Genomic DNA, 51,552 nt, shown 5'->3' on the forward strand with positions numbered 1-51,552 from the left:
ATGTGACCTGCTGTGTTGACTGAGCTCTCACTCAGAGAAGGAGGAAGTGATCCTCCCACCTGATGTTCCTGCTGCAGACACACAAGTGTTTCCACTGTCGACCGTAAAGAAAACGACTCTTCATGTCTCCACAGATCTGGACTTTACTCTGAGGTGGTGCAGGGAGGTGAGTGTGTGAAGAAGCGTTCACTGGTTCAGAAGCTGAACCAGTGAAACCAGTCTTGCTGCTTAACTGGGACAGGTGGGCCTTGTTTTACTCTGTGGACAGAAACGTGTCAGACTGACAAACAAGACTCGTTGACTTTACCTCAGGGGACCTGATAGGAGGTTGTTTTTTCACTGTTAGAAGAGTTTAATTTCATAGTTCATGTATTAAACCAGAATCTGTGGAATAACATTGAGATAAAAGCAGAAGTAGCGAGAAAAAAACGAAATTATTGTGCAACTGGGATCATTTGACAAAATGCATCGTCATAATTACACGTTGAAATATGAATTCTTCATTCTGTGAACGGTATAAATAATTCATTGCTGAATTTCCTGGATCTCTGTATTCCCTAGAAAGTGTGGGTGTGTCTGTGTGTGTGCAACGTGCACACTGTGGAATTATTAATATAAATGTTATATTATTACAGTCAGCTGTTTTTTGGAAACCGATGTAGATACAAATATCAGGAATTAACAAAACTGCTGATTTATTTTTGCCAGTAAATATATATATTAAAAAACTATAAGCAACGATTAATGTGTTGAGTTTAAACTTTTATGACAAAGAAATGTAACTGAGGCTTGAAATTTAACAGCTTAACCAAAAACTTTATGAATAAAAAGATAACAAATATAACCAAATACTTGAAATTAAGAGGAAAAAATCATTTCTGAATTGTTAATTCTGTAAAATGAAAATATTCATATCATCAAACATAAACAAAGACAATCAGCAAATTGATAAATCTGTCGGACTCTAGTAGAAATCCTGTAAATACATATTTGAGTAAACCGTAAACCAGACATTATAATTGATATTGAAAAACCAATGTTGTGTTATTGAGACTTTCAAGATAAAACAAAATCCAGAATGTCTTAAAGAAAAGTAGTTTTTTCCCCTTTTGAGGAATTTATTAATCATCACACAATCTCACCTGATCCTAAAAGTGTAGCAGTAAAAGTGCACGTGTGTGTTTGTGTCGTCCTCCTGCTGCTGACTCACATCCTGACATGTGGAGCAACCACAAGCTTTTATTGGTCATGTAAAGGTTTTGTTAGAGAGAGAGACTCGTATCAAAGGTGACCGAGCTCCGGAGGAAGGAGGAGAAGAGTTTCTGTGGGTTTAACTTCTGTAAAGTTCTCCTGGTTTCTCTTCTCATTCAGGATTTATACTCTAACATCATGGACTCACCAGGACTCAGTGGCGTGATGACTCCGGGCCCGGACCTGACCAACGGGATGGAGAGGACCAGAACTCTGAAGCAGTTTCCTCCGTATGGATCCATCACTGAGACCCCGACAGGAGAAACCTGCCCCACCTGTCGTGGAACCGGACGAATCCCTAGAGGTTTGTGTTTCAGTCTTTATCACAAATCCATTTCTCACCGACACACGACAGTTTCAGTTCACATCAAGGGAAATAAAGGAACCGGGTCAGAGAACCCCAGACTCGGTTCTTTCCCATCAGCTCTGTGTTGAGAAGAACACAGTTTACAGAAGGACGCTGCTCTTGTCTTGTTTGTGTGGACAGGTCACAAAGATCAGCTCGTGGCTGTGATACCGTGTAACGACATCAGGCTGAAACCCAGACGCACGTAAGGAATACACAAACATGTGTGTACTCAGACGTAGAAAGTACATTTACTTTAGTATTCACATTAACTTGACTACTACTACTACTTTAACTCCATCCTGTGCTACTTAACCTTTCTACTCCACAATATTGTTCACTACAGCTTTACAAATCATGACTTTACTTGTATAAAATATATTAAGTACATGATATTTATTCATACATATGTACTACTGTATTATATGATGGTAAATAACAGTACTACAGTTTAATTACCCTGCTGTATATGAAATAGTTAAAAGCTTCTCCACCTTAATAATAATAATAATATAATAAAACAATAACGAAATCACTATTATATTATGTACTAATACATACATATATACACATTAATATGTCTTAAAACATGTTCTAAATTATACTATGATCATATTGCTTTCCCTGATTTGACCTGTTTTCATCACTGTGATGCTCATCAGTTGTGCCTGTTTGCAGGAAGCAGTACGTGTGCGTGTCCATGGTGGTGTGTCTCCTGGTCTGCTGCCTGGTCCTCTTCTTCCTCTTCCCTCGGAGCGTCAGCCTGACTCCGGTGTCCGTGCTGTCGGTCATGGTCTACTTCTCCCCCGGCATGGTCGACCTGGAGGTCACAGTAAGTGACAGGATACGTGGAAGATCTCAAGTGAAAGAACCGGCCAGACAATATTCAGCCCCTTTTCAGTTTGGTCCATGTCCCATCCACTTGAGCAGGGATTTATGACCTGCACTGCAGCTAGCCACCAGGGGGCGATTAAGAAACTTTGGCTTAATTTTGTCCATCTTTATTTAGAGACTGGGATTTGAACATAAGAATCGTTTAACGCTCCACAAGAGATCGAAGTTAATACTCAATTTCCAAAGATCTACAACTTCACCTTTAAAGAAAATAAAACTATTAAAGCCACACTGTGTAACTTTCACTGAGCAACAGCGCCCCCTGCAGCCCCTTGTGTTTGGCAGAAGGTCAAACAGTTGCATAGTGTTGCTTTAAAACAACATTTAACAACAGAATGAGCAGTAAAATTATCCATAAAAATGTATTGCAAAGGAATTCAGTTTTAATGCAGCAGTAAACTTTATTACTAAACAGATGTCAGCGTTAAGATGTGTGTATAGAAGTACAAGTCTAAAACACTACATATATAAATTACATTCAGTGTATTAAGTTTGTTATACTCTCTGCCACTGTCTTTTCATTGGACGTGTGAAACCCCCCTCACATGACACATGACTGTCTGTGCAGTTCTGTGAGGAGGTCAAAGTTCACTGACACGTCTTCTCCTCCAGAACCTCATCAACATCACCAACGAGAACTTCGTCCCGGTGCAGGTGGTCGGGTTCAGCATCCAGAGTCTGGTCACCGACATCGTGGTGGCGAAGACCAAGATATCCAACATCACCACCATCCAGTCCCGCTCGCAGAAATCTGTGAGTCTCCCACACGAGGACTCACATCGAGATACAGAAGATTGTTGATAAATGTCCTGACGTCTCTTTCTCTCCCTCCTGCAGTTCACCATTAAAATAAACCTGCCCATCGTGGACCCAGGCTTAGAGTAAGTTTGAAATCCAGCTGAGCACGTGACAGCTTCTAACTCAAAAACACAGAGACCGACCCGATGCTTTGTCCGTTATCGTTGACACGTGTTGACTGTTTTGTTTCCTCCAGCTCGTACTGCAAGTCGAGCTCCGTCAAGATCCACACGCTGTTCCTGGAGCTGCAGTAAGTGTCCATCTCCATCTGAGAGGAAGGCCTGAACAGGTCTCAGCCCCACAGGCTGTTAGAGGTGGAACAGCAGAACGGGGCATTTCCAAAAAGTGGTTTTATTCTTTGAAGGGTTCGTTTTTTAAGGAGAAAGTGGATTTGAGTCATTTAACACTAAAAACTAAAAAAGCTATTAAGTTATTAAATGATATAAAAACAGGGGATAGGTGATGATTGACAGCTGACACTGAGTCGTAATGAGTCGAGGGTGTGGAGACATTTTGGCTTCATTCTTGTAAAGTGTGAGGAAGTGAAGATGCATACTTCCTCTTTATATTCAGTCTACCACAATCCATCCTGTCCACTGTTCACACAGTTCATCCACTCTCCCCTGTTTAATATCTATATCTAGCAGTTGTATGCCTCCACCAACCAGAGCACTTTTAGTCTACATGCATTTTATTCCAAGACTCATATTAAGTCACTCTGACCTTTGACCTTTCACCACCCAAATTTAATTAGTTAATCCGTGAGTCCAGGTGAACGTTTGTTCCAAATCTGAAAGTATTTCCTGGACGTGTTCCTGAGGTATCGTGTTCACAAGGTAAAACATGTCGATGGTGGACAACACTATAAGACATACCGCCCCTGGCCACTAGGTGTCGCTGGCGTGAAGGAATGAGGATATTTCCCTCATGTTTTAAAGCTGCACTGAAGCAGAATCCGTCTCCAGCTGCTTCTCATGTCGTTTCCTGATCTTTTCCTCCAGGATGACGCTGAACATTTCCTACCTGTCCCACACGGAGCAGCTGTCAATCAACTCCTTTGAGTTCATCGACTGTGGCGTCAACTCAACGACCCCACATCCTGTGATGAGAGCCACGTGAGAACAAAGCCGTGTGAAGTCATGAATAACCTTTATCTCCTTCGTATGAAATGTGAACGTGTGAACGATGACAGCGGAGGAAAGGCCTTTTATCTCATTGTGTATGTTGTCGTAGCATAACAACACAACAGCTGTGTGTTGATCGCTACAGAGTTATAATCTTGAAATGTGGATTCGTTAAAATCCTTTGTGTTTTAGTGTGAATGTTAAACTTTCTCTTATTTGTTGGAGACCAGCTTGTAAATGTGTATTTCTCATATAATTGAGCCCAATTTCTTCCCAAATGGGAAAATTGTCTGTTCCCATTTTAAATTCATGTATGTATAGTTTGTAGAATTGAACTAATATCGACACGTCTTGTTATCAGTATTACACACATTGTGTAAATATGATTGTTCATCATCTTTTGCACTTTATTAAACTGCAGCATTTAAAAGAAGTCGTTTCCTTTCTCAAGCATCTTCAGTGGTTTCTGTTTCTTTTGGTTTTGAAATTTCAAAACAGTAAATATTTGATTTCCCAGAGGAAGTTAGCAACATTTAGAATATCCATTTTTTGAAATTTTTTAGAAATAGACCTTGACATGTAAATCATGTCACAAGCTGAGAAGTGTAAAATATGTTTAATTATTTCAACATATACATAAAGACAATATATGCATTTTATAGATATTCATACATATAAAATATTCATGACTTTGATATATTAACATATTAAATATGTTTTTCATTGGATATTACTCATAAGTTATAATTAAATCAGACCCATCAGCCTGCAGAGCTGCACGAGCTCCAGTGTGTTGTCTTTGCTAATGATGGCCGCCAGGGGGCGCGGTTCGGCCGTCCAGGTGGCGTGGTGACGTCAGCCGGGCTCGAGGTGTCTTTCCCCGGAGCCTCGGATCCGTCAGAGCTGCAGGAGGAGCGGAGCAGGAGGAGCGGAGCAGGAGCCACGGGACAGGGAGCAGGGAGCAGGACCATGGACGTGTTTATTTCGCGGGATGATGTTTTCACTGCGCACTTAGAAGGTAAGAAGGTTTTTTACTGGAAAGTGCACGAAGCTGCTTGTGTCAGTGTTTCTGTAGAAGCTGTGGAAAGTGTATTTTTAGCTCTGGTCGGATTCTCCATGTTGAAGTTCTTGCACTAATTAATTTGCTGCATGAAAAAAAAAACGCAAGTCCAAGTGGACGTGCAGAGGAAAGAGGAAAACTCAAGCGTCTTATTCCCTGAAGAGTAAATCCAGAAGCAAAAGTGTTTCTACCTCGATGCTCCTCTAAGCTGCAGTGTGATAGTAGTGTCCAGGCTCGTGTGTAAACGTGCACGGGCTGCGTGTGCGTGCTTGATGGATATCAGGATGTCAACAACAACAGGATTAGTGTTTCTTTGCTGCAGCAGTTTGCGGAGTGGACCAGTAAAACACACAGATCCCAGTATGATCCACCCACTGCACTGAAATCAATGCACCCCCCTCCAGGTTCAGCGGACCAAAGAGGATTATCCTGAGCAAATAAGACTCTATAGATAACCTCAGACTCCCAATCAACTGTTGTTCAGATCTGTAATGTGGCATTGAAAGCCCGAGAGGTTTGTTGTTCTCCATCATCACCAGTGTGGGACGGTGAAGGATCAAATCCCAGCAGGAAACTGCTGATAGGAGGAAAATTGCATCAAGCTCTTGAGCCTCACAGCTGATAAGCCTCACTATCTGCTGGGTGTCTCCTCGGTGTGAAGTAGCACTTGTGCTGTATAAGCAAACAGTCCTGAAGCAGCCATTGTCTTCTCATTAAATGTTAACTGGGTCTCTGTGTGTGTTTTGATAAGGTCCCTGCACCGTGTGATCCCGTCTGCCTCCGAGCACAAGGGAGCAAATGCCAATCCCCTGAGAAACTGATTAATCCAGGAATCTGTCACCTCGCTGGAGGAGGTGTGACCCGCTGGCTGGAGCCATGGGCAACCAGCTGACCGACATCGCCCCCAACACCACGTTCCTGCCCAACTTCCAGCTGCTGCACGTGGTGGTGATCGGCCTCGACTCGGCCGGCAAGACCTCCCTCCTCTACCGGCTCAAGCTGAAGGAGTTTGTGAAAACCATCCCCACCAAGGGCTTCAACACGGAGAAGATCAAGGTGGCGGTGGGGGTGTCCCGGGCCATCAACTTCCAGGTGTGGGACGTGGGCGGGCAGGAGAAGCTGCGCCCGCTCTGGAAGTCCTACACCCGGCGCACGGACGGGATCGTGTTCGTGGTGGACTCCACCGAGCAGGAGCGCCTGGAGGAGGCCAAAGTGGAGCTCCACAAGATCACCCGCACCTCGGAGAACCAGGGGGTCCCCGTGCTCATCCTGGCCAACAAGCAGGACCTGGACTCGGCCTTGTGCGTCAGCGAGGTGGAGAAGCTGCTCTCCGTCCACGAGCTGAGCATGTACACGCTGCACCACGTGCAGAGCTGCAGCGCCGTGACCGGCCACGGGCTCCAGCCGGGCCTGGAGAAACTGTACGAGATGATCGTGAAGAGGAAGAAGACGGTGAAGCACAACAGGAACAGGAAGAGATGAGCTCTGGACTCACACTGTGGACACTACCTGGACAGATTTATCCTCTGCTGGGACACTTCCAAGCCTACTGGTCCCTTTTTAATGGCCGAGCGATTCGTGCCAACAGAACAACAATTGCCCCGCGGCCGGAGGGTCAAGAGAAATGGACTCGCTCATAATAACTGAAGCAGTATCGACGTGTCCGGGACTGAGCAGCTGCTCTCGGAAACATTAAGATGCAGCTAAGAGCATTTCTACACTTGTTTTAAAGATTTCTAACCAACCTGTGAAGCGTAGAGAAGTAATATATGAACACGTTGAAATCCATGTCACATGTTAAGAGAAGTCTAGGATGAGGTTTAAAATGTCTTTCACAGATTACCCCCCCCCCCCCACACACACACACACACACACTGACCAGCTTGTTCCACGATGTACCGACGCTTCCCAGAATATTTATGCCACGTCTTTGTGTTTTGTGCTGGACTGAGGGACTCTTGTGGTGGAGCACCAAATGATATTTTATTGAATTAATCCTAAATGCATTCCCCTTATGGCCACAGAGGTTAAGTTTCATTTATTATAACAGTAGTATTTATACAAATTGTACAAGACTTAATAAATCAAAACACTGCACAGAACGTCCGTTGTTATCTCTCTAGCCTGATGTTAATTGATTTGCGATATTCAAATTGTCTTATATTAATCAAAGTTCAGTTCTAAATATGTTATTTTGGAGGTGGTGGAGACCAAAGACGGAGCTAAAAGCGAGTGAATATTAAACTTTAGATGATAGTGTTGGTCATTATCTGTTTTGTAGATGTTTTCTAACATTTTTACAAGACAATTTACACGATAGGTGTGTTCCTCCTCCTCCTTTAATGCCCCTCCCCCCCACACACACACAAGCCACAAACAATCCATTTATTTTGATTCCGGCCCCCATGCCCGCCAGCTGAGGACGGAGTAATTGCATCATTCAGTGGCGAGGTGGTTCAGAGGTTAGGTGGTTCAGTCGTGTTGTGTGATCAAGTTTGACGGAACCACACGAGGCCGTCGTTAGACCACCTCATGTCCGTCACTGACTCTGATGGTAACGACTCCTGGTTACAGACGTTTGTGGTTTTATGATTTTTGACAATTTATCAAGGAAATAAATGATGATTGTTCCTTTTAACACTGAGAGTAAAATCCTGCAGTGAACTGAACTCAGTGGATTGTTTTGTTTTAAACTTTCCTCTGGAGTAAAGTTGGGTTTATTGTATTTTCGGTTTCTGACCCACAACTTAACTGTTCTGCTTCTGTCTCACGGCTCTAATATCGTTTTTATTCTTTATAAGACGAAGTTAGGGACAAGCTGGTGAAGACAGTGAAGCATGTGCAGTTAAAGAACCAGATATTTGATTCTGGAGTTGGTTGAGAACAAAAACGAACCAAAAAGACAGAATATTACACGTGAGACTTATATCGTTGCTCAGTATCTGAGGTGTTCCCTGACAGATTCATCAAAGTGTTAGCAGGTGCCTCCGGCTGAATGTCAAGACAGAGATAAATGCCGGCACATGTAAAATAGCAAGCGACCTGCACACCTACACACACACACACACATGCAAGCGCACACCAGCACGTACTTCCTGACTCCGGTGACCCCTCCGTCCCCATTATTCACCACGGTGAGCTCATTAAGAACTTTCAAGGATATCTTTTGCAGAATCATCTTGACACAGCAGCTGGTCCCTGAATACATTAGCATCGCGATGCCGAGGTTTGAACAGCCGAGCGGCACTGTGGACATGTGGTCGCTTCAATCAGCCGACGGAAAAAACACCCGAACACTCTGCCACTGAGATTCTGTCCCCAGAATAAAAAAGGTGTGAAATGGGAGGAAGCCGAGGAGACATGGAGATGTACCTGCAGAGGTGTGAACATCCGATCGACTCGGAGCTGTGATCCATCCATCAAGGGGAGAATCTGCAGGAAGCTGCATGTGCATCGACTGCATCCTCTGTTTGCAGGTTTGTCACACATGGCACATACCTGCTTCCTGTTTTCAGGGCTGTAACGGTGCCTGACAAGCAACACGAGGGAGGGAAGCCTTTGGGATTATGTGTCAGGGTTTAGAGCGGGGGGGGGGGGGGGATCTTGCACAGACAGGTGCATCGCTGGGATCTCGTGACATAAATCGGAGACAGGTTCACCTCAGGGCTTGAAAAACACAGATTTCAAACATCAAAGTCGATCAAAGGACACAAACAAAACAAACGTCTCTTCCTGTTCTTGTCAAAAACAAAACAATGCAAAGGAGCAGGAATTGAAAAAATTTAATTAATAAGACTAATACCCAAACAACTCCTTGACTCATCCTGTTGAATCGGGGACAAATTATTAATGAGACGCTCACTTCAATTTCCGTGCTGCCATTTTCCTCCTGGATAGAAAAAATGTCCTGGTCCGACTGTCGGCTCAGTGCAAACACAGAAAACTGCAGAGGAGCCGAGTGCTTCCCTCTCCCTCAGGGAACCTCTGGAGTATTTCAATAAGTCACACTGCAAACGTATGAATTCAGAGGACAGGCTGCTATCGACTCACCATATCTGTGCTCTGTGCTGAACTCAGCAAAACCATCAAAAAGGTGTTGAGACAGTCACAATAAAATGTTAATCTCATAGAGTTAATGGTGCAAAGGCCCGATTCTGCAAAATCCTTTACCTGCAGACCTAGAGGGTCAAACTGGGAGCTGGACTAAACTCATGGGCTCATCCGAGGCCGTAGGATTCATCCTCTGTGGATTAGGAATATTTGTTTCATTGCATCCATCCAATGGTTGTTGAGATGTAGGATATAGAACAAAGAGGTGGACGAACCATGTTGACAACGCCATTTATAAAGCTAAGCCCTGAGCTCAGTGGCTAAAAACCAATAATGTTTCCATCACATCTCAAAATCACATTGTAAACAGTTCAAATAAATAACAGCAATAAACGTTGTCAGAGGTCACTGAGGGTTGACCTGGGGGGGTCAAATTGCTTTTTGTGGCTAGATGTCCAATCCAGCTGAGGTTACCGAGGGGGCAGGGAGATTAGAAAGAGGAGCTCCGATCAATACTAGGATCCTCGGATCACCGCCTCACTCCGTCTCTGTCTCTTTTCCCGTCTTTTTTTATTTTCCACTTCTTTATCTCCTTCTCTCTGTCTTGGTTTAATCTTCACGTTTAAGCCTCTGTCCTGTTTCCTCCTAGTCTGTGGGTGTTGATGTCAATCGTTATAAGAACCTCTTCCCATCAGGTCCTTTCTGGGAAGTGGATCTTGTTGATGACGCCAAGGGGACAAATGTTGGAGCTGGAGTGAAGGTTCTAAAAAGGGACAATGTTTGGTCGCAGGGCCGGATTAGTTCTTTTAGCTTTTATTCCCGAAAGGTCGTAAAGCCGCCACTCGTTCAGAGCCGAGCCCGCGGGGCTGAACGAGTGGAAGAGGAAACTGAAGCTCGGTTTTACCACATCGAACTGACTCTCCTCCTCGGGGCTGTGAGGGAACGACAGATCTACACTGAGGCCATATTTCTTAGTTCCCTTCTACCTCTGAGATCACCCTGCATCAAAACATATGGACGCCACCATCTTCTCTTTTATTCATCCTCTGCCACTGAGAAACAGCTTTTTAATGTTGTTTGTGAATAAATGATGTCACATCAGAGGTCAGGCAGCGTTTATTCATATTCATGTGATTCTCTCCCTGGTTCAAGGTTGGGTCACTGCTCACTGGAGCCATAAGGAGGGTTTGCATATTAACTATGAGTCAAACTTTATGACAAAACTTCTGCGAGAGCTGCAGGAGGGAAATAAATATGACTTCACGGTCATTTCATGTGAAGTGTCAAAGAGTCGGGATGCAATAAAAACCTCATATTGCTTATGAAATAATGTGGTTTCACTTTTAAACATCTGCTGGGTTATCGTATATCATAAATGGTGAATATAGAGATAGACGACATGAAGCAGTTTGATCGCCCCCTAGTGACTGGTCACAAATCCTGCCTCCTCCATGTTAGCAGCTTGGACATGGGCTAAAGTCAAAAGTAAAAAAACATCACAAATAAATCAGTTTTCATCTTTTCTTTTCTAGATAGTGGGAAGACGTGGTGACAGTCTATTGTTACAAAGCACTAAAAGGGCAAGGGGGGGGGGGGGTGTTACCGTCTTTACACATAGTCAAGGTCTTATCCTGTATTCTCGTTTGTTTTAATTTAGCAGCAAGGAATCCACACCCCCACCCTAAAGTCTACACCTGATCCGATCCTAGGATTACCCAGAAACCCATCTGGCCCTTGCCAGCTAGCGGGGTTCCCACTGCCCACCAGCTCCTGCTAATCCCAGTTATTACTGCAGTTTAAATCCAGACCTGCTGTGAGGAGCCGTGCCAGGAGCTTTTATTTGTGTCCCTGTGGCAGAGGGGGGATCTGGGAACGTGGGATTGATCGACTGGAATACGATGATTCGAGGAGATGGATGGAGGCATAAATAACGGCCATTATTAAAAAGGCTCTTGAAGATCCCATCGGAGCCTCAGTGCTGCAGAATGTGCTGTAGCTGTCTCCAGCTTTGAGGCCCCCCCCCCCCCGTTTTATGGCTCTCCCCTGGAGGAACCAGCTGTAGCGGCCGGTATCAGGGCCTCGTCCTGAGCATGTGAGAGGGAGACGACACGTGAGCTGCAGAGCTCCGGGCAAAAAGAACCAAAAATCAGTGGAGAAGGTTTTTTTTTTTTTTATCTGCCTGTGTTGAAGAGGATGTTAACTCATATCTCATGGTGCTGGATCGTGATCCTCTTGTTGAGGGTTAAGAACAGAGGATGTTGCACCGTGTTAAGTCCTATGAGACTAATAGTTTGTCAATATGGGCTATACAAATGTGATTGATTGATTGATTGATTGATTGATTGATTGATTGATTGATTGATGTCTCTTCCTCCACCAGGACTCATCATCCAGCATCTGAAAACCACTTCGGCACTAAAATGAAATTTGTTGTTTTGTTGGATGACAGAAAAATAATTGGCAACATTATTAATTTATTAATTGTTCTGATGCAAATTCTGAAAATAATCCCCACTTTCAGCTTTGTAATGTGAATATTTGCCAATTTCTCTGATACGTATAGAAAACTAAAAATCTTCAAGACGAGCAAAAATGTTTTACATCTTCTTGCGGCTCTTAGTCTCAAAGAACATCTGAAAACTGTTTTTAGAATGTTCTTCTCTTTCAAGCAGTTTATGAGTTTTTGCGGCTAGAAGACTAAACATTATTACAATATCCTGGTTCAACTGTTTTCCAGCCTCAGTTGAGAACTTGTCTCAGTAATGACTCTGTTAACAATGGACTGAAACCTTGTGGACAGAAGAACCAGACCTCTTCACCAAAGGGGTTGTGAAGGGGAACCCATGCGGATCAGATCTGGTATTTGGGGCCTGGTCTCTTCCATAGTGGCCTTATTGTTCATCACAACGTCCCTTTTGTTGCTGCTTCACGTTGTTCCATCAGAGATTTCACTGTGCGAGGGGCTGGAGTTGGCCGGCCTTCAAGCCCCCCCTCCAGACCAGGGGAGGTGGAGGTCTTCATTGAGGGACTGTGCAGGACAACCTGACCAGAGAGAGTTAAATGATTGGGCAGTTTTTTGTCTTGAATTGTCCTGGTGTGCACGAGTCTGGTGTTCCAGTTCTAATTTCTGCTGTGAGACACTTAACAAATTGATTTCTCTAAACGCTGAGTCTCCGTCCAGGAGCTCGACCACTGATCCGTTCAGGGTTTGTGATGCAGCACGTTTTCCTCCTGCGTGGCTGAGAATAGAAATGAAGAGAATCTGCTTGTTTAATTAGCTCACCTCTGACCCGTGTGACCTTCACTGATGTTCTCAAAGTGCTCCAGTGTCGCTCTAATCCCGTTAGACGGACCTGACACTGGGAGTGGAGCCAGGGATCACCAGCGCAATGAGACCAGCGGGTCACAAATAGCCTTAAGTCCTGTCTAGACAGGGGAGCTAATGGATGCTAGCACCCAGCATATGCAGACCCATGTCCTGCCCAGTGATCGAGTGGTTCTGTGGGTCGAAGCCATGCTGGAGGAACATGATCGGAACCATCAGTTCATTTTATGCATGTCAGTGGCTCTGCCGGGTGGATCATCTCGATCCGACGTATCCCAGGATTCATCAGGCGTCGGCGATTAAGCAAGAACCTCTTAAATTCCACTGCAGGAGCCAAAGTAAACTAACTTGACCAATAACCACAGATTACATGATTTCTTTGATAAATGTCATGTACGGGTTTATAGAGTTTTATTGCATTTTTTCCCATTATTCTGGGATTTAAAGAATTCACATTTGGCTACAGAAGAAGACAGGAAAGCTTTCAATCTGTGGTTTCTCGCTTGAATCAAAATTAAATTTACATGTTGTTCTTCTTCCACCACGACACCACTGGGATTCCAACGCTCCGAGGATTTCTCTGAGAAAGCAAAAAGGCAGAATATGTTCTCTCCCAGATTCTCCATCTTTCATCTTAAGAGCAGAATATAACAGAGGAGTCCTTCCTCCTCTTCTTCACACAGAGCAGTACGATGAAATGCAGAGAGTTGGCACAGGGACCTTTTCTTCTTTCTCCACTTATTAATTTATTTTCTGATGACACCAGGCTGCCCTCCTGAAGACATCAGGACATTTCTCAAGGAGAAGAGGAGGAGGGGGGGGAGAACTATTGTGCTTTCCTTTTTCTGGAAGGAGGGAGGAAGCAAATGGAAAGACAGTGTGCAAAGGCTTTTTGGAATATGTCCCATGGCACACACGTTTAAATGGAGCGCCCAATGATCTGTAACTGTGTGGAGGAGATTGTCTTTCATTAGGAACTTATTAAACCTGAATGGAAACTGGGAGAGGGAAACAGTGAAGATCGGTCGATCTGTTAAAGCAGCAGCGAGCACATTTATTCTTTTGATTCATTATTCACCAGCTGATGTTTTATCTGTGTTAAAGCACACACACTGGGACATGGGACGCAGCGGCTCTAGAGGAAAACAGCAGGAGGTCAAAGCAGGAAAAAAGATACACACTCAATATTGGTTAAGCAGAAGGATGTGATTTCTCCTCTGTGGTTATTTAAATCGGATGTTTCTGTTCCTGGAGACAAAGGAGCAGCGTCGAGCGAAGAGAGAGAGAGAGAGAGAGAGAGAGAGAGAGAGAGAGAGAGAGAGAGAGAGAGAGAGAGAGAGAGAGAGAAAGACTTTCCTGTCGGCTGCAGCTCGCCCTGCGTCGGGGGAGCGCGGCTCAGAAGGTGAAGCAGGAGGACGGAGGAAGTGCGTCTCTTGTTACCTGCCACAGTTTGACAGCTACACACACTGCAGTGCAGAAAAACTGTGTACGGGGGGGGATACATTTACAGGTGCACACTGACCCCAATAACTCTCATTGTGTTGTGTTAAATGACCTTTATTACACAATGATTTTACCCGTGCATGAACGATTCGATGTGACGACTGTATAAATTATTCCTTCCTCAGGAATCTCAGGGTTGCTGGTTTGATTCCTCCTTTTATCAAACTCACCTCTGTCCTGCAGTGAGGCGCTCAATACAAACTCCAGCTGTGCAGCTAAGACGTTTAGGGAAATTAGCTAATTAGCATGTCTCCCTCCTTTGTTTCCAGTCTTCATGCTAAGCTAAGCTAAATATCTTAGGTTCCTATTTGATTGACAGGTATTATCTGATAAAGATTTGGATTCGATTTTGGAGAAGATCCAGAAAAACTTTCTTTAACACGATAAAATAATAAGACTGCCAGTTTCTCCACATTCCTCATCTTAACGCAGACAACAGACTGATCCTCTGATATTCCCCCTGTAAAATAAGATGTAGCTCAAGGTTAGACTTCACCATTGTCATATCAATCTGACCTGTTATTTACATTTGTATTAATTAGCATCAATCTCATTGAAACGAGCTTAGAGCTTGTCGCATGTTTACACTAGAGCCTCTTCAGTCCCAAACACTAATTGGGTTAAAAGCTGAGGTTTGAATGATCTCATCTAAACCTCATTATGGCAGCAATTAACTGGAATAACAGCGATTAACTAGTTGAGGATTGTTTGGTTAGAAACCAGAGATTGTGTTGTTGTAATTAATCCCAGTCGAGAAGCAGCTCTTACCAGAACGAGTCGACCTGCTGGGTTGGCCAACGATCAAGTCAACAGTGGGTTATTATCTTTGCAACAGGGTAAACAAGGCAGATAATTGCCTGTGGCCCCTCTTGAGAATGAGAGCGACCCCCCCCCCCCCCCCTTCAAATCCTGTGATCAACGATGTACAGGAAACTGCAGCGACTCCCTAACGAGGCCCCGTGACACACAGGAAGGGTTCTAGAAGTTGGGTTGAGGATTAGAACATTTGTGTGATGTGGTTGTTTGCCCTTAAACTTTATTTAATTATTCATATGTCATCACACTATGCACTTGTGAATGTTGTGGTTGATGTGCCCCCCCCCCCCCCCCCTCACATGTCCCTCTTGCCAGGGGCGCCTAATGTCCCTGGAAATGCTCCTGGTTATACAACACAATAAAATGCATTTGAACAGCCAATCGAAGGGCGTCAAGCTCAGAATACATCTCACACCATTAGCTGCAATAGCATAACAGCACAATAAAATAATAATACAAATGTGGCCTGCTATAAAAAGCCGAGGCAGCGGGTTACAGCAATTATCATCCATCAGAGTTACTGCATGTGTCTCCGGTGAAGCTGAAGGCTGAGGACTCGGCTTCAGGCAGGAATCAGGGCGACTCGGGGGGGAATGGAGAGTCAGGCGCTCACTCTGCACGGAGCAAACAAACATCAGCCCCACGTCGACCCAGAAGTAGGTTGCTCCCACCGATCTGCCCGGTAACAGTTCTGCAGCGTGCATGTGTGTATGTTAGTCATGGGCTTGATGGTTGTGTGCAAGCATGCATAAGTGTGCATGTTGGCACGTGCAGCCAGTCAGTGGGCTGATGGGGAGCGGAGGAGGAGGACGAGTGGGTGGAGGAGGAGGAGGAGGAGGAGGAGGAGGAGGAGGAAGAGGAGGCCAGTGGTAAAGGCTTCAACAGCAGCTAAAGATAGCACAGTGCTCACAGGCACTCGGTGGAGTGCACGAGTGCAAAAGTGCACGAGGAGCCCTTTATCAACAGCAGAGGCACAAACCACAGCTCAGGTTATTGAGCGTCTGTGAGATAAAGTGCACGATTCTCCAAAAGGTTTTAATGAGCAGAAACAGATTTGATCCAACGCTGATATATCATAAATATTTATTCTATAGAAGTTAGAGAAACAGGTTTGATTGTCTGAATTATCTGTGGAGTTGTTCTATTTACTCTGTGCATGACAGACATCGGCCGAATATTGATTTGCAATTCAAACAGTTTTCAAATTATAAAGTGCAGGAGAACTATATACAGTTTGTAATATACTATATCCATCCTGTCTGGTTAGTAGACGACAAAAACTCTTTAAATTAATGTAGATGAACTTGTTGCATGTGGACATCTTCTGTGTTAAACTTCATGTTTCCTTCACCAGGTGCTGCAGGACCTGAGTTTTCTCTACATACAGATTCTGAATGTGAATGTGAATCGTTGCAGGTGAGGGACAAGATTCTGGGACAGAGACGCATCGACCATCTGCTTTTTAAATTCATCTGTGTTCATATGGAGATAGATGTTGATGGAGATGAGCCAAAATGTCGTGTGGATCTAAAGTATCTCTGTGTCTCGTGAGGAGAAATATTCTCTCTCTTTTATTCCTGTTTTCCTCTGTCACCTGTCTGCACGTCTGATATTGTGTTGTTAAGATTAACAATCATCTCCTGCGAACCCTCACATGATTTATGAAGAGAACAGAACAACATGGCAGAACGCCTGCTTCCTTATCGGCCCTGAGGCGATGGAAATACATTTCTAACTTCCCTCTAATCGTCTCAAGCGATCCTCAGTCATGTGTGTTCGTGATCCGAGTCCGAGCTCGACGCTGGATGCACGGCACCGGTGGACAAGCGGACCCAGAGCCGGGATTTGAGCTGTATTTACTCAGCCAGTCGTGTAGTTGCTATAAATATAATTCTCACTAATCACATTTGGCACAAACGTGAGCATTAGGTGCTGAGTTAAAGAGGAATCACGTCCTCGGCAGCAGCAGTGACACGCTGATCCACTTCAGCCACACGTCGATACGTCTCGCCAGCTAAATCCAGCCGCCTATCGGCAGGGCTCTAAAGATAGAAGTGAGCGCTGCCCAGTGGACTAATGCTAATCACAGCTCCATCACACAGGCCGCTCGCCGCCTCCGAGGAACTCCATTAATCCATTCAGAGCTGCTCTGGGAATCTGGCTGCTTCCTCTAGAAACAGGGATAAAACACTCGTGCAGCTCAGATCAGGAGATAAACCTCGACTCCTCTTTGTCTCACAGGCAAGAAAATCAGCCTGATAATGACCCAAGAGAAGGAGCTGCTCTATCTGTAGATCAGATATAAAGATGGATGATTATATACAATGCTGAAAATCACAAGACACTTTATATCATCGGGAAAGTTAGAGAAAAACCCAAGACTTGGCGACCGTGGGAAAAAGAGAAAACCTCCTGCAGCCCCGGACTCAAGGGTTGAGCTTTGATGGGGGGGGGGGGGGGGGGGGGGGGGGGGGGGGGTTGGGAGAACGATGGGGGGGATATGAAGGAATCTTTTATTGCCAGATCTTTTTCATCCTGTTTCCGAACCCACTTTTCATAATTCATAAAAACAAGGTCGTGCCGTGATTATCCAACAGAGTTGAACTCATTAACATCCTCCAGCGTCAGAGCCTCAACAAACAAACAACAGCACCCCCCCCCCCCCCCCCCACCACCACCCCCCATTTTTTCCTGAAAAGCGATTTCACAGCCGACAACTTTGTGTTTGTGTTGTGTTTCTCTCACTCTGGCCTCATGTGTCGTTTAGGACTTTATGTCATTCAGCCACAGAGTGATGATGTGATAACTGTGTGTTGTCTGAGGTGATCCGTTTTTAGACGGATTGAAGTAATGACCCCCAGGAAGAGAGTGTGTGTGTGTGTGTGTGTATGTGTGTGTGTGTGTGTGTGTGGTGGGGGGGTTTTAAAGACAAGAGGATCCGTTTGTCAGACAGAGCCTCGCTCATGAGTCACGAGATATTATATATATATATATATAATGGGTCCTTATGTAAGACAATGTTTCCGACTTGTTAGACAATGTTCCTGTGTTGAATTAGATTTGAAAAAGTTGTTATATAATCTTCTGGGGTCACGTTATATCACAATGATTCTCGTGACAATGCACAGCTGAATAATCTGATAATCTGGTTACACAGGAAAATGTAAACCCACAAATACATGACCTGCTTCTTAAACCGCTGATGATATACATCAGTGTGATTTCTACACGTCACCGTTCAGTCCTGAGACTTTTGTGTTGCTGAAGATTGTTCTGGGTTCTGTCATCGAATATTAATCGTTACCAGTGATACTGATCAATATGGATGAAGCGCATATTTTTATTACTTGTACCTTTCAACATTTGTTGGTATAATTTTTTTTAGTATTTGTATTTTAAGCATTATTTTATATTTTGAATATTTGTTTTGTAGTATTATTTGTTTTGTATTTTTTTGTGAAGCATTATTTGTTTTTATCTTTATTATTTTAAGAGCTTGTGTTCCCAAAATCATTCTCGTTATTCTCTTTTGTTTCATTTTCTCTTTTATTGTCACACACACACACACACACACACACACACACACACACACACACACACACACACACACACACACACACACACACACACACACACACACACACACAGCAGATGGTTTGATCCATCAAGGCAGATGGTTTGATCCATCACACATCAGCAGTGTCGTCGACCTCCTGCTGTGAAAACCTCTTTTGTTGAATCTCCTCCAACACGAGACAAACAACCTTCCACTGACGTCCCACAAAGCCCCGGGCCACGAGCCGGACTGGGCCGTGGTTACTGGGAATGCAAGGAGCTCAGATTGATGGAGACTCTGCCTTGAAAAGAGCCCGTTGCTAAAAGGCACACATGCAGATATGCATCACAATAGCGTGAGCGTGAATGGAGGCAGCTCTCAGTGATGGAGTACAGCACATGCAGAGACCATCTGGATAATCAAGCAAAGGCTGGGGGGGGGACTCCTTCATCCAGAAAGCCCTTTGAGAGGAAACTTTATTTGAGATCCTACTGAAGATTCTCTCTGAACAGTCGACACTGAATCTAGAAAAGGTTGAATGTTCCCAGGGGGCATGAATATTCTTGGAATTCAACCAACAACCTGGAGCTCAGATGTGAAGTGTCTGTTTTTAGCTTTAAAGTATCAGGGAAGTTGCTGCAGGGCCAGTGACACGTGCCCCTCTGCTGCTGCTTCCTGGACAGTGAATAGTTAAACATTTTATTTTTAAAGCATAAATCATAAAAAGAAACACACATTAATGTATTAATATTTCACCCACACAGGTTTCAGAGAGGATTTCAGTCTTCGACCTGAGAATGACACAGCGTTGCTGTGGAACCATTTTCAAGCCACAGCTGCTTTGTTTCCTCTGGGAATGATGTTTGGTGACAAGGAAAAGACAAATTAATCATTTCCAACTAAAGATAATGATTGAAATATTTATTTATATAATAAATGTACAGATTTACAGGTGGGACTCAGATGTTGTTGCTCTAATCAGCCTCTCACAGACTCCACTTGGGGGGGGTTTCATATTACGGCTGGCTAACAGCAGATATTAGCCAGGTCCCAGTGCCTCTCTGATCTCATTATGAGGCCACCTCCCGTCACTGGGAGCTGATCTGCAGAGGGACTCAGGTGGTGGGCGTCAGATTAACTGGTCACGTGACCTCGTGAGGGAGAAACTGCCAATAAAAACGCAATTGAATCAATGTTTAGTGTTGACTTGTCTCAGGCAGATGGGACGTGTGCTGACGTCCTATTTCAGAAACTCAACTTAATGTCACTTTATGGTTTCAGACATTCTCTCTGTCTTTTATTAAACAGGCAATAAAAAGAAAACATTATGTAGATTGTAACGCAAAACCTGTTTAGTGTAATAAATACATAAGATAACATGTGACGATGAACACATTTAAACCTAGAATGTCTCTGAGTAGAGTTTCAACTTCATCCAAAGCCCAACATGCCTGAACATGCCGGGGGGGGGGGGGGGATTGAGCTGGTTGTAGTTTAGAACTTCACCACTAGATGCCACTAAATCCCACAAACCGAACCAGTGACATGTTTTTCAATGTTTGGATATTTTTTATGTTATTGCTTGAAATGATTTGCTCCAGAAAAATACATTTAACTTCAGACATTTTCCAGATACTATGGTTACAGTGGTGATTAATGAGATGATAGATCGATTTAATAACAAACACTGTTTGAGTTTTATTGTCATGTTATCATTCTTATTATTATGATTGTTATTAGACAATAATTAGAGTCAGGGTTCAGATGAAATACAACATAGATTAAAATTAATACAAAAGCCCAAAGAGAGAAACATTTATTATTATGATTATTGACTTTGCCTTCAGGTATGATCATTTAAATCACACTGAAATCTGGATTTTATGAAGTAAATAAATAGACTAAATAGATATTATTTTAAAAACTGGTTGTTTAAAAGTCATTTAACAGTTTAAGTTCATAAAGACTCTGTTGTTTCAAGGGTTAAAGTTTATAATGACCACCTGTTGTAGGTCCTGCATAGAAAACCTGTGTCTCCACAAACACTTCTTCTGTAAAGGAAGAACATGTCGGTGCCTGATGCCTGTGTTATGAAACATGTGCTGTGTGTGATGTTAGGATGTTACGAGCTGCACCTGAAGGCAGCACGGTGTCCTCGCTGTTGTCCCCTTCAGGTTCAGGACAGTCTCCGGAGTGTCTGCTGCTGTAGGTGGGGTGTGTCTGCTCTGCTGCTCGAGACACTGGAGACAGAGTCAAGTCACACACAACGAACCAGGAAGCTGCACGGATTACTTCTTTAAAATAAAAGCCCTGAAACTGAACATTTATAACAATAACAACAATAATAATTTATTTGGATAGTTTCTGTGCTTGCTGTGAATTATTCCCTGGATATGTTCCTGCCGTATTGTCCGAAAGGGGCAGGCAGGGAAAAGTTCTAGAAAACATCCGGACAAACAGACTCAGACTTTATTGATCATTTCTAGAGAAAACTTCTGGACGTCAGTTCTGCTCTGAGATCTGCTCAACTGGTGAAATTCCTGTTAAAGGTCCAGTGTAAGATTTAGGTCAAATTCATCTATTGGCAGAAATTGAATATAATATAATCCTAATGAGGTTTTCACTTGTATGTTTCATCTAAAATTTACGAGTTGTGGTTTTCTTTACTCCTAAATGAGCCTTTATATTTAATACTTTATATTTGAATCAGGAGCGGGTCCTCTCTACGGAGGCCGCCATGTTTTTTACAGTAGCCCAGACTGGACAAACTTATCCTTTTGAGCTTTTATGACAACTGAAGGCTATTGTAGGCTCAGGTGAGGGGTATTCAGCTGCAGCATTACACTTCACCACTAGATGTCACTAAACTCCACACACTGAACCTTTAATAATAACGATAATAACTTTATTTAAGGGACTTTTGAAGATGCCTCGTAAGCAAATCAAATCCAAAGTATAAAATAAAACAAAAAGTAAGATAAAATGTTGAAACATCAAACAGTCAAAGACAAAGTGCAGCTCAGTGGACGCTTTTATTGTGAAAGGGTTTGACCGGAACCACTTGTTGACAGCGCGTCACGCTTGGCGGGTTCGGTAACAAACCGGTGGAGCAGCTCGCGCGCCGTCAGACAGCTTCAGGGACGAGGAGGCGGCGCCGCGCGCGACTCACGTGTGGAGCGGGGAATGCAGCTCGCGAGCGTGTCACCGGATGTGCGCGAGCGTTGGTGAGAGAAAGACAGAAGCGGAGGAAGAAGAAGAAGAAGAAGAAGAAGGAGGAGGAGAAGAAAAGGAGGAAGAAGAAGAAGAAGAAGAAGAAGAGGAGCGATGAAGAAACACCTGAGTCCCGGCAAACAGCAGCAGCAGCCCCCGCCCGCCCCGGCCGACATCCCGGCCCCGAGCACCGGGGAGGTGACGGTCCAGCAACTCAACGAGCTGCTGGCGGACGGCAGCGGCTTCTACAGCCTCCCCACCCAGCACTTCAACGAGGTGTTCTCCAGGATCTACATCGGGAACGCGTGAGTCACCCTCCTCTTCCTCCTCCTCCTCCTCCTCTATCCATCCCTCCATCCCTCCATCCATCCCTCCATCCCTCTATCTATAATGTCTGACAGGTAGGACCGGTTGTCCCAGACGCTCCCTCATCTTCATCACCATCATCATCATCCTCCTCGTCCAGACGCGACAATGACAATCGTGTCGTATGTCTACATGCACACACGCACGCACACACACACGCACGCACTCACGCACACACACAGGGCGGGCTTGTTGTTGTGGCGCCTCCACTTTGTCATCACGACAACAGGCGGTTGCTGTTGTTGTTGTCCTCGACGCACCGGCGGTGACATTGAGCCTCGCGCAGCTGGAGGAAAGAACAACAACAACAATAACAACAAGAATCTTATCTAATATTCTAAGATCTGGAATGTTGTGGAGACACAGAGCCGCGTTTCCTGAGTGGTTCCCTCCATCATCGCTGCCCCTCTGCTCCTCCTCTTCATCACCCACAGGAGCAGGAGGGTTGTGTCTGTGTCAGAACAAAGAGCCGGACACAGGGAGACGCTCCTGTGATGAAGAGGAGGCAGATACTCACCTTCATCAGACGTGCAATGAACTCTGGAGATTCTCTGGAGGAGGTGCATGTCTGAGCCCAAAGGTCCGAGACTTCGAGAGTCGTGTGAATCTGATGTGTGAACACAGCAGGAGATCTTCCTCTGGAGTGTGTGTGTGTGTGTGTGTGTGTGTGTGTGTGGGGGGGGGGTTGATGACCTTTCTAACACGATATTGTCCTGAATGTGTTTAAATACTGGTCTCATAAACTCTAGAGCGAATCAAACAAACACAAAGTCAACTTCAAGTGCTGCACCCGTCCTAATAACTTCAGATTAGTGCTGGTTGTTATTGTTGAAGTGTAAAGTGAGAGGACTAAAATGTCAATATCAAGTAAATCAGACATAAATAAATAACACATTGTTTTCTTTGTTTTTAATCACATTAACACTCATATATTTATACCAGCTGTATGAAGCTGTGAGATTTGCTGAGCCCTCAAACGAGCACACGTGCAGCGGATGTCCTGTATTTTCATATCACACGAGGCAGAAGCAGAACCATAAATCCATGGTGGTTGGCTGCTATTGGTTTTGTAATGAACATGCCGAGGCCGTAGGAATTTATGGCGCCGCATTCCATAAAAAATACCTGGTTCCTGGTATTTCCAGAATCGACGTTTATGATCGTGATCGAGAAGAATCGTCTGACTGCGAGACAAACACACAAAGAAAAACACAACACACCTTAATCCTCACTCACAAGCCTTGTTTGAAGTTAAATTAAACTTAAATGTAATAATTAAACTTGTGTATGAATGAATCAGTCAGTGATGAAGAGTTGGCGACTGTAAATAAAGATGGAGGATGCGTCTCCACCTCCTTCTGTCGCGAAGCTCCAACAGAAGTTCCAACTGGTATGTAAAGATTAAAGGACCAGTGTGAAGGAACTAGTGGCCTCTAGTGGTGAGGTGGCAGATTGCTCTATGTGGACTGGTCAGTTCTGGGCTTCTGTAGAAACATGGCAATGCAAGTTGGTGATTAAACATTAATGAAATCACTCTAATCTTATTTACGTGAATAGAACAGAACAGAATGCCTTTATTGAGGTTGGTAATTGAACAATAACATTTGCTGTCTATCTCTAAAACGTTGATTTTCTGGTTTCAAGTGTCAAACTTATCGGAACAGACGTCGAGAAGCAGCGATGGGAAACAAACACACTTTCCAAAAGCGTTTTATCGGACTCGTAATGTAATACAAGCTTTTACCGAGCCGCCCTTAATCTCACTTGTATGGATTCACGGTAGAGAAGCGACCCGGGGGTGAGGCAGTGTCTCTGAGCGGTGGAGTGCAGGAGGGCGAGCAGGAAGAAACACATGAACATCACTGAACCTCAGAGCTTCTACAAAATCAATCTGAAAAGCCCGACCTGCTCGGCCAAGTCTCCAAACAAAGTGCTGGCAGTCCGGAGCCACCGGGCAGCAGGCGGGCAGCAGAGACTCTGATGAGCCGGCTGCTTATCGAGGGAGACGCCTTCATGTCTGATGAAGGAATCAAGTCCAGTGATCAGGAAGAAAAGCTGCGTTTTGCTTTCAGCCTCTTATCAAAGGCCATTAGTGGAGTATATTAATATTAAAGAACATCTTACTGGTTCCAGACAAGGCCAGTGTACAGAAACCTGATCGCACCAACGGCTCAGCCAGAGAGAGGCGGTATTGATCATTCATTAGAGCCGGAGCCTCGTCCACTGGTCCCACCACTGGGAGCCACTGGGAGCCGTTCTGCTGAGGCTCGGTATGAGATGGACCTCGTTACAACTGAAGCCGTGTAGCAGGCCGAGGGAATGAGATCCAAACAGATGCACTGATACTGAACGGTGGATTCTAATTACATGATTGGAAAGAAACAATCTGTCTGTAGGAATATTCATTAAACTCGTCAAATGGGAAAAAGGTTAATGGGTCCCAGTTCCAGTTATGAGTCATGCGATCCCACAGGAGCCAAACCCATTAACCGCCTTTAGCTCCGAATATATAGTTTTACTGTGGAGTGTTTTTTAAATGAGTGTTTTTCAGGTCAAGTCAAGTTTATTTATAAAGCACATTTATATTAGAGTCGACCAAAGGGTTGTAAAATAAGAAAAGCATGAACAAAGGCTCAAAACAAATTAAATAAAATAGAGATAAAAGGGTAAAAACTCCTTTGTGATGGAGGTAAATCCAGATCAATGAGACTTGGACAGTTCTTCTCTTGAAGTGAGCAGCCGCTGAGAAGCTCTCATCCAGAAATAAATCACAATATTTCCTGAACTCTTGCCCTGTTCTCAGATCTGTGGCCGTCAGCACTCTGAACCCACCGTGTGCAGTTCAGGGACGGGCTGGAGGTGCGGTTGTTTGCTACGAGGAACACTCTGGCTCTTTGTGAAGCTGCTCTTTAATAATGGATGTTGTGGGACTGCAGATCCCAGGGTGAGGAGGAGGTGGTGGTGGAGGAGGTAGAGGAGGAGGTTGAGGTAGGGACTGGCCAGGTAGAGAGGAAGAGAGGGTGTGAATCGGCTGAACGGAGCATGGAGTTGCATGGACGTAGGGTGACCACATGTTCAATCATTCATGCCCACCCGCCTACACTCTATATCTAAATGCACACAAACATGTAAAATGGCAGCGGTACTGACCCGTGAGCAGACGGGTCGCTGGTGGGTCCCTCCCCCCTGTGGCTGTAAAGCAAAATGGTGGCAGTCAGGGTTGGTTTGATTAGTTCTTGCAGAGGGGGCTTTGCAGGCCCCCCCCCCCTCCAGGGAGCTGCAGGGTCACCTCGGCCTCGCCCGCTTCATATCGACTGGAAGCAGACACGGCAACAAACGCACACATCAATGTTTCACCTGGAGATTCAAGATCAGATACAAATAAAGCAAATAGAGATGAGAATCTTTTTAATTTGTCTTTATACTGGGAATCCACAGCGATGGTGTGATTCCATTTCTGACGTGTTGAGACCCGAGAGAATCTGATGTGTTTAGTAGCTGCAGCGTGTTTTTATTGTGTTTAAACATAAATTCTATTCGGTTAATTAGCGACACTAAATACCTCATAAAACTTTAATGTCACATATAGAAAAGACAGTGCCTTCAGCCAGTGGACACAGGCACTCAGCCAATCAGAGGAGAGCAGCCAAACGCTGTGTTGCTGTTTGTAAGGAATATGTGTGTTTGCTTTAAAAAATAAAAGAGAAAGTATTTGAATAATCCTGGATTCACCCCCTGATTTGGATTTGCATGAAAATTCAATGGGTGTAATCAGTTCTGTAGTTTTTGTGTAAAAACCTGAGCTCCTTAAAACTAGTAAATACTAAATATTTATATGAAAAACAAACAGTGTTTATTTCTCTGAGGTTCGGTGTCGTCTTCCACTTCAGCATTATATCATTTTCAGGTTTCTGCAGTAATGGATCATCAGACCTGTAGATTAGTTTGTAATTTAACCTCCGGTCGACCACAGTTGTAAGAAACAATATGTAGAACTGCTTGTGCACCGAGCTGCAGATTTACAGAATCTGGCCTCGAGTCAAGAGAAGCTGTGACGCTGCCAAAAGCACGAAGCAGCAGCAGCAGCAGCAGCAGCGTCGTGAAAGATTCAACCCACATCGTGAGAATATCACTTTAAAGTAAACAGTGCTGACGCTCTGTGTTCCTCACAGAGAAGAATCTGTCAGGTGTGATTATTCCTGCTGGTGTTTGTCCGACACGTCTTGTTCTGCTGTGTTCTCGTCACAAACAGTTTTTATTTCACCATCAGAGGAAGTTTGTTGTCTCAGTGTCCGTCTTGTTAAGCCGTGGTCGTGTCCCTGGTCTCGCCCTCGCAGGTTCGTGGCGCAGAACGCCATGCGGCTGCAGAAACTGGGAGTGACGCACGTCCTCAACGTGGCGGAGGGCACCTCCTTCATGCACGTCAACACCTGTGCCGAGTTCTACACCGGCACGGGCATCACGTACCACGGCATCAAGGCCAACGACACGGAGAAGTTCAATCTCAGTGCCTTCTTCGAGGAGGGGGCGGAGTTTATCGACAAGGCCCTAGCACACAATAACGGAAAAGGTACGTTTATTCATTTATTTATTGCTATGTGGGACACAGGAGATGATCATGATGAAGATGATGATGATGAAGATGATAGTGATGAAGATGAAGATGATGGTGACGGTCCTGAGCGTCTCAGGCTAAATCTGACCCACTCCTGAGCCCTGCTGTGACACTTTTGTTCTGGTTAACGGAATAAAATAAGAAATCACCAGGGAAATTAGTCTGAAATAAGACATTTGATTTATAAATATTCTTCAGCAGATTAACAGGATTAATCGCAGGAGACTTCTGTGCTGTGACGAGAGAGTGAAGGAGGGAGGAGGATGGAGGAGGAGCAGAAACAGGAGAACTCACCTCCTGCTGCCTGGTTCTGCTGGAGTTTGTTGTGCAACATTATCTTTGACATTTTCTGACCCCTCAGCTTTGAGCAGAGAAAAGGTCACGGCTGCAGGATTTTAATGAGAAACTTTCTCGGTGCATTGTTCATAAGAATCGAATGAAGCCACGAGGTGACAGCGGGGAATTGGTCAGGTCTACAAACCCATTCTGCATCTATGCACAGTTTTATAATGAGAAGCTCTCAGCAGGTTTAATCTGCATGTTCCTTTCAGGTCTATACACATGTGGCACAGATGTTCACTTGGAGTCACGGATCAAATGTTTAGATTTGGGTGGTGACTTGGACAGTGACCTGAAACTGGAGGGGGTCGGTGGAGGCACAAGAAAGAGTGAGTTAACGTATGAATGAAAGAATAAATCAGAAGAGAAGAGAAGGAAGGAAACGTTGGCAGGTAGTGAGTGTCTAACAAGAGGATACAGTAGAATCAACATTGATCTGTGGCAGGGAGCGAGATTAGATACTGAAGAGGTTGTCTCATCGGCAAAGGACAGAGGAGGGGGAGGAGGAGAGGATGGAGGAGGAGAGAAGAGGAGAAGACGTAGGGAGATCTTATGACAGCGGAGAGGCGTGAGATGTGAGCTAACACCAGGGGAGCGACACAGGTCGGTGTTGGGTTCCTGATAAAGTGCAGAATCTGCAGATGTGACCTGAGCCCGACACATCAGCTGCCAAGTCCAATCCCCCCCCCCCTTGAGGTTCCATCTCGTCTTTAAAAGAAAGTTACACACAAACAACACAAACAGGGCTGACAACACAAATACAGGGAACATACATGTTGTGTGCACAGGATGAGGAATCGATGTAAGATGAGGCTGCAGTGAAGATGACTGACTTTGCCGAGTCGGCAGCAGAGGTCAGATCTTGAATTTGCATCTTCTGGCTCAGAAAATGCTTCGCTAGACAAGTTTGCTCACAGCACATGTTCCCCGTGGCTCCTGCTCGCCTTTGTCTCCTTTTGTTTTATCATTTGTTTTTGTCCTGATCATCCACGATGTAGGAATCCTGCACGATTTTCTCATATTTACACAATGAAAACATGTCTTAATTCAGGTAAATGTCAACATGCAGCCATGATACAGATATATTGTAAGATATCTCTGTATCAGATCAATCTTACAGGAGGGTGATGCTAGTCGTGATTCTGTAAATATAATATATAACACCTTATTGTCTCTGTGTCTGTGTCCTGCAGGGAAGGTGTACGTGCACTGCAGAGAAGGCTACAGCCGCTCCCCCACCATGGTGGTCGCCTACCTCATGCTCCGCCACAAGATGGACGCCCGGCTGGCGGTGGCCACCGTGAGGCACAAGAGAGAGATCGGCCCCAACGAGGGCTTCCTCCTCCAGCTGTCCCAGCTGAACAACAAGCTGGCGAGGGAGGGCAAGCTGAACGGCGAGGTGGGAAAACTAAAGACCAAATGATATTAAGAGACCCTCTCCCCCCCCGCCCTCCGTCTCCTCCCATCATGCCTTTCACAGGCCTCAGCTGCTCTCGGAGACTGACCCCACCCCCCCCCCCCAAGACTAAACCAGCACTCATCTGACCACCAGGGGTATTATTCAGAATCACAGACATACACGCATCGATCTGTGTAGATAATTATTCCTCATTCACACACACTGTTTCTTTTCTGAATCTTTGGTCCACGCCTCCCTGCCGCTCAGCGGGGGGGCATCCGTCCGTCCTCTGTCTTCTCTGGATAAAGAGTGTGATCTCAAATACTTCAAACGAATCCCCCCCCCCCCCCCGTTACCTCCTCACCGAGCAGATGTGCAGACGTCTCACCGCTCGCACCTCAAAGCTCTAAATTTCTATCTTTTTTGAGCTGAGCCACTTTAAGCATTCCTCAAGTTCCCACAAGTTCAGACGGTAAAAAACTTTTCCCTGATTTATACATAAAAAAAAAACTTTTAAATACAAGATTATAGCACAATCATTCCATAGTTCTCCACTGCCGGCAGGAGTTCTCTATAGGTTCCGAATAAACTCTCAAGATCTCGAAGGTCCCTGACGCAGAACGTTAAAGACAAAATGAGTCGGATATGTAAATATGGATTAGTCCAAACATTCCAGGAAAACTAAAAGAAAAAGCCCCTTAGAGTTAAGTTTGCCCACACAATCTTTAAAGTCGTCCCGTCTGCAGGGACAGATGATTAATGCACAAACACAGAAACTCACACTCTGCTCCATCAAACTGCAGCTCTGTGTAGAGTTTCAGTTTCGGGCCTCTAGCTTGAAAGCGGTGGCTCAAACAGCAGCTATACGTTTTGTACAAAAAGTTTACGGTTAAACTTGATAAAATACAAAAGTACAAAGGTTGAAATCATAATTATTAACGACATCAGGCGATATCCATATCTGTATCTTATCTCGCTCTAGATGTAAATGATTTCCTTCACGTGAACTTTGACCCCAAACATGTAGACGTTTGCAAATGCTGCCGAATGAGTTTCAGTTTGAAACCGTAGTGTTTGGAAATCGATTCTCTTGCTGATTGGTTCTTATCCGTCAAAGCACCCCCCCCTCAGTTTCACCGTTGTTATTTCCTCGTGTTAGAACTAATCGTGTCCGTCAGCCGCCTTCGAACTCGAGGCCTGAGGTGTTAGAGAGCCGGAGGAAGTCGCCCACCTTCACCTGGAAGCTCCAGTCATCACACCAGAGAGTCGTCCACTGCCAGTTCATCCACACACCGAGGTCCACACACCTGTCTCACCCTGAGGAGTGTGTGTGTGTGTGTCTGTGTCGTGCAGTAATTTAACACACACACACACACAGGTTCAAACGCCTTCTTTTCGTATGTACGTATCAAAGCATTGCAATATATGTCAATACTCCCATCAGATATATATAGAATGTAATCACATATAAATATGACTATTCCGGCTGTGGTTGTTACATATAGTTGAAAAGTACATTTTGAGTGACATTGTATTTAGTACTGGGCGTGAACACTGTAAACTAGACCTCGTGCCGGGGGGGGGGGGGGTGATTGAAGCTGTTTTAAACCCCCCCCCGCCTCGGGTTAGGGTTAGTTCCCTCGTGTGACCGGAGAGAAGAAACAGGAACTAGGTTGTCTCACCTCATTAATGGCACTATTTACTCCTCCTTGGATATATATCTGTATACATATGAATATATACGTGTATACTGTATATACATATTTAAGTGTTGACATATATGAATGTATGAGCAATGTGTCTATAACGTGTAGGTATTGTCAGTATGTCCTAATGTATCATATAATATTTGTATATGACATCACAGAGTACTCCCATTACTTGGTTTCACAGTGAGTTACATGTGCATTGATATTCAGATATGATCGCTGACCGCGGGGGGGGGGGGGGGGGGGGGGGGGGGGTTTGGAGCTCAGCGGGGAAACTGAGGACATCGTGTTTACGCAGGTTTTTTTAAGTTTCAGACGCCATAACTACCAAGATGCAGGTGGCAGCAGTGGATGCTAACGGGTTAGCCTGCGAATCGTCTCTGTCCTCGGAATGTCGCGGAGTCTGTAGCCGAGGGACGAGATTCAGGGGCCGGACGCTTCCTCAAATGTCGTCCAGACATATAAGACCTAAAAACAGTTTCAATGTTTGGGTTTTTTGCGGAGATATGTTCTTCTCGTAAGCCGGACGGTCCAAAAACATCGGTCCAAAATATCGTCGTTGTCCCCAGAGGCTGATCCGTCATCAGCTGACAGCTCCTCAGATTGTCCTGCAGATGATGTCCCGGCCGAGGACACGCTCATGCTCATCATCTCCTCATGTTTGCTTCGGGAACATTTTATTTCTTTCCTGACGGGAGTTTTCGGGGGGGGCCCGTTCACACCTGGTCTTAACGTCCGTCCTGAGACACCCGGACTTTGCACCGTCCCCTCGTGATCACTCCTGACGGATGTGAACACTGGGTCTGAACGTGGTCCGGCTCTGAGAGAGAAGTGATTCTCCAGCTACACTTCACATTTCAATGCAGTGTTTTTAAAAGTGATTTGTTTACATTAAGCCGGCTGCAGACTCTCCACCAGGGGGCGCCGGGCAATCATTGTAGACAGAGGACGTTGCACCTTGTTTAATTAATTATATTATACTTAATTAAATAATTTTAATCAAATAACTTTTAATTAAACATCCTTTGGCTTCAGACTATTGGTTAAACAATTATTAATTTCACTATTTTCTGATGTTTATCGACCAAACAACCGATCTGTGAGATGAGGAAACAGTCAAATTATCTCATGATATATATTTACTATCTTATATTATTTCAGTGGGAAAAAATGCCATTTTTCATGCTGCGTGTTTATACAGAAATCAGTTCATATACAATCCAACCTGTGAGAACATGCATTGAAACGTCCAGTGGTGCTGTGACCTCTTCCTCGGAGTCTCCTGCAGGGGGCGTCCTCTCATTTCATCATCTCACACCCTTGAAAATCTCTCAGATCTGAAGCATCACAAACACTCAAACACCTGAAATCAGAGGAATCCGGCGCAGTCGTTCGAATCTGAGAGCGTTTTCAAGAGTTACCCAGCGCATGCGTCGCTCTGGATTCTCCTCATCACCTCATCCCGAACCCCAAACCACACAAACTCCTGAGCTGTCTCTTTTTTAAACAATAAAACAAGGAAAACTCTACAGACAGAGAACCACTGACCTCCGAGCCCAACGACACACACACCAACATTGTGCCAAGCGACCGACTGTATTGTGCAGAAGCCATTTTGTACGTTGTTTGTGATCGGCTCTGTTGTCTTTATAGACGAACGGGGGGGGGGAGGGGGGTCTCACTCATCTGAATGTTTCCATCTTGCTCTACGATACGGCCCTCCTTCTGGAAAACTCGAAAAAAAGCAACAACTAACTTTCCACAAGTTGGGAAACAGTACATGTTTGAATTGGCTCCAGGACGAGGGCACGTACTCTACAGCATCAACTGCCGGCTCCGCCCTGCTCATCGATTCAGCCATCGACTGCTCTGGTCTCGTGAGGAAGCCGCGGTGGAAGTTTTCTGTCAAAACGATTTATTGACCAGTTTGAGCCTTTTACAGATATATGGGTCGGTATCAGCTTTTATTGTTTGCTGATGTGAAAACGTTGATTTCACAGATTGTAATATCTCAAACCTAAATAACGTGTTTTTCCACAGCTTCTTGAAAACGACATCTTACAAATCGTTGGCAGTTTAAAAAAGAAAAACATGTATATCGGCCTGTATGTCAGTATCAGACATTTTCTACTCCCTCATACTGGGCTTTGTTCTTTGAGGTTTAATCAAAGTGACAAACAGAAAACTTCCAAGATGGCTGCCCTCCTGGCTCCAGTCTACTTTATGCATTGAGTAACAGACAAACACTGCCACCTGCTGTTCAACAAATCTCGTGGTTTTTTGCACAAATCTCTTTTTTTTTAAAAACAGCTGATTGACATCGTGACGATCCAGCCCCTCGTGTTTCTTCTTCTCTGTCTGTGAAATGTAGCGTCAGTGTAAAGTTTCTTTTGAACAAGGTACCAGCATCACTTTGTGGGTTATACTCCAGGTACTTTATGTATTATCGAGAATGTCAAACGTGAAATGCCATTTATGTATATTGTTATATATACCGAGTATGTAACACGCACTAAAGCAAACGTGGATTTCTGCATTTTACTGTCATAACTTGCCTATTACAGTATACAGGTTGTTGGGTTGTGTGTGTTCAGAGTTGAAAGTGCATTTTCTTCTTGAGCTTTTTATTTCCATTTGTCCTGTTGCAACGGACTTAAGCTGATTCCATGTTTATTATTTTGGCTTTTCTAATAAAGATGGTGTTTTTTTTTTGTACCATTGGAAACTGAACTTTCCGCACACGTGTGATTGTGATTCTCCAGCTAAGTGTCATCATCCCTGTTGTTTTAGGGTTAGGGTTTATAAGGTAATAGTAGCCGGACCTGGGCCCAGGCTGTAATTGTGATTCATTCACGGTGCTTGTTTAAACCCGAGTTACCGGAGCAGAGAGCGGGATTGAAACCATCGAGCACCGAGCCAGGTAGTCGTGTTCTTCATCACGGAAGAGAACAGTAAATTGACTTACAAATCATTTCCTGTGATTTCCTTGTTCCCACGAGGTGCGGCTCGGCCATCTGCGCCGAAGTAGGCAAACGGCCTGACGCGCTAAGAACCCTCCGTAAGTGACAGTTGATATCTGACATCATGGAAAACCCATCTGGCTGAACTTATCTCGAATTGCCCATGATGCAATGAGCCCCGTTCATCTGGTTCTCCTGAGGGCGTCCAAACAAACACTGGAAATCACTGCTTGGCCCAGGTAGAGCGCTGACTCCAGATCTGTCATCGTCTCCTGGCTCCCATCCTGACAAACGGCCTAAAGCAGGAGCTCCAGCACAAATCAGCCGACTCGTCCCGGAGTCCGTCACACTGCTCTGGGGGGGGGGGAAGCTGTAGCGGTAGTGGTTCCACGTCCATTCGTCTCCAACTCCGACATCCAGGGACAGCAGAGCCCCCCCCCCCCCCCCCCCATCCCCACCCAAAGCCTTACAGATAAAGTTTAGTTGGTGTATCTCACTTCACGAAGCAGGAAGGTGTCGGCTCTCTTCAGAACGAGACATCGATGAAGTTCACTGGATTTTAAACTTGCAATGTTGTTTTTTTCTTACCTTGGAGAAGTCCCTTCTTTCTTATGTTAAAGAAATAAATGGCCGAGGTATTAACATCTGATCACGTGTGGTTTGTACCTGTGACGTCCAGGAAAAAGAAGGATTTGAGTTTGAGGAGATAAAGTATCTACTGTACTATAAAAGTCTGGCTATAATCTTTTTTCTTTCTTCTTTCTTCTTCTTAAGTGCATTTGAAATGGTTTTATATTTTAAACCAGTTTATCTTTTATTTTCCCAGTATCGAGAGGACACATTGTTCAAGAGGGGATGTTTTCTGAGGCCTCCGTGACCTTTGACCTTAACGGTTTAAAGTCCTACCAGTTAATCCGTGAGTCTAAGTGAACATCTCTGCTGAAGTTGAAAGGATCTCTCTTGAGGTTCACAAGGTAAAAACAGGTTTCATAAGGTCACAGTGACCTTGACCTTTGATCAGCAGATTCTAATCAGTTCGTCTTTGAATCCTCAAATCAGGTCTGTCCCATAAAAACTGTTCATGTTTCAAGAAGTGATTCAAAAACAGGTAAAGTGCTGGAAACAGGCCTCAGGGTCCTGACAGTAAACCCCTGGTCCTCCTGAGTTCAAGCACATGAACATCGGAGTCAAACAATGACGACACAGTTCAGAGAGCTGGTAGCACGGACCTCAGTTCCTTTGTGCTGCTGCACATCTCCGCCACTAGATGGAGGCAAACACCTGCTCGAACTCCACTTTAAACTGCCATGAGGAGGAATGACACATTTAGAGGAACGGAGAGGAACAGAGGGAGTCAGAGAAAGTCAGGAATGACATCAGGAGTGGGAATGAGATGACAAAGCGAGAGGAGAGCAGAGAAAAAAGCTATTTTATGTTCCACAGGCCCGGACACCCTCCACCTGTGATGGAGCTCTGTCGCAGCGTGGCGTCCAGCAGGGTCAGCGAGGAGGGGTCAACTCCCTTCTACCTTCTCCTCCTGCACCGCGGTCCCCTCGCACACCCCAATTACCGCCGGCCAGCTGTGTGGTCCCTCAGGGGGCCCCAGTAAACCAGGGACCTCCTCCCTGCTCTGGCTGGATTCAAACCGCCGCTGCGAGTTGAGCGTTTTCAAATCGATGTGGTATGAAAAAAGGGGGGTGGATAACGGAGGAGGTATCGAAATCCCTGCATTTAAAAAATAAGCTCCAGACCTCTGGGCCTGCACGTCGGTAACCGGTGTCTGATTCTGACGGAGAAACATTCCAGGTCCAGCTCCTCCAGCCGGGAGACGTGAGGGGCAGGAAGTAGCTGGAGCAAAATGGAGGGATTATGTGTTGCGGCAGGTTATAGGTCCCACTCGGGCGTTTATTTGAAGGAATCCAGGAGGCTTGTTTCTGAAATCTCATCAATAATGCTCGCAGGCCTCAGTGTGATGAAGTGCCATTTATTCCAGCTATGTGCAGCTTTAAATATTTATGGCCGAGGCCGGAATCCACGCAGACGACTTCCTGTTTGCACCGGTGGCATTTTAATTATTGACTCAGGATGGAAACATCACCGTCATTTTTTAAATTGTCAGACTTTCTCCTGCAGATGAAAGAGTTTCCCTGCATCATCGTGTCGTGGCTCAGAGTCTCTCATCCTGTGTGAATAATGTGGCTGGAAGCTCGTGTGTGATTCTTGTTTATCGAGGGAAATGAGTCATTGATTTCCAATCAGTTGCAGATATTTCTACCTCCACGAACCGTAATCTCAGCAAATATGAAGTTATCAGTTCCCTTTGAAACTTTTATTGCTTGTTGACTCATTTGCTCCGGGCTCGCTGACGTCCACATCGATTTCCAAACCACCAGTCGATTGCATTTTTCTTTTTCTTCTTCCTCCCCCGTGTTTAGGGTTCATCAAACTACTTAAAATATGATTATAGTCCTCAAATATGCCTGCCTGTAATTTCTCCCTTCCCTCCTCATATGGGCGATTCCTCTTTCAACTTCGCTCTCTCTTCTTTAATGGCCTTATCAAATAGAAAGCATATGATGTTCCCCCTTTAAATCCTCCTCCTAATATCCCACGTTCACATCCGAGGAGGGTGGAGAGGATGGAATTACAGGAGGGCGAAAAGGGAGAAATGCACATCTGCGACGCAGCACTAATTATTAGGAAATGCTGAGAACAAGGGAGAGCGAGGGAGACGGAGAGAGAACGAGCTCTGGAGCTGAGCGATCCTCAGATCCTCTTCCAAGCGCCTGTGCCCGTGGTGGTGCTGCCTGTTTCATCTCCGTCCCTCAGGCCGTGGTTTACTGCACTTGCTGTGTGCGTGTGTGCGTCCTGCAGCGTCCAGCGTTTACACATCAAACCCGAGCAGACATGAGGAGAACAAGCTGCCGTGGCACAGAGACACGAGCCGGGGAGAGGAAGACTCTGGAGGTGCTCGGTTTGTGGTGAAGAAACAAGGAGACAAACTTCACGGGGGGGGGGGAAGCGATTGATTACTGCGGAAGGAACAATGTCCCGAGCTGAGCCATAAACCAAAAAACATGCTGATCGAGAGCCGGTGGCTGCGGTTTGCAAACGGGGACGTTTAATAACTGTGGAAAGTTTTCAGGCGACATTGTTGAAACACAGGCCTCGTGCTCGACTGTGAAACAGACTTTGCAGCCGCACTTAATTGCAAAGGGCTGCACATCATCAAGCCGCCGTGTCACCTCGATGCTTCTCCGACTCCACGATCATCCAGTCGCCGTCAGGGATGAAATGAAAGTTTCCCACTGAAGATAAGTTTTTAACGCAGATAGAAAACTCTGGATCGTTCACTGCTCGACCTGTTGGGCCTGTTTTCTGGTCTTGACGTTTAACTTAAGCTGCTCCAGATGGGCTGTACCACTCACTTAGCATCACCTGCTCAAAGTTAACTGCCCCACATTCATAGCACAGTCGCCTGCTGAGCCCCCACGCTGCAGCAGCTCATTAATAAGAGCGTTATTTTTCTGTTAGTCACGTTTTGCTTTTTAATAAGTTCACCTGAGTCACCGTGAAGGTTTTTTTCACCTTATTCAGAAAAGGCCGCTTTTCAGTTTTGACAGGAAGTGAAGCTGCGTCCTGTGCGTGAGGAATCATAAAGGTGTCATAAGTACACTCGCCTCATTTATCGTAAATATATGCGCACAAGTGTGTGAGTCCACGTTATGTATTCTTACATCACAGTGAGCACACAGCTCCTCTGTGCACACGGATCCACCCCGAGCTTCTTCTCGTGGAGTAATCAGTCTCCGAGGCGAAGCGAGCGAATGGTCCGTTGCCACATCCTCTTGGCCGCTCTGTGAAAACACTCCTGTCCTCGATGCATGCGAGCGTCTCGATCCAGAGCAGCACACGTGTGGTCAGCCTCTGTGACGAGCTGCATGAGAGCAGCGCTTCAGCACAGGAACAAAAATGGCTGGACCTTCTCCAGGAGCTGCAGGGTGGGTGGGCCTGGAACTCACGTGGAGCTGCAGCACCTTTACACGACTACAACCCCCCCCCCCCCCCCTTTAATGGACTCTGCTTCTAATTAACCTCTTATTTAAAGATTAAGGTGCACGAGCGTCAGATTATTCTCACGTGCCCGTTATCTTGTTTTATTAATCTTGTAAAACGGACGTAAAGTTGCAGCAGATTCTCCAAAGAGCTGCCGAGCCTGCTGCTGCTTTCATGCTCAATTTAAACACCTCGCAAAGCATTCTGGGAGATATGACGGCGAGGAGGAAATGTGCGGGCGTCGCAGAGGAGCAGCAGCAGCAGATTTTGACACCTTCATATATCACTTGTACAGATATTCTCATAAGACACATCACTTTTTTTTACAGCTTGCTAAAACACTTGTCAATCCCTCTCTTGGCACCTGATGGTCCGGCAGTGTTAATGTATGTAACCAGCACACAGACCATTACAGAGAACATGGAGGAAGACTGGGAGACTGTATTTGACTGAACTAAGACAAGTGTACTTCTCATATCAGGCTAAATCTAAATCTAAATCTAAATCTAAATCTAAATCCACCATTACATCAGCAGCAGGGTGCAGGCAGGGAGAGGTTATGTTTTCACCCCTGTTCGTTATCGTTTGTTTGCTGACGCAAGATTACAAAACAGTTTCAGATTACCACTAAACATTTGTTATGGGTGAGGAAAGATCCCATAAAAGTTTGGTGCAGATCTGGATCCAGGAATTTGTTATTACCGTCTTTCACATTCTCAGATTGGGCGTTTTTTTCCTCCTTTTCACTGTTTTCCCAGAAAAAGAATAAATGATTGTTGATCTGAAAAAGAAAATAAGGGAAGTGATGTCTATGAGTGTGTGAGCAGCCTGGTGCAGATTAATCGAATTCAAGACGGGTGTTTGTGGAGGTTCGTTAAGAGACCAAGTAAAACCAGTTTGAACCATTTAACTTGCCCAACTGGATTTGGACACTCTTATCTTAGATATGTCTTAACTACGCAACGATGCATTCAACACACTTTGTTTTTGTGTTTGTTAGAGACACACAAACACGCAGATGGACTTTGTGCAGCCGGATCATTTGTTGGTTAATTTCTGCAGCTGCTAGGAATAGCACCTGCGGCCGGCTGGCAGGCAGCGTGCCGGTGGTGAGCGGTGTGCCGGGAGGCTCGGGCTGGTTAGCAGACAGCTTAGTGTGGTCTCTGAGGTCTGGCCAGACCCGTTCCCACAGCTCCCTCTCCCTGGCTGCGAGGCTGTTTCGATGGGCGTTCTTTCTATTTTGATGCTGAAAAGCCCAAAGACAAACAATGGAAATGGCTGGATCCTGATTCATAGCAGCCAGGGTCAAATCTCCCGGTTTCCCCGTGTGGAAACCACATGAGAGATCAGAGGGGAAGAAGAATCCCACTTTGGACTTCTGGGCTTATCACGTCTCAGCGAGAGCTCGCCGGCAGCAGTCGTTCAACTCCCGGTGACCTCCTGCTCCTCCGGAGGCACCGGGGGGGCGGCGGCGAGCAGACGAACGCTTTCTGCCAACGGCTCGAAGTCAAGAAAAACGAAAATACTAATTACTGGCACCCAGGGGGGGCTGTCATCCATTTTATAATCTTTGTTGTCACACTTGATTCTCTTCCTCATGTGTCCTCAGTCTGTTGCACGAGGAGAAGATCGGGACTTTCTCTCTCCAGCTGAACATCGTTTTATTATTTTAATTAATGCGACAATGCACAGATTTGGTTCTGGAAAGAGTCGTGTGATAGATCAGTGGTGTGGGGGGGGGGAGCCCCTCACACGGAGGGATATACAAAGTGATGCAGAGCAGAGCCGCCGCTCGGCCAATACTGAAACTCTTTCATATACGTCCAGAGTCGACGCAGCAATCGATCAACTCCAGTCCTCTACGTTGTGTTTTCTCAGTTTTAGATTCTGGATATGAACGGAAAGGAAAAATAAAAATACACATTTGTTTAAGTGGATTTTAGACAGGGATAGTTTCACTTTAACATAGAGTAGTGATACATTTCAAATGAAAAGTGCAAGTTAAAGGTGAGAAAAAAATGTTCAGGTCCAGATGTGATTCGGTCTAATTGAAGAATTGAGCTGAATCTATCCACATGTGCTGAGATGTAAAATCTAGATACAAAAAAATCTGGATAACATTCTGAATGTTAACATAAAACCACAGATTTTCTAGAATATCCTGTAACTTAATCTGAGATGTGTTCATGTCAGACTTCACACGTTCTTGTACTTTTGAATCCCAATTTGTAAAAAGGAAGCATTGCAATTTCTTTATATATAGATCTATATATATATAGATCTATATATACAGTTTTTTACAGCTTTTCAAATCAAATTACACTATGAAAAGAATTGTGTAAAATTGAAATGTGACATTCGATGCCACCTTTCACTCCCTGACAGATTCACCTGAAACTCAATACGAAGTTTCCTCGGCCCAGAGACTCGTTAGAAACACACTCAGTCATAATGACATGGGAGGAAAAAAAAAAAACATTTTCCAACTGAGGGGCTAAAGAAATATGATAATTTCACTCACGATGATCCATGTTTCACGACGTCAGCTCGGTGAGGGTCACAGTTCACTTCACACAATGCGTCACTATTTGCTTCATTAAAAAAACAGGCCTGCTCGCTCTAACTCATGAAGCTCTGACTCTAATATCTTCCTGGGGATCGGTGTGGAAATAACCCAGAAGGTTAAAATCTCTTTTGCATAATTGCAGCAGACACACTGTGAATAATTTACCCTCAAACTCAGTTAAATATTGCAGCGTTTTCCACACAATCTGCGTATTTAGTTTCATTGGCCTGGAACTGAGAATTCGCTCCTCACCTGTGAGATCGAGCTCTTTGACGTGTGCCATATATCCACCAAGCACTGAGGGGGGGGGGTGGGGTGGTGGGGGGGAGCTGGAGCCTTTGGTTTATGGACTGAAAACAGTTTGTCTCCATTTCCATAAATAAATTAAAAAAGATGACTCTGCAGTGCTGGAGGCTCTTCTGCAATCTGGTGAGCATCTGATTGTTATTTGGGCCTCGTCGTGCTGTTATCATGACGCCGGGCCCCGAGGGCTCCAAGCACAAAACCCAGAGAGTTCTAAAATTAAGCCTGTGACTGACATCCGTCGCAATGTCGGCGAGAAAGTCTGTAATCAGAGCTGGCTTTGTGTCGACAGTGGGACCATCCATCGCTCCGGAATATAAAAAAACAACCTTCTGGCTCGACCTCAGAGCTGGAAGGTTGGAGACAATAGGAGGGAAGAGCTGTCTATTCTGGTTACTCGTGAACCTCTTGGCTCGCGGCTGGAGAATCATGCTCAACATCAGAGTTTATCAGAGTTCCAGCAGCAGCCAAATCAACACAAACATGAACCGTTCTCTCGTAGATTTGATACCTGTTGATCCTGATGAGTCGGTGGATCGATCCCGAGCAGCCGCCTCATCCCGTGTGAAACGTGTCCGTGTGTTTTCCACATGTTGGCAGTCGTCAGACCCTGGGACCAAATCGCTCATTAACACGGCTAACGTCTTCCCACCGGCTCCTCAGCGTCATCCCAGCTGCTGCCAATGTCATAAAATATGCCTGAAGAAGAATTAGTAAACAGCCAGAATCTCAGCTTGAAGAGATTTTTTTATATTTTATGACACACGCTCAAAAAGCTCTGCAGCCGTCTCTCCAGTTCCCGAGTTCTACCTGGACACGTGACGGCCGAAGAACCCGGCGCTTTACGAGAGTTTAAACTTTTACTTTTACCAAATATTTCTTACAACATTGATTAAAATGTGTAAACAGTTATTGCTCCGGGGAAACAAACCCAAACAGAATTATCACCCAGTTTTACAATTTCATTTACGGCCTCTCGTTAACACCATTCGCCAATGCCCGACTTCGAAATCCAAGATGGCTGCCCTCTTTATCAAGATGTTTATTAGCAGCTCTTTCTTTAAATGTGTCAAATTACTGTCTGTAGTCGTGTTAAGATGCGTGAAATTACACGTGATGCGTCTTTACGAATGGGTTTTGCTAACAATGGCTAGCTAGCTAACGTAAACTGTTCAGATTAGCGACTGGCTAAAGGAAACGTTTACATAAATCAACGTTTTTCAAAAAGGAGCTCGAAAACCAAAACATGGTTCAGTGGAAAGTGGCTTGAATCTGTTTGTGTTGCCGACATATGGTTTGTAATCATTTGCTAACATGAGAAAACAAAACAACTTTACAGGGTGATTACATGTCAACAATGTTTGTTTCTTCTTCCCTAAAGTGGTTAAAAAATAAATAGCGTTTAGCTCGATAATGTTTTATTAGACAATAGCCAAAACCATAAAAACCAGATAAAAATAAACATTTTCCAGATTAAGCAACGATTCTTTTTTTTAAACTATCGGTCGAACACACACTTCAATCATTGTGGTAAAACTACAACAACCAAAAAAGGAATCGAACGTGACAACTGAAATTCCTCAAAGCCTCAAAGTCGTTTCTTTGTCGTTTCAACTTAACGAGACGTCGACCACAACAAACGGATCTGTTGTTAGTTTCCTGTGGAAGAAAAATAATACTGATCTCGATAAACCAACATTATTTAGGCCTCATCTTTACAGGGTTATTCTTTTTAATGCAGCGTTATCCAGTTGACGACCAGTTGGCTGCAGCTCCAGACCCTGATTCGAGGCTTGAATAAATGATATATGATTATGGAAACATCTCTGAACCACAAATGATCGGGTACAACATGTGTCAAAGAGACGATATCGACCAAGATAATCCCTCCACGTCCCCGGCTCCCTTTCTTCTCCCGAGAGCCATTCTTCTGAATTGCCCCTGCTCAGCATAAAGAGCTGGACATTTTTAAAGAGGGGCCACTTTGATGCTAATGAACTCTAATCCCATCATTTCCCCCTTCAGAGGATTTGTGTGTTCTCCCTGAAGAGGGCAGTGTTTGAGTGAGAGAGCCTCCATCTGTCAGCACTCATCAAACCCCCGGGATGCCAGGAAAGTTGGAGGAGAGCGCACACGACGTCCTCGGTGCATTTTCATCTTATTCAAACCAGATCCGAGGATGAGGAAGATCGGCTTCTCCCTGTGAGACGCTCTGGTGTCGAGCGGGAGGAAGCAGCTTGTAAGAGGTCAGCGGATTCCTGCAGACAGATGAAGATTTGTGAAGATGGTCATTATAGTTTGAGAAGTACAACGCTGGGTAATGAGGCATTAATGATGAACTCGTGCAGGAGGAGGAGGATGTTGCAGCGGTGGAACAGCCTCGTTCCTCTGCTTCGCCCTGAGACTCGGTCCAAAATAAACCAGCTTCAGAACAAAACATAAAAAAAAGAAAGAAGCCTGAATGCTTTGGAGACACGTCATCCAGCGGAAGTCATTAAGAAGGAGGAGAAGATGCATTTGTTCACTTAATTCCAACGACAACAGCCCAGTGAGATCCTGTGTCTCACGCTTCACATTCACTGTTTCTCTCCCTTTTTCTCCCCCCCCTTTTTTCCATCTATCCTCTCATCTCCTCCTCATCACATCTTCTTCCTTTCCTCCCCCATTCCACCTCCTCTCCCCTCAGAGTGTCTTTATCGTCCTCTCGTCTTCTGTCATTCTGTCTCTCGCCTCCCCCTCTTATTTTCTCTTTTATCTCTCCCTTCCTTTTTCTCCTCCTCACTTTCTCCTCTTCTTTCTTCTGCTTGATGTTCACCCTTTCCCCTCTTTATATACTTCTCCTCTAATTCTCTCTTCTTCCCATGTTTTTTAAACTCCTCTTCTCTCCTCTCCTCTCAATATTGCCTCCTCTTTTTTACCCCCCCCCCCCCCAATTTTTTTCTCATATTCTCTTATTTCATCTTCTCTATTTTTCTTCTTCTCTCATCCCCCCTTATCTCACCTCACTTTTAAATCTCTCCTATTTTAATCTCACCCTTTTCTCTCATATCCTGTTTTCCACATCTGCTTTCTCATCTCGTCTATTTTCTTCATGCTCTTATTTTCATCCTTCTTCTCCTCTCTCCTCACTTTTTCCTCTTCCCTTTCTTCTCTCCTATTTTCTTATCACACTTTCCCCCTTTCATCCTTTCCTTTCCCTCTTTATAACCTCTTCCCCTCCATCTCTTTTATTCCATCTCCTTTCCTCTTTCTTTTATTTCCCTCTCCTCATCCACTGCGGCTCTTTTCCTCTCATCACTTTTCTCCCTCTCCCTTCCCCCCCCCCCCCCCTGTTTTTATCATTTCCCCTCCTCTCATCTCTCTGTCATCTCTCCTGTTTTATTCTCACCCTTTCCCTCCCTTTAACAACTCTTCCCCGAATCTCTCCCCACTCTCCTCTCCTCCCTTTGCGCACGCACCCATCTCTCCCCACCTCCTCGTTTCTCAATGAATCCTTCTCCCAGGTTGGACCCCTCCCACTTCGTGTAAGCACTTAATTGTCAGTCTTGACGAAACTTGCGTGAAAGCTTAAATACCGTGCGCGCCCCTGTCTTTCTCTGAGGGTTATCTCTTGTGCGTTAGTGTGTGGAGGTGCCAGTGCGTCTTCTCCTCCTTCTTCCACCTCCTCGTGCGCTTTGGCTCGTTCCGTGCCGCTGACCCAGCAGCATGCAGGTGTCTGTGGCCCTCCTCGTCTCCAGCTCCGCGCTCCTGCTGCTCCAGGGATGCTGCTCCGCCGTGAAGGGATGGAAGGGACTAAAAAACGACGCCACGGAGATTTTACCGGAGTACCGAGAAAATACCCGGACGCCCCAACAGGACGCGAACCTTCCGCAGGCGAGCAACGGCCGAAATAACACTGTGAATAACCGGGCGAAGAACGGCGGAAGAAACGTAAACGCAGTCTCCTTCAGTGAGTATCCCGTAGAATTATATGTTTCAAGTTTGATGTGTTGAGAAAGAGAGGAAACTGAAAGCAGAAGATCGAGAATTAATCGTGCGTAAAAGTGCGTAAAATGGTTTAAAAAAGGGCTCAGTGGGTTTATTGGAAGATTTTACGCGTAGATGTCAGGACACGTTTCAGGTCAGAATCAGTCAAACATTTGGCTTTAACAAGAAACCACATGTGAAGTGAACATGACAACTTATATAATAACAAATAGAGGACGAATTGAATTTAAACTCCTGCAATATTTAGAACTTTAGGTTTAGGTTTTGGGATTTTTGTCAAAGAAAATATTTTTCACATTAGTTAGATTAATTTAAGTGTCAGTGATGTGTTAAAAAATCTTAAATTAATATTTTATAGTTCTAAGAAACATTTACACGTTCTTCAGTTTCTGTAGTTTTCTTTTCACAGAAGGAAAAAATTGTTAATTTACTTATTTTCAGTTAATTAAAATAATAAAATCTGCTCCTAGAATAAAAGGATAATTTAAAAACACGTTTAATTCAACACAACCCGACTTAAAATCGCTGAAATTCAACCTTTCTTTTGAATCTGACTTATTTCTCACTGCGGTTCCCTGATCACCAGCAGCTCTGCTCCGGGGGAAACTGTTTCCTTTCTCAATCTGTCGAGTCGCGGGTGAAGAGCGGCGCACACACACATTCTTGTGGTTTCTTCCCCTGTACACAATTTGAAGTGGGGCATTCACAGAGACGTCAGGGCGTTTGTCTTCCAGGTTATTTCCTTCTCTCTTTAAACTATTAGTCAAGCTCTACTTACAACACAACTATTTGATTGCAACAACATGTCCTGAATGGAAAAAAGCCACAGATTGTTCTAGAGGACAACCTACAGGAGTCTTTTTGGGAAATTGTCTTAAACACCGGCTTTGAGAATGATTCCCACCTGTGACCACGTGAAGGTGGATGTAAGTTAATCTCACACTTGTTCTCTCCGAGTCAAGACGGGTGGTGTGATGTTGTTGCTTTCACTTAGATCAAGGCCACTCAAATAGGGGATGAAAGGAGAAGATGATTGAGTGCATTACAATAACGATGGCTGACGGGGGGGGTTAACAAATGATAATCTGTTAGTGAGACTCAGGAGACGGGACGAGGAATCACATGATTCGATGCAAATCCAGAGACCAAAAAACATCTGAAAAGAAAAAAGCATCCTCCTTGTTTTCATACGGATGAGCAGCAACATGTGTTGAGTTTCACACAGGGAGGCAGAAATCCTCCTGGATCATTCTCCTCATCAGCCTCTTGGCTTGTGTCCTGGGACGGCTCCTCATGGTCCCTGGGGGGGGGGGGGGGGGGGGGGGGGGGGGGGGTCTCAGCCGAGGCTCTGACCAGTGCCTGGCCTGGCTCCAGTCCTCTCCCAGGGCTCGTCTCTCTCTCTGCCTGGGGAGATGAGCAGCTCACGCATCTGTACAGTAGTGAAGTGTGTGAGGCTGTTCCTCTCCAGGCCACCCTCATTAGTCATTATTATTTTACAGGCTGACAGACGAGAGCAGGGAACAAGACAAACCTGACTTCTTTTTTTTTAGACACGGTGCTAACTGGTGCAAACCGCTTTCCAGTGCGTGCTGTTTGATGCCGTGTCCTCCTGTGGTCCCCGTCGGTGGCGGCCACAGAACAACACTGGATCAGATTCTCATGTGGAGAAGTCACCTCACATAAATCCTTTTGTTCAGCCCTCCTCCTGCCAGAGAAAGCCACAGAGGAAAACAGATCCCTCTCCGAGTGTATCATTTCTTAACCGACGGTTCCGTTGCCCCCTTTTGTTTAAACGCTGCTGCTTGTAAAGAAAGAAAACAACACACACACACACACACACACACACACAGGACAATAACTCATGCGTCCGGCTGTTAAAGAGCCGAGGCTGGACTATAGGATTACAGGCCGAGTGTGTTGTCTCAAATCAGTCTGGCAGATGTCCAGCGTGTTCAGAGCTGTACAGTCGCAGCACGGCCTTAAAATAACCAGACAGCTATTTACTCTTCCGACACCACATACATTTCCTGAGGGCCGGCGCTGAATGCCAGCTTTTCCTTCCAGCCCAAACCTCCATTAGGGTTTTGATTGAGCTGTTTAATGGTCCTCTGGTCTGGATTTGCTATCAGCTGATTGCTGCCAGCTGGATTTCCTCGTCAAGCCCCACCGTCGGCTAATGATCGGACCACGAAGGCGATTCAGGGACTCTGATATGATCTCACTGGCTTGAATCTGGACTTGAAAACACAAACACATTGTTGAGTTATGTGGGATTTATGAAAGAACATGTTTTTTTGTGTTTCACCGGGTATCAGATGAAATGTTGAAAATAAACGATTTCTGGACCGAATGAACAGAACCAGAGAAACCAGTGCTCACGCTGGACTGGGACAGAGCTGCAGCCCTGGAGCAGTTAACCTGTCCACTCCAGCGTGCCGGCATTTCAAAGTGTTTGTTTTGGGCCGACGCCATGAGAGTAACCGTGATATCCTGCTCCCCCCCCCCCCCCCAGGTGCCGCGGAGCTGAGCTGCAGGGAGCTGCGTTCCACCCGGTACATCACCGACGGATCCTGCCGCAGCGCCAAACCCGTCCGGGAGCTGGTTTGCTCGGGCCAGTGCATGCCGGCTCATCTCATGCCAAACACCATCGTCCGCGGCAAGTGGTGGAGGAGCAGCGCCTCGGACTACCGCTGCATCCCGGCACACTCCCGGACGCAGAGGGTCCAGCTGCAGTGTCCCAACGGCAACACTCGGACTTACAAAATCCGCGCGGTCACCTCCTGCAAGTGCAAACGCTTCAGGCCCCACCACAACCAGTCAGAGGCCAAGGAGGTGCCGAAGACGCACCGCGGCAAGAAGCACGGCCGCTCGGCTCAGGACCGGAAAAAGAACAACACGCCGCTGGTGGGAAACTCGTACTGACGCAGCTCGGCAGCATCTGAGGACAAAAGACTGAAGCACATTCACACACACACACACACACAGACACACACAGACACACACACACACACACACACACACTACACACACAAACCAACATATCTCCTTCAAATACGGAGGAGATGCAAGTTTAAAGAGAGCAAATTCATAAGCTAATTGCTGGGCTGACTGTAAGTCATCTGTTTGTTGTTTCAGCCGCCTGTGAGCATATGTGTGAACTTTGCTTATTTGCATGAGGGGATGAGTCGGTGCCCGGGCTCGGCCCGACGGTCACCGGTCAGGAGATGCAGCACCATGACGGATAATACGAACCAAGTATCTGATCACCCCAACAGCTCAGAACCTCCCTGCCCCCCCGCTCTCTCCTCCACTCAAACTGAATTCATTTAAACGCTCCCCGAGCCCTCGAGTCCATCTGTACAAACATCCAGAGGATCCAGAGCTCCGCTGCAGCGCCGCTCTGTGAAAAGCTGGAAAGGTGTACCTCCGCTCCAAATTGGTTGTAATCCATCTCCTTTTGGCCGCGGGTGGAGGAGATGGTGGCAGCTCAGGGGCTCTGGCGGTGGGATGTTGACAGTCTTGGAGAGACCCGGGCTCCACGCCGCTCCCCGACAACCCACCAAAGGCCTCACTCATCGGGACAGACCTACCGCACTCTCCACGCTGCATCAACCCCCCGACCGGGCCTGTCAGTCACTGGACCGGCTTTCCCACGACCAGGCGCCGTGAGTCAGGAGAGCAAGCGAAGCGTCAGAACACCACAGGGGGCGCTGGGCATTCCGGTGACTCCTCTTAATTACTAAATGAGCCCAATCCGGTGTTGGGATCTAGGTCATGAGAAGCCATTTCCTCCGGCCAGTTTCCTGTTTGCTGGAATCTCACACAGAAAGCGCACATGTGTGTAGGAGGCATCAGAAGATTGTGCGTGGTCGTGCTGTTACCTCGGGGCAGAGCGCTCTCCAACACGCCCACACTGGAATTCTCCTGGAACGGGCCGAACAGAGCAGCGAGCGACCGCTCACAGCCAAATCAAAAAAGAAATAAAAGAATTCTGTGTCAGGCTGCAAGATTCAAGACACCTCCACTCGGCTCTGCTCCCTAAATAACTCCGACCGGAAAGATAGGAGCTGAAATAACCTAAAAAGAAAAACAGAAATTCAGTTTTGAATCATTCTATCGACTCCTGAATAATCCGACAGGAAGAGGAAGTCGGACAAACACGATCTCCTTCCTCCGACTCCATGAAGAATATTCACCGTGTTTCCACAGATTGTCACCAGGCCGCTGTTCTGAGAAATGATAGCTTCTTCCCCCCCCCCCCCCCCCCCCCCCCACTCCTCCTCCACGTCTTCTAAATTCGAAATAGCAACTGGAAGGGAGCTGCGATGCAAACCTGGTGGTGGGGGGTGGTGTGGGGGGGGGGGGGGGGGGGGCGGCTGTTCTCTACAGACACAAAAGGAAGGACTGCGATAGAGAATGAACTCCATATTTATTTTTTATTTCCACATTTAAATTATTTATGCAACCTTTTTTTTGTAGTAAATGATTTGTAGCCATTATTGTCATATAGTGTGATAGAGAGACTTTGGAAATGAAATGCTGTACAGTACATGAATAAAGATAAAGGCAGATATATTTGAAAGCACCGGCTGTTTTGTGTTGTTATTCATATTCATACGTGTGTTTTTATTTAATCCAACTGTATCCAGCACTGAAAATAAAATAGCTGTGATAGTGTTTTTAACTCTTTCTGTGATTATGTACGTGCAGAGCTACATTATATCGTGTTATTAATGTTTTATATCAATATTAAAGTCGTGGGGTTAAAGTAAAGTTTCGCCCTGACTTGTTGCATGCTTGGAAAATCTCAAAATTTAGACGTGTGATGTCTGCGCGGACGAATTCAGCCAATCAGAAGGCTGAGGTTTGTCTGCACAGCTTTGCAGCAGAAGAAGAATCTTTACTCTGGAGATTTCCGCCTCAACTTTCCTTTGTTTTGCGAGGGGGGTGTAGAAGCCGGAGCCGTCACTCATTCCTCTCCACCTCTCCTCCCTTAAGGCTTCAAACTCGACTTTTCAAAAAAAGGCACCCCCCCCCCCCCCTCCTCGCTTTATTTGTGGATGTTTGTCATATCTGACGTGCAGCAGTCGAACGGGGGGGGGGGGGGGTTACACGATCCAGGCGCCGAGAGTGTAACCGGCTAAATGAGGTGTTTATATACAAAGTGTTATTTTGATTACCGGCACAGGGGCTCCCCCTGAGCGTCGGATAAACTCACTGTGAACACGGAACAGAAAGTCACTGCAGAAACTGACTGGGAACTTGTGCCACTGCAGAAAGGACGGTGTTACATTTCACTACATCATCCGTAACGTGTGGTCATCCTGTCGTTCTCCAACACGGGTTCCAGCAGAGAACACACATGCCATGCTCTCACTCAGGCAGCGAGGGCGGAAAACAAGTTTCCCAAGAAACTCAAGAACACGGGACGTGAACGGTAACTAAATATATTGATGCTGACAAAGCATCTGCCCTGCGTTACTGTACAAACACACACACACACACACACACACACACACACACACACACACTGCGACCCATAAATGACCCTTTCGAATCTGAGGTGCACCAGAAGTCCTGGTTCCCTACCCAGTTAAATTGAATTCATGGTTATGGGCACATTTAAAATGCATTACATTACAGTATGGTATTTATTCCTGGAGATATCTGAAATTAAAATAATCGTGCAGTATTTTTTGAATTATCTAAAATCATTTTTAATAAAGCCGAGTGAGCTGTAAGAAGTGGTTTTATTGTGAAAAGCAAACAACACAACCTCTGACCCCTTCACTCCACAATTAACAGCGAAGTAGTGAGTCCATCAAAATGCAACACAAAGACAAAAAGTGGTGAATGAGTTCAAATGTAAAATTTTGGACTTGGAGAGAATTGCAGGTCCAGAGCTTTGGATCCATGCCGGGTTCTGCCCCACCCGGGTTACAAGTGTTAGAACCAGGATTCAATTAGTTTACACAATTCACTCATGGCCTCTACAACGAGTATTTATAGAAGTGACCACAGTGAATTATAAGTGGCTTCCTTTGTCTTAAAGTGGGAGTGGGAGAAATGTAAGAGAAGATTTACGCAGCCAGATGAGCTCCTCTGTGCAAACTGTAATTATTTTATCTTGAGAGTGATAAGCTCTTTAGATAATCGCCCCCCCCGAAGCAGAATGTGATAATCGACTTGTCGCCACGTCTCCCAGCTGACCTGGTTTCGGTCGCTTCCCCCCCCGATTTGAAGTCGCTCTGTGAAACATCTCATTTCGGCCTCACGCTGCTCGAGCTCATTGTTCAGCGCGTTGCCAGAAAGTCGTCCAGAGAAGAAGCCACTTGAAAAGATCAGCCTCTGTCAACACACACTCAACTGATGTTCGGCCAAATGCAGAAGAGGCCGACGCAGAGAGTCGAGCGTTTATCATCTGCAACTAAAGAGACTGGACTGGGTGATGCATCCACGTTCAGGACAGCCCCAGTGGAAACTGACTGGAGGTGACATTCACAGCATGTGAAGCACTTTCTCTCCCAAATAAAACGAACCCACATAAACGTCTTGTGAGTGTTTCTGCTCGGCTGCACTTCAGCTGCTTCACAACGCTGCACCGAGTCCAGGAGGGTTCTGGAGACAGAACATTTCTCAGTGAGCAGCAGAATAAAAAACATAATATTCATACCTTTGTGGCCCCGGTTACATAAAGTCACATCCAGGCCTCTTCAGCCCCACTTCTCCAGGAGCGGATATTATTGCTACAGTCAAACACATGTGGACAGTGAGGATGTGCTCAGAGAGACGGATGTTTGTGCGTCGCCAACAACTCCCTTATCAGGTCATGAGCAGTAATAGCTTAAAACAAATGGAAACCAGAAGAGATGTCTGGCGGCCTGAAGGGATGAGGAACGCGGAAAGAAGCTCGAGTTCAACTAATATCGTGCTCCTCAGGCTTTGGAAGGTGGATCGAGTTTCCTGCGAGCCGAGAGAGCAACTCTCAACAGGGACGGGAGAAGCCGGGGTCAGGGCGGAGGAGGGAGAGAAGACGTCCTCCTACGTTAACTTCAGAGTCCGGCCTGGATCTCGATAGATGAATCACATGAAAACCGATGTGTTCTCCGATCTGAGAGTCGACCCTCCCTGCGTCTGGGAGAGGATTCACACGAGGGCGACACTCTCCGGCTGAGATGGACGGTAGCACCACGCGGGTCAGGGGGCTTCTACCGAGCCGTGTAAGCCTCGGTCCCTCTGAGGCTGAGGCCAGGCATGCAGCGGGGGGGGGGGGGGGAGCCAACCACATGTGTGCGCGGGGACAACAGGAGGTGCAGCGG

General features: G+C 45.5%; 4 protein-coding genes across 4 annotated transcripts; all 4 read left to right on the forward strand.

The window, feature by feature from the left end:
• The first annotated feature begins 15 nt into the window (after window positions 1–15).
• LOC128426659 (transmembrane protein 106B) lies at window positions 16–4,846 on the forward strand. The gene is made up of 8 exons (XM_053413673.1): window positions 16–166; window positions 1,372–1,555; window positions 1,739–1,802; window positions 2,276–2,429; window positions 3,104–3,244; window positions 3,329–3,372; window positions 3,486–3,539; window positions 4,291–4,846. Exons 2-8 carry the CDS (start codon window positions 1,390–1,392, stop codon window positions 4,406–4,408), a joined length of 741 nt encoding a protein of 246 aa, XP_053269648.1. The 5' UTR covers window positions 16–166; window positions 1,372–1,389; the 3' UTR covers window positions 4,409–4,846.
• A 472-nt stretch (window positions 4,847–5,318) lies between these two features.
• Window positions 5,319–7,538, forward strand: LOC128426867 (ADP-ribosylation factor-like protein 4D). The gene is made up of 2 exons (XM_053413917.1): window positions 5,319–5,431; window positions 6,225–7,538. Exon 2 carries the CDS (start codon window positions 6,350–6,352, stop codon window positions 6,953–6,955), a length of 606 nt encoding a protein of 201 aa, XP_053269892.1. The 5' UTR covers window positions 5,319–5,431; window positions 6,225–6,349; the 3' UTR covers window positions 6,956–7,538.
• Window positions 7,539–21,895: 14,357 nt separating this feature from the next.
• dusp3a (dual specificity phosphatase 3a) lies at window positions 21,896–29,243 on the forward strand. The gene is made up of 3 exons (XM_053414257.1): window positions 21,896–22,238; window positions 26,637–26,869; window positions 28,447–29,243. The coding sequence occupies exons 1-3, from the start codon at window positions 22,048–22,050 to the stop codon at window positions 28,674–28,676; spliced, it is 654 nt and encodes a 217-aa protein (XP_053270232.1). The 5' UTR covers window positions 21,896–22,047; the 3' UTR covers window positions 28,677–29,243.
• Window positions 29,244–42,550: 13,307 nt separating this feature from the next.
• On the forward strand, window positions 42,551–48,481 carry sost (sclerostin). Its single transcript, XM_053414258.1, has 2 exons — window positions 42,551–44,195; window positions 46,746–48,481. Exons 1-2 carry the CDS (start codon window positions 43,952–43,954, stop codon window positions 47,153–47,155), a joined length of 654 nt encoding a protein of 217 aa, XP_053270233.1. The 5' UTR covers window positions 42,551–43,951; the 3' UTR covers window positions 47,156–48,481.
• The last annotated feature ends 3,071 nt before the right edge of the window (window positions 48,482–51,552 follow it).

The sequence above is a fragment of the Pleuronectes platessa genome, chromosome 21 (assembly GCF_947347685.1).
Source record: "Pleuronectes platessa chromosome 21, fPlePla1.1, whole genome shotgun sequence".
In the NCBI taxonomy this organism is placed as follows: Eukaryota; Metazoa; Chordata; class Actinopteri; order Pleuronectiformes; family Pleuronectidae; genus Pleuronectes; species Pleuronectes platessa.

Bases quoted from the DNA above. Each gene is read 5' to 3' on its own strand.
- LOC128426659 (XM_053413673.1), top strand. From the start codon at position 1,390: ATGGACTCACCAGGACTCAGTGGCGTGATGACTCCGGGCCCGGACCTG. The intron at 1,803-2,275 runs GTAAGGAATACA...GCCTGTTTGCAG, and splicing joins AGGCTGAAACCCAGACGCAC to GAAGCAGTACGTGTGCGTGT. The intron at 2,430-3,103 runs GTAAGTGACAGG...CTTCTCCTCCAG, and splicing joins TGGTCGACCTGGAGGTCACA to AACCTCATCAACATCACCAA.
- LOC128426867 (XM_053413917.1), top strand. From the start codon at position 6,350: ATGGGCAACCAGCTGACCGACATCGCCCCCAACACCACGTTCCTGCCC.
- dusp3a (XM_053414257.1), top strand. From the start codon at position 22,048: ATGAAGAAACACCTGAGTCCCGGCAAACAGCAGCAGCAGCCCCCGCCC. The intron at 22,239-26,636 runs GTGAGTCACCCT...TCGCCCTCGCAG, and splicing joins AGGATCTACATCGGGAACGC to GTTCGTGGCGCAGAACGCCA. The intron at 26,870-28,446 runs GTACGTTTATTC...TGTGTCCTGCAG, and splicing joins AGCACACAATAACGGAAAAG to GGAAGGTGTACGTGCACTGC.
- sost (XM_053414258.1), top strand. From the start codon at position 43,952: ATGCAGGTGTCTGTGGCCCTCCTCGTCTCCAGCTCCGCGCTCCTGCTG. The intron at 44,196-46,745 runs GTGAGTATCCCG...CCCCCCCCCCAG, and splicing joins CGTAAACGCAGTCTCCTTCA to GTGCCGCGGAGCTGAGCTGC.